The following is a 72089-nucleotide window of genomic DNA, read 5'->3' on the forward strand; positions in this document are numbered from 1 at the left end:
GAAGGAGCTGCTCTAACTGTTGTGAAGTACTCAGTCAGTCTCTTTCTAAAATGTGGGCCGGTTTCTGTGGACAACTACAACAAATTCTGTCATCTGAAGCAGAGGACTCTTCAGCCATAGTTTCGCTGGTATGGCCAACTTCATCAAAATCTGATTTATTTGCTATTTCCTTCGTATGTTAGGGTATGTAATTTTCTGGCCCCATGCAGGATCATTTCCTTGGCAGTATAGAAATGAAGCCGTAGAATGACATACCTAGGCTGGTTCTGGTTGGTCGACCTGGGCTTTAGGGCCCTATGGGCTTTGTCCAATAGTAAGTGATCTTCCGGGACCTTGGGGGCTAATTGGGAGAAAAGCTTCTTAAGGTATTGGTCCAGGTGGGCAGATTCGACCGTTTCCGGAATGCCCTTTAGGCGTAGATTATTCCGGCCTAGCCCAATTATCCATATCTTCCTGGTGTTCCTGGACAGATGTCAGATTGCTACGAAGACATACAATATCCTTCTCCATTCCTGTCTGAGAACACACCACCGTCTCCAGTTTCTGTTCAACTTCTTAAGTGCGGACACCGATTGAGGTCATCTCCACACGTAGTGAGTGAAGGGCAGTTTGCACCTCTGAGTAAACGGAAGATTTAAGCGCTTTCATTTCTTTAATTAGTGTTAGAAAGTCACATCTGGTTATCGAGGATGTGTCACCCTCGTCCGAGTCAGAATCAGAATCAGCAGACGTGTGTGGGGAATCTGTCCTCACCCGACGCGGGGTTGAAGTCCATTGTTTCGAGAAATATTGAGGAAGTCCTTTAAGATGAGGTTTCTTACCTCCCTTAGGCATTGTGGAGGAACACAAAGAGCTGGAGTTTTAAGCAGGAATCGTTGGAGGTGCGGTATATGCCCAGGCAGGTTAGTAGAGTAAATTACAATGAACGGGCCCACGTAGAAGAGAGGACTCACATGAATCTCTCCTTGAGAACCATTAATCAACAAATGCATAGTAGGGTTGGAGTAGAGAAAGAACTCCGGTGAAATTATTATTATTGTTTATTTGTAAGGCGCCACAAAGTACATGGTACAAACAGTAGACTATACAGGGTAAGACAGTACAGAACAATAAACACAAAGTACCAGTACTTCAGAAACTCCAGGCAGGCAGATACAGTAGAGACGGAGTGGAAGAACAGGTATGGAGACAGGAGGGAAGATGGGCCCTGCTCATACGAGCTTACATCCTAAGGGAGGGTAAACAGAACCAGGTACATAAGGGAGCCAGTGAAGCAACGGGGAGAGAGAAAGGGGGCAGGGGAGAACCAGAAGAGGTGAGAGGTTAAGTGGATGGTTGGTAGGCCTTAAGGAACAGGTGAGTTTTAAGAGCCCGCTTGAAGGAGCATAGATTGGGTGAGAGACGAATGTAGCGAGGGAGGTCATTCCAGTGAAAGGGGGCAGCACGGGAGAAGTCTTGGATTCTAGAGTGGGAAGAGGTGATCAGAGTGGGAAGAGGTGATCAGAGTGGGAAGAGGTGATCAGAGTGGGAAGAGGTGATCAGAGTGGGAAGAGGTGATCAGAGTGGGAAGAGGTGATCAGAGTGGGAAGAGGTGATCAGAGTGGAGGAGAGGCGGCGATCATTGGCTGAGCGCAGGAAGCGGGTGGGAGTGTGAATGGAGAGGAGGTTAGAGATGTAAGGGGCAGTAGACTGAGAGAGAGCCTTGTAAGTGGTGGTGAGGAGTTTGAAAAGGATTCTGTAGGGGAAGGGGAGCCAGTGTAAGGAAAGACAGAGAGGGAAGGCAGAGGAGGAGCGGCGTGAGAGGAAGATGAGTCTCGCAGCCGCATTGAGTATAGAGCGGAGGGGGGGCAAGGCGGGAGCAGGGGAGGCCAGTGAGGAGGAGGTTGCAGTAGTCGAGACGGGAGATGATGAGAGCATGGATGATAGGTTTGGTGGCATCTTGAGAGAGGAAGGGATGGATGCGGGCAATGTTACGGAGTTGGAAGCGACAGGCTTGGGCAAGGGATTGAATGTGGGGGGCAAAAGAGAGAGGAGTCGAGAGTGACACCTAGGCAGCGAAGTTGGGTGACAGAGGAGATAGTGGAGTTGTTAACAACGATAGAGAGGTCATGGTGGGAAGGGAGCCTGGGTGGGGGAAAGACAATGAGTTTGGTTTTGGAGATGTTAATTTTAAGAAAGCGAGAGGACATCCAGGATGAGATGGCTGAGAGGCAGTCAGTTACACGAGAGAGGAGGGAGGAGGAAAGATCAGGAGAAGAGATGTAGAGTTGAATATCATCAGCATATAGGTGATACTGAAGACCGAAAGAGGAGATGAGAGCCCCAAGGGAGGAAGTGTAGAGCGAAAAGAGTAAAGGGCCAAGAACAGAGCCCTGAGGGACTCCAACAGGGAGAGGGGAGGGGGTGGAGGAAGAACCATACGTGGATACGGAGAAGGAGCGATTAGCAAGGTATTAGGTGAACCAGGCATGTACAGAGCCAGAGAGGCCGAGTGAGAAAAGAGTTTGCAGTAGGAGGGGGTGGTCCACGGTGTCGAAGGCCGCGGAGAGGTCGAGGATGAGTATGGAGTAGTGACCCTTGGATTTGGCTAATAGGAGATCATCGGTAACTTTAGCCAGGGCTGTTTCAGTGGAGTGGAGGGGGCGGTAGCCGAATTGGAATGGGTCAGGGAGGGAGTTGTCAGAGAGGTGTCTGGTGAGGCGGCTGCAGACAATCCGCTCAAATAATTTGGAGGCATATGGGAGAAGAGAGATAGGGCGGTAGTTAGCAAGAGAGGTGGGGTCGAGATTGGGTTTCTTAAGGATAGAGAAGATAAGAGCGTGTTTGAATGAGGATGGGACAACGCCAGAGGAGAGTGATAGGTTGAAGAGGTGTGCGAGGTAGGAGCAGGCAGGAGAGAGAGCGAAGGAGGTGGGAGGGGATGGGATCAAGAGGACAGGTAGAGGGTGGAGAGGAAAGAATAAGGGAGCGAACTTCTTCACCTGATGTGGGGATGAAGGAGGACCACAGCTGGTTGATGGCGGGAGGTGAAGTGGGGGGAGAGGGGTGGGAGGAGATGTTGCGTCTGATGGCTTCAATTTTGGAGGAGAAAAAGGAGGCGAAGTCAGACACTGAGAGGGAAGGTGGGACAGTGGGGGGGGTGGGGGGGGGGGAGAGGAGGGAGTTGAATGTGGCAAAGAGGCGGCGGGGGTTGGAGGACTGAGAAGAGATGAGCGACTTGAAGGATTGTTTAGCGAGGGACAGGGCAGAGCAGAAAGAGAGAATGAATTTGAAGTGAAGGAAGTCAGCCAGGGAACGAGATTTCCTCCAGAGGCGTTCAGCTGTGCGAGAGCACTTTTGGAGGGAGCGGGTGAGTTTGGAGTGCCAGGGTTGGGTAGTAAGGCGACGACGGCGGATAGAAGAGGCCGGGGCGACGGTGTCCAGGGCAGTAGTGAGGGATTGGTTGTAGAGAAAGGATGCCTGATCAGGGCAGGCCAGAGAGGGAAGGGGTGATAGGAGAGTTTCAAGAGAGGCGGAGAAGAAGATGGGGTCAATGGCGTCAAGGTTGCGCCTGGTGAGGGTGGCTTTAGGCGAGGTGGGAGAAGGGGAGGAGGACAGAGAGAAGGAGAGGAGATGGTGGTCGGAGAGTGGGAAGGGAGAGTTGGAGAAGTCAGAGAGCTCACAGAGGCGAGAGAAGACAAGGTCGAGGGAGTGACCAAGACAGTGGGTAGGGGAGAAGGTCCACTGAGTGAGGCCAAGGGAGGAGGAAAGAGTGAGGCGTTTGATGGCAGGGTCAGAAAAGTTGTCAACAGGGATGTTAAAGTCACCCAGTATAATGGAGGGCAGGTCAGAGGAAAGATAGTGGGGGAGCCAAGCGGCAAAGTTGTCGAGAAAAAGAGAGGTAGGGCCAGGGCGACGGTAGATGACGGAGACACAGAGGTGGATGGGGGAGAAGAGCCGAATGGAGTGGACTTCAAAGGAGGAGAAGGAGAGGGAAGGTAGAGTGGGTATGACCCGAAAAGTGCAGTTAGGGGATAGGAGGAGGCCCACTCCCCCACCTGGACGCTCGTCTGGTCTGGTGGAGTGGGTGAAAGAGAGGCCCCCATAGGAGAGAGCGGCAGGGGAGGCAGTATCAGAAGAAGTAAGCCAGGTTTCAGTCATGGCAAGAAGATTAAGAGAGTTAGAGATGAAGAGGTCATGAATGGAGGACAGTTTGTTACGGACAGACCTGGAGTTCCAGAGGGCACACGAAAAAGGGAGGGATGAAGAAGAGGAGATATGGATGAGATTGTCAGGGTTGATGGAGCGAGGGGGGGGGGTGAGAGATAGGATAGAGAGATATGGGCCCTTGGCGGGGGCTGGGGGAGAGGATGGGTATAGGAAAGGAGTGAGGCAGCATGATAAGAGACAGGGGAATAAGAGAACGGCCGGAGGAAGCGGGGAGGTGAGGGGGAGAAGTACAAAGAGGAGGGCAGCAGAAGGGAGTCCGAAGTGGAACAGATCAAATTAGAAGCGGAGACAAAGCAGTGAAACCAATGAAAGCAATGTGGACAATGTAAAAGGAGAAGAGCAGTGGCAGAGCAATAACAATGTGAAGTGGAGGAGAATGAAATCACGATCAAGCGGTGTAGACAATGTACAGTGGGGAACAAAAATAAAGGTGGAATAAATAAAATAAATAGATTAACTTAAATAGATAGGCGGTGTGGTGAAATGAATGAGATCACGATTTAAGCAGCGACGACAATGTACAGTGGGGAACAGTAGAATAAAGGTGGCATAAATAAAATAAATAGATTAACTTAAGTAGATTGAAGTCACGATCTAAACGGTGTAGGCAATGTACAGTGGGGAACAATAAAATAAGGAAGTGAATGCTTTATATTCTAGTATGGTGAATAGGTGGGGCCCTAATACAGTGTCCCCATTTACAATTTTAAAGACAAGATCCCATTACTTTGCACCATGTTTGTTACAAAATGTAACAACTTTCTGTCCCCAGCCCTCATCTGTGGCTTGCCCTACCAGTGCTGTATCACCAGGACTATAGATGCAGATAATCCCCTACACACAGAAAAAACAACCTACTTACTACCTACCTGTCCTTCCTATACTCAACTAGACAACAAGGCAGAGGAGAAGAGGAGGAGCTGCACTATATACACAACATCGAGATGTTTCTATGTTCCTGTTTCTACCCAAGTCTAAAAGGGACTAATAGGTGTCATGGCGGATGGGAGAGAAAAATAAATTTATTTTCCTGGTAGCAGGTGAAGTTTTTAGGTATCCCCACCAAAGCGACTGGAGAAACGTTAATTGAAGATGGCTGTTACTCAGTATCCTACCCATCATAAATGGGAGCTAGCAAATGGCTGCTTTGGCTAACAAATATAAGACAAATCTCCAATGGAGCAGTGACCCAATTATCATGGAAATGGTACAATACTTGACCTCGGTCCGATTTGCCCTCACACATAAGTATCTAAATTGGATAAGAATCGGCTGTTGGTGCTTGGGCCAAATAGCCGAATTTCTTAGTGACACAGGCTTGTCAGTGCAGTGAGTAAATGACTATATTTGCCAACATGTCTTGACAGCAATCTGATCAGATTATTGTTATTATTTTGAGAATATACAGCGACAGTGGGCTAACTGCATAGATGTGGCTATATCAAATTATTTTTAAACATTAATTCTGACAATATCCTTGTTTTATATAGCAATAATTTTTTAAATATATTAAAAATATTTCAAATAAATCAATCATTCACTATAAATGTTTAGGCTTAAAGTGGTAAATGTGATTGACTATTTGTCTACCAAGGAGAAAGAAGCCTTAATAACTGTTCTCCAACACTCACTCCTCTCTCATTGTTCAGAAGTAACAGTGATGGATGAAAACCAAGAGCTAAAGTTCTACAAGGAATCAAGGAATAGTGGCTAAGGTAATGTTTGCGGCAATGATCAGCAACTTAGGGGAAATGTACACAAAAGCACATACCACTTGTGTGTGTGTGTGTGTGTGTGTGTGTGTGTGTGTGTGTGTGTGTGTGTGTATTACAATGATATGCAAAATAAATGATGATCAAACACCAATTTAAAAGTGTGAACTTCACAGAACAAGATACGATCATCGGGCTGCATTTGATAAACATCTTATTATGCCTTAATATACACTTTTGCTTGTATATAGCAACCAAATTTTGTGATAGTTTTCTTTTGCGTGTAATGTGTAACAAATAACATAGGCTATTAGCTACTGGACAGTGGAAAAACAAAAACACACATAAGACATCCTTCAAATTGCAGATGAGTGCCTATGTGATACTCCAAAAAAAAAAAAAAAAAGCCTACAGACTAATTAATAAGTTTCCCTCTTTTAAGGGTTCTGTTGGCTCTATTATCTAATTATTTTTATTTTCCTGGTAAAACGATGTTGCACTCCAGTAAAGTTGCCAAAATGTAGTGAAGCCCACACAACACCCTATTAAAAGTTAATTCCACTTTTAACTTTAATCCCCCTCACCTGAGTTGGGATCCCTTCATCTCTGCTATTGAGCTTTCTGACTAAACAGGCGATGACCCAATTTACCAGTAGAGCCTTTAAGAGTACTGCCAACTGTCACATCATCATGGAGTCTGATAGATTTTGGTGCAGGGACTTTGACTATTGCTCTAAGACTTCAGCAACTAGCTTTCACAGTCCAAAAGCGATAGCTATTGGCGCTAGGACTTTAAGTCAATAGCCAGAAGCTGTATAATAATATAGAAAGACAAGTGGCTGACACCACAGTTTCATATGGACCATAACACCACAAAAGAGTGTGAGAAATGGGACCCCAGTAATCAGGTGTGATGAGGGCAGGGGATAACTTTAAAAACTAGTTGTAAGCCTTTCAGACATTTTCCAGCCCAAATTGCCTTCTTTTAGCTGTTACCAGTAGCTTGCAGCCACCCTTATAGTTGTGAATAAGTGTGTAAAAATGAATGTTTTGTAAACAAGTTACCATATGCAGTGTAAAATTGCAATTCTAAAATCACTGAATTATGACTGGAATAAGTGACTGTACCCCAATTTAAGCAAGGGGGCAGCCTGTGAAAGGAAATCATGGTTTATTATCACAATTCCATTATATTTCTCATGTACCCACTGGGGAACACTGGAACCATTGGGTATAGAGGTGCGTCCAGGAGCTTGGGCACTTCTCACTGAAGAGAACGTTAAATACTTTTCTCAAAGTACATTGTGGGACACTGGACGTTCACCCATTTTACACTCTGTTTGTTATTGGGAGGACAAAGGACAAACCCAATTTAGGTCAAACAATGTCCTCTTTTTCGGTTTTCTCTCCCTCTTCATTTACTTGTCACGCTCTCCTGTACTGGAGAAAAAAACCTGAATTTCTTCATGCTAGCGGATAAGGACGGGGATGAGTTCAGAATTCAGTGACATTTTCTTAAAAAAAAAAAAAAGTATCCAAGCTCCTGCACGCACCTCTATAACCGATGGTTCCAGTGTCCCCTAAATGGACTCCGAGAAATGTATTTAACATAAGTACAAAAGTCCCTTCAATGACCATATTCGGTTGACAAGTCAATGAACATGTTCAAAATAGTAAAAGTAGTATCAGTAGATGTTTTTCCAAGGTTTATTTCAGCCTTCAATACAAAAAAGCATAACATATCATCTGACATTGAATTATATTTACATAGCAGGCTTACTTTGCACAGTATAACCATTTATTAAAAAACAAAAACATTATTTCAGGTCCACTTAACTAACAATTTTCACCGCTATATAAAAAAATATACCAACCTTTTCTTAATTGTCTGCACAAGTACAACATAAAATTAACGGGAACAGTATACTACTTGGATTAATATAGTGTACGGTGAGAGCTCCTCTAGAAGGGCTGTCCTAAGAGAAACCAGGCTCTTGTAGACTAATGAAGACAACGACAGAGGTGGAGAAACAGCTTTAACAAAAGCAAGGGTGAATATGGGCAGCACTTTTGCCTCACAGCACTGGGGTCATGGGTTCGATTCCCAACCATGGTCTGTGTGGAGTTTGTATGTTCTCCCTGTGTTTGCTCGAATTTCCTCTGGGTGCTCCGGTTCCTTCCCACAATCCAAAAACATACTAGTAGGTTAATTGGCTGCTATCAAATTGACCCTAGTCTGCCTGTGTGTGAGTGTGTTAGGGAATTTAGAGCTTACAGTCTATTGGGGCAGGGACTGATTGGAGTGCGTTCTCTGTACTGCGCTGTGGAATTAGTGTCGCTATATAAATAAATGCGGATATTCAAGATAATTCCCATAGTGTTGCAATTTCACATTTGTATGAGTAGAAATACTATTTGCACTGGTTAACACTGACACCCTGTGGAACAGAAGAAATATCACAAGCTTCCAGACAACAGCCATAACATTCCATATATACAGTATATAGACAAGCAAAAAATGCAACAACTTTCCCAATACAATATCAAAAGTGCTATACTGAAACGGACTACATTATTGTATTACTCTCTGGATGCAAAATACTTTACAACTACCAAAAAAAACCAAGCATTAATGGAAAGGGATTTTTTTTAATTTTATTTGTATAATAAAAACAGAGTATGTGCAGTTTCCTCACATTATATGTCACTGGCATTATTTCAAGGCCAAATATGACTATATTGCCAACATTTGGTTACTCACATAAAGGTTGCATCAGCAAGGAGAAATTAAATCTCTCCTGACTAAAGAGTACTTATTGTGCATTACATTTGTTTCTCTCAACACAAGTCTCTGTAATGGAATATGGTACACTGTTTTCTGCATATGTCATTTTTGAGATTGCTGTCTGCAGCTGAAATAACTTCTCCAATATGAAGCCATAGCAACAATTTCAATTAACATATTGAACACTGGCTGTCTGCATTGCTTGTTTCTTTTTGTATTCTAAAAGCACTACTATTGGAAACTGCAACAGTGTGCAAAGCTGTGAATCAATCTACAGTTTCTAATGTGTCCAAAAGATATTGGGGTAAGAAAGATCAGTGCATGTTTTACAGTAGCAATATTAGAGGCATTAACTAAACATGTAACTATTGAACAGTGTGAATGATTTGCCTAAATGCTCAGTAAGCACAAAATCCCAGAATGGCAACTTAATTGCAAAAGTTCTCAGCAGTTCTGAAACACAACAGCTGAGCATGTAGAACAGCATTATAGATAACACTGAAAGAAAAACTCTCCTTCCCAAATAAAATATAGTGTCTTGCCTCCGTCAAACAGTGTCTTTCGTTCCAAATCCCAAAATACTGCAAATATGAAATTTAAAATGCGTAGCAGCTGTAAAACTGCCATAACTCTTCTAGAGAGGCAGGTCTTGCTCTTCCACTAATTGTCTGAGGCAGAATCATCACTGGTGTGTTTGTTGGGCTCGGTACTTTTTGATCCAAGAGTACTGTACACAGAAACAAGTAAACAAAGTTTAGTTTACGGTTAACATGGAAAAGGCTACAAAGTTTAATTATAATAATCTGAACCAGCATTTCTCAAATTATTTCTAATTATATGTCCAGAAATTAACTCTCTCCTGGATATTTATTACTACACAGCTCCACAGGGAAAGGTGCTGAAATCTTTTAAAAGCCAATCTGATGGTTTTTTTTTTTCATTTTTCAAATACCTTTAGGAAACAATCACAAGATTTAATTGGTTGCTATGGGTTGAAAAACATTAAGTGACAAACAAAACAAAAAGAAAGAAAAACCCTCACAAATATAAAAATCAGTTTGTAAATCTGGAAAATCTAATCAGAGGGTACTACTAAACAATATAAGGAGGGGAATACGAAGGGTTGGGGAGGGATTAGGAATGTAGTATAGTTTAGTTTATTTAATTTCTTTGAGATGTATGGTACAATTAGGTGAGCCTTGAACTGCAGAGTATGTAGCCATGGGTTATGCTCTCTCTATTTCTGCTCCACTGAAGTTTGGCAGTGTTATGTGCAAATGGTTAAATGACAAGGAGTAAAAGGCACTCTACTTACTGCACAATTTGAAAGAATATGCTACTTTTAATACACACACACACTTTCCTCTTCACCATACAGTTCTCCTCTGATTCCAACAATATTATACAAAAACTACTTCCAAACCAGGTAAATATATACCCCACATCTATTCACTATAAATGTTACATATACAGTCAACTTTCTAGACCAGGGGCTGGCAACACACGGCATGCGTGCCAGACGTGGCACGCGGAGCCGTTTTCACTAGCCGACACCCAAATCACATCCAGACATCAAGGGGGGTGGGGTGGGGGGGGGCTGTTTTCGTGAGCTCTGAGCTTCCGGTCTCTCTGCGGGAACGTGCACTTTCCATTGGACTGTAGCGCACGTGCGGTCATTTACACAGGTACCGCAGCGCAACATCTATCGTCCGGCTGTGCCTATTTCTACCTTCTTTTCCCCCTCTTCTCCTCCCTTCAGGCTCATTATTGGTGAGGGCCTCTCTCGCGGTGCACTGTAAAAGAGGTGCCTGATCCAAGTAAGTTAGATCTCCCGTCTGCATTGCAACCCTGCCTTTTCCGGTCTCTATTTTTCCCTCCAATGTGTGCCTCTGGACCCCCCCCCCCCCCCTGCCCATGTGTGCCTCTGTCTCCCCCCCCCGCCCATGTGTGCCCAAACTGTTTGTGTGTCTCTGTCTTACATTATGGCTGCCTGTCCCTTTCTCTCTCCTTCTGTGTGCATGTCTCCCTTGTCCCCCCATCCCATTTGTTTCCCCTTTTTTCGTATGTGCCACCACAACCCTATTGCACCACACCTTCTACCTACTTTTCTTCCACTTCTCAGAAGTGACATAAACGAACAAAGGCAAAACCGCATCCAGCGCCACAAAACTGAACCTGAGAATTGGAACCTAAGGCTGGCGGGCAAGCACAATTTTCCTTGAATAAATCGTATGGGCTTTTTCTTCAGAGGGTTACCCCTGGGTAGAACACTGCTATCGTTGGAGGTAACCACTACAGGAGGCAAGAACACTTTTGCACAGGGAAACCTATTTAACACAAAATACCTGTTCTTTTTTTGCCATCCCCCCAGATAGCGATAAAACATTTTTTTTTTTTTTAAAGCTCTATATAATCTATCTATCTCACACCTGGGCTTGACAAGGTTTTAGCAGGCACACTGACAGAAAAAGGTTGCCGACCCCTGTTCTAGACATTTTAGAACAGATGCTCAGAGTCACAGCCTCCTTGTAGATTTTTAATATCAACAAATAAACTGTACTCAGAAGCATTGTACAATACTGCAGTTTATTTTTCTTTTTAATTTTTATCTATTTACATATAACAAATTGATGATCCGAGTAAAACATGTATTTATATTACCACACTTTTTTTTTTGCTCTCAGCAATAAGACATCTGTATATGGCCCTGTAGTAAGGATTCTACCAGGACGTATGCGATGTAAAAGTTAGGATGGAAAACAAATGAGGAAAGTAAAGCTAAATATCAATTTAGATGTATTGTGTGCCTGTCCTTCAGTGTATGTTTTTCTATTCAGTCACGGTCAGTGACCTTAATAAGGAAGATAAGTGCAACTGACCTTTTCATAACAGACAACCACAATAATTGATACATTTCTTAAATATCATGATAAATCCACTGCAAGTATTCTCTCAAAAATAAACAATGTATCTTCATAGCTCTTCTAGATGATCTCTCACCATTTTCGGGTCTTGTCTTCTTTGTCATCATTTTCGTCACTGCTGTCTCCATTCTGCTGTGCTTGCTCTTGTGTTTCCTGGCCACCATTAACTGCTTTTGTATCTGCACAATGTAACAATATAGTCATTATTTTGGACTTCAGCCCCCTTTCAACAGCGTTAGGTTGAAGTTACATTACTCTGGTCAGAATTTGAGCAACCAAACTGAAGCTCCTACATTCTGAGCACTACTCTGCCTGCTTCACAGCATTGTAACTGGCCTGTCACTCATAGCTTCTTAGTCCAGTGATTTGGGAGTTAGTCTCAAATATAGTCTATTACAGAAGGCCTTCTAAAGTACTCACACCCACTGTCTTTTTTTCTTGCCCAACATACATTTACTAGTGTTAAAATGGTAGTGACACGCATCCTTTTTTTTTTACCACTACAACTGGTGTTCCAGTTGCATTCCGTTTTGAGAATTCTATGTTTTGTCCTCAACACAGTTAAACTCATTGAGGAAGCCTACAGTAAACTTCTTCCCCCCCCCATCCCACGCACAAGAAAAATACTTTCACATACATGAGAATTTCAGAAGTTGAAGTTGTGTTTACGTTTGCTGTGTAACAAATGCAATCTAAAAATATCAATATTAATGTAGAATATGGCAGAATAAAATATAGCATTAGGTCTTTTACTGGAGCAAGTTGCAATAATTATTTCTATTCATTCATGGATTGTGACTATACATATGCATGTTTCATGTTATTTTAACATAACCTCTATAGAGTGTTAATCATTATATTGTAGTGGTTGCTATATTTGTTGCAATAGCCCAAACTCAGTGGTCATTATCCTCATGAGTTTGTTCTCATAGCATATTGTATTTTGTGAATTTGTTTATAGTAATAAATATGATATTTTCATATTCGCCTATGAGCCTGTTTTATGCTTTATTCTGCCATATTCTACATTAATATTGAAATTTTTAGATTGCATTTCTTACACAGAAAACGTAAATACAACGTCAACATCTCAAATTCATTCAAGGAATGGTAATTTTTAAAAGATCTATATTTGTGAATGTAGTTAGCAGATCATTGGTCCAATATTGATCATACACATACCTGGTTGTTACTTGAATCACTCTATTGCCCCGTGTCGTATTTATCTCTTGCATGTGGCATAGCCAAGACAATGGTAACTATATTTTTCATAATAAACAGCCACCCTGAGAAGGTTCCAAATATAGCGGAATGGTGGCAGTCAAGTATTATGACTGATGGTTTGAGGATATACATACACCAGACTGAAAATTTTCCATATCAGTAGGATAATCACTAGTTAATAACAAATCCAGTTATTTCCTGCACTATGAAGTGTCCCCTGTCCTCTTATTATATTGGATAAAGGGCCATACCAGGGCTTTGAGGTACTTTACAAGTGTTCTGCTTAAGGTCATTGTTGTATGTAGTGCAACTGTGCCGTTTAAGGGTAGAGGACTACATGAAAATATCTCTGCTAAATATACCTGAGCTCTGTTCTTTATCCATCTTCTTGTGGGGCCCTCTCTTTCCTGGTTCCCTGGTCTTATTGGCTTCTTCATGCTGCTTCTGTTCTGCTAGAGACTTGTTAAGAACCTGTGTTATTACAGAATCTCCTTCACCAACAAGGAACATGTTCTTGAACTTATTGTAAAGCATGGTGGCTTTCTCCATTACCACCTGGCTGGCTTTAAACCGGCGAATCTGCAAATTAGGTTACATAAATGACATATAATAACATTTTTCCATACAACACAACTATTTTCCCCAAGATTGTTTTACTTGCATAAATAAGGTTGTGTACACGTCAAAGAATAGTCACCTGGTTGCTTTATCTGGCAAACAGAACTAGTTCTCATTTTATTTTTATGGGACACCATCAACAAAACCATATATATTGTTAATGTATTTATGTCTAAACATTGCAGGAGAATATCATACTGTGGGGGCACTGGCAGATATAGTCTCCTATGGGACAAAGGCACTTTAAACATTCTGAACTATGTGAAGTGTTAATGTCTCCCTCTTCCAAATCAGTATACTGCTGGACACAGTTCCCCCCCCCCCCCCAACAGGACAGGGTGCTCATCATTATGTACATTTTAGATTTGTAAGCGCCTTCCCCAAAAGGCAACTTTTACGGCATAGTCTCAGTTTAAAACATACTGGTAGGTTAATTACCTTCTGTCAAAAACTGGCCCCCTAGAGTGTGTACCTTTGTGTTAGGAAAATTAAAACTGTAACCACCCAATGGGGCAGGGACTGAGGTTAACTATTCAATATTTTATAGAAAGTGCTGCATAATATGGTGGTGCTATACAAATTAATAATAAACATCAGCTCATACATAATTGAAATTCATATGCTGTTTAAATACGGTGGGTGGTTGATAAGCAGTGAATGCCCAAAAGTGCTGTTACTTAGTTCAGTTACCTGTTATAGGCTGTAAATGACACTGACTATAGGACTAGAAAATCTAAAGTTATAAAGTTAGAGCTCGCACAAAGAACGCTCTGGGATTATATGCATTTAAATAATAATTCATTAAACAGAAACTTACTTTTTTCAGGGTAGTGATCATATCTGTGTGCTTCTGAGCATGCTGCATGCTGACCTGGAGAGAAGCCAGCTCATCCAGGGCACCGATACATCTGTTCACATCCTGCACAAAAACAAGGATACATGAGAACTGTAAAAGCCATTCATGGCTGAATGAGATGATGGTGACAATAAAAGTTTAAATAGAAAAGGACATGACAACTTAAATAGGGATTGAAATTGAGTGAATTGCAGTACTAAATCATTCATTATAGCAAGGTTTGGTTAACTTGTTTTTTCCATTAAAAATATGTGCTGCCACTCCCCAACATACTTTCCACCATCAAAAATTGTAGTTTCGGGGGCATGGCCTGGTAGCCATTATAGCAGGACACATTTGATAGCAGCACAAAAAAAAACCCGCCTGCACAGCGGACCCCCAGTCCCGGAGACGACGAAAATCACACACTGCGTCTCCGCCCTACATCAGGAGTCCGAGAGCCCTGTTCGCGGCACCATAACTCAGCCCTGCCGGGTCCCATATTCTGCCACAATAAGAAAAACGCCCTGGTCCTGCCGAACATCAGTGCGCTGTCTCCCATCGGCCGGGACCTATCCTCGCAGGGACCCCGTTTCAAACTCTGATTAAAAATTTTAATTTCCTTAATTGTGCTTAGTGCTATAAACTGCAGCTTTATACTATCCCTTGTGCAGGCTCTGGACAAATTTAAACGGGCTGGAACTCCCCAACTGCATTACAGTATTTATAGCAAGTGTCTTAGAAATTCAGGCATACCTGGCTAATGAGAGTGTCCCAGAACTATATGTACACATCACATGAGCGACTTGCATCCTACCCTGGGATATCTTCTTTGACCTGGTAGGCCCCAGTGCTGCCGAATGCAACGGCCGACTGTGATAAATATTGCGATGCATCTGAGGATTTCCAAGCGTTTTAAGTGGTTATGTTACTCCTCAAACAGCATTATATTTCAACCCCAATCTCCAGCCCTTGGTGCTAGGTCAAACCCCTGAAGCTGTTGTATTGTCAGAGGATTATCAAACATGAATAAAATAGACAGTGTTGCTCTGGGAAAAGATATTAGTATTATGCAAAGAATACAAAAACAATGGCTAGGTAGGCCAGGTAAATTCTGCAATTATCATCATCTTTAAACAACTTTTAAGATTGTAAATTTAACATTATATTAAAGTATGTATGTTTTATTAGAAAAAAGAATAAATATGTATTATGTCAAAACAGATTAAAAAAAAATACTCTGTGTAAGAGCACATGAGTAAAACGGATACATATTTTACATGCAGGAAGAGCAGCAAAAACAATCTCAAGCAACTCTTCCTACTGTAATCCCTTGCCACTAAGGTTCATATGTGGGTAATTCACTTCCTCACTTGCACTTTCCTCTGCCCTGGCTAGCTCTATGGCATGGGTATAAATGACTAGAAAGTGCCCGGACTTGCAGGTTTTTTGCCACTACACTTGAGTTGAGAAGAACACTAGAATAAATATGCACATCTCCTTTCTTACTCCAGCAGTTAATCACCACTTCTATAGCCCAAGTGTCTTATCCTTTGGACTATAACACATTCTCACTGTGCGCTTTCTGCCCCTCCTAGGATTCTCACACTCACTCAAATTTAATTTAACTTGTATCTGGTATAAGTCTCACTTGGTCTACACTAATAGAGTATTAGGCTAGATATATATTTACATATCACTTTTAGTGCTTTCTGCTTATGATGCGATTTCTGACACCCTCTCCATCCCGTGCCCTCTCAGCTTAGCTTGATAGATCTGACACTTTCACTAGAGTCCTCTTGCAGCCTCTCTTCACTCACCTCACTTAGGCTAGAACACCCTCTCTGCCTCTCTGGGTCACATTAAATACTGCTACAATGCATCTCACAGCAACCCTTTCCACACTCTGAGGTACGCTCTCAAATCTGTTCCATTTCACTCACATTCTCTCTATTATGATGTATTTTGGCCCCTCGTGGCTGTAGGACTCTTCCCCTCCGTCCCGGTTCCCAGACGGTCACTATCTCACCACACAGGTTCTAATCAGCGCATACCATCCTCATGTTACTAAGCAACTGTTCCTGGTGTGTCTCTTCTGGGTCCTAGTGCCTGGCCACAGAGTTATTCACTTGGAGATAACCCCAGAGGGGGTTTTACACTACAAACAGTAGTATCTTTGAAAGCTCAAAAAGAAAAATATGGTGACTAGCTTTGGTTTGTAAATAGATCTCGTTCCAGGGTATATATTAAACAGTAATACAATATTTGAGAGTACACTTTCCATCCCACCATCTGCCCAACCCAGTTTGGAATATGGAATACCTTCATATTTCCATAAATGTGTCAGATCATCCACTATGAACATATATTTTGTAAGGGAAGTAATAAAGCCAATAATGATTTCAGCGCATATACTGCTATCTACCACTCCTATTGACGTACTCTGGACACTGCTAAACAAGCATACTTCAAATCTCTCATCTATGCTCAGGCTTCTAACCCCAAACACCTTTTTAACACATTTAAATCTATTCTCAATCCTCTCACCCCAAACCCTCCGACTACCATCAGTGCCCAGGATCTTTCTTCCTTTTTCAAAGGACAAGATCAGACTTGAAATAGTATCATCTCCCTTGACTAGCAATCAGCTAAATTCCTTCCCAGCATCTTCTGACACCCTCTCTTCATTTGATCCCACAAATAAAGAGGAAGTTTCTACTCGCTTCTTATCTTCCTACTCTATCACCTGTCCCCTTGATCTCACACCCTCACAAATTGGTAGGTCCCTGTCATGTGCTCATTCCACCTCTAACTAAAATCTGTAATCTCTCTCTCTCTTGCTCTCTCTACTGGTATCTTTCGATCACTATTTAAGCACACAGTGATTACTCCTATTCTAAAAAAAATAAAAAAAATTCTGACCCAAACTCTCTCAAATTACCGACCCATTTCTCAGCTCCCATGCCCCTCCAAACTTCGAGTGAATTGCCTATACTCGCCTCACAAGTTTCCTTTCTGCAAACAACCTATTGGATCCTCTTCAACCAAGCTTTCGCTCTCCGCACTCCACAGAGACTGCACTGACCAAGGTTGCTAATGATCTGATCACAGCTAAAACTAAAGGCGAGTACTATCTTCTAATTCTCCTGGATCTCTCTGCCGCATTTGACACTGTTGACCACTCTCTCCTCATACAGAAGCTACAATCACTAAGTCTTCAAGACACTGTCCTATCCTGGTTCTCATCCTACCTATCTAATCGCTCTTTCAGTTGAAATTTCTCTGGAACAACCTCAACTCTGTTTCCTTTATCAGTTGGGAGTACCACAAGGCTCAGTCCTAGGTCCTCTGCTATTCTCTATCTACACCACTTCTCTAGAAAAACTAATAAGCTCCTTTGGATTTCAGTATCATCTCTATGCGGATGATACACAAATTTATCTATCCTCTCCTGATCTCTCACCATCTGTGTTGTCTCGCGTTACCGACTGTCTTTCTGCTATTTCATCTTGGATGTCCTCTCGCCAACTCAAACTCAATCTTTCAAAAATAGAATTAATAATATTCCCACCCAACAACAGAAGCTTCCTGCCTGACATTTCTTTTTCTGTTGACAACATGACCATAAATCCCACCCCGCAAGCTCATTGCCTAGGTGTAATCCTTGACTCGCAACTATCCTTTGTTCCCCACATCAACTCTAAGTCTGTATGAGTTGAGTATTTGGATTTAAGAACGTGCCTAATAAGCAGACTTCAGGGTACAAGTACACCAACAGTATCATTGAGGAATGTCAACTTATTCCACTATCACTTAAGTTTTATGCATATCAATTGCACAAATTACCAGTTTTCACAGGCATTTAAGCACTGGAAGAGTTATTGTGGCCTGAATCTGCTTAGCCTGGACTTTGTGTACTATGCTCATTGTAGGAAATATAGTGTAGACAACATTTGTAATTTGTGGAAACCATTTTAAGCGATACACAGGCTTTTTCCAACCCTCATCATTCAAAGAGGGGATATCCTGATGCCAAAGATTCATGATCCGCCACAGCCTATGGTCCCTTATCATGAACTGGCCTCTGTAATGCCCAGACCTTAGGCCTCTAGCACAGACAGAGGGAAGTGTGTAAAGTGAAGTCCCAAAGTCCCAGGAATGGTTATAAAAACTCATCTGGATAGCATGTCTGTTTTGAAGAAATCAAAACAATTGTCGATACTGAACTTTTACATCAGGTATCTCAGATTTTTTCCAATGCAAAGCCTCATGTGAATCGACTGAACTTTAAAGATTATGAGATTTTTCCACAATGGAGCATATTTATTCAGTATAGCATATGTACAATTTTCCCCAGACGGATGGCCCTCCTGTTTATTGACACATTTGTGTGGCGCATATGTACGAGCCAGATAAAATTAATGGGTATTAGTTCTTTAAAAAAACAGCTGAATCACTTTATTCCTCAACAATCTGAGACAGTGGTTGATATGACAAAACTGAGGAAAGAATTAATAGAGATAAATGTTGGGAACAGCAAGACTCCTGTACTCCCCACATTAGTGAGTCTGAGGCTGTTATTATGTCATAAATAAATAAGAAAAATGTGGGCCTTACAATATATGAATGGAGGTAAATAAATTGAGCATTGCTCTATTATAAAAAATTATATTAAGAAGCAATGTCATTTTAACCAAACTTGCAATACCCAGCACAAAATAAGGAAATTTGTGCTCTGGCTTTGAGTGGGTTATAAACAGAATAGTATTTAAAATATATATATATATATATATATATATATATATATATATATATATATATATATATATATATATATATATATATATATATATATATATATATATATATATATATATACACATATACACACACTCTTTGTAGTCCCTAATTATAACCCCCAAATAAGTAAAGCTGTATATTGACTGGAGTGGGGTTACTGCTTCATTTTGTTGTGCATCTTCATTTTGTATTCTTCATCTAGTTAATTCATGGGATGGTTGACAATTGTATTGTAGACCTAAGTATTGGCTGTGGCCAATACCTAGGCCTACAATAGGTAGGCCTAGGTATTGGCCACAGTTGTTATTTTCCTGTGCTTCTGTGAGAGTATGAACAGGGACAAAAAGGTAAAGAACAAATAACCTTCTGAATAAGTTCCCCGTTGACAGCCCCCAAGACAGTAGGGAGTCATATGGGTTTATTTTGCACATCTTCTCCCCAAATAGAAATTCTACTGATAAGCAACAACAGATTGTCAAAGTCTAAAAACAGCAACATAAAACATACCTGGTGGTCAATCTTTAAAGAGTTCTTAATTTCCGCGTGTATCCTTTGAAGCCTTGCATCTATGGATGTTTCTGTAATATGATTAAAAACATCACATAAAAGAAAGATGAAAAGGAAGTTACAAACTAACTAGAACATTGTAAAATACTACATTTGCATACATTAAGCAAATCTGCAATTGTATATGTTCATTAAAATCAGAGAAGAAAAGTGTGTGGAAATCACAATTCTTATGTTTGCATTTTTTATTTAAAACTATGTACAAAAGCAGACAAACCTTTTTTCCTGTCAAGTCTCTTGATCTCTGCTTTTTTCGTATCCTCCTTATTGTGACTGCATAAAACATGATAAATACTGTAAATCTATTAGTCTCTGTAGATTTATATAGCGCAATAAAATAATGGAACCACAAATTAATTTCAGCTGAATGGGAGTGTAAAAATGCATAATTCCTTTGTTATCTTCATGAAATTAGTGCTACATTAGACACATACCTTAAAACATATTTCTTCCCGACATTAAGTAATGTGCACATTTACTAATTCTAAGTCTGACAATATTAGTGGCCAGCAAAATGGAAACAGTGTGTCACATTTGATTTATTTATTTTTTAAATGGAGACTCAGTTGAGTATTCTCCAAATCCAGCATTAATATTAGTTTTTACCATTTCTGTGGTAATAATTGAACATTAGCAACAAGCAGTTGGACTGCATAGGCAATCAGCTGGCAAGAAACAGAGTCACAATTATGGCCACTTTCATTATTTACCTGGCTGCAAAAGCAAGCTAATTACAGTCAATGTTGGAGCAAATAATGTTTGCACTTTTAGCGGTCAGTGACATCCATATGCAGTGGAGCCAGGTAGTATAAATGGACTTTGGTCCCTCTACAGCATCATACATGGATTTACAGTATCAATGATAATAGTAACAAGGGCAACATAAATCCATTAAAAATGCCTGAACTGCTGTATATGGTTGTCCCTGGCAGCTATTGAAAACATGAAAAGTGGCAATTGTTGCTATGAAGGGATATCAGCTGTAACAGCAAATAGTTGCAGCCAGCTAAGTAATTCTAGATATAAAATGATCATTAGATTAAGTAGATAATTACTATTTTAAGTTAAGTGTTCCGGGGCCATCTTGCCATACTTACTGCTATATTTAAAATAGAACTCTAACTACAAATGTACTTATTTTTATTTCCAACTGCTATTATGGAGGATTGTTAATCACTTATCTGCTAACTTTGGTTGAAAATAAAGCAGATAATAAATTAGCTATCACCATAACCACTAGAATCCAGCTAGTTTAAACAGACACTAGACTATTTATTATCCCAATACCTTTCCTCTAACAGACATTGGCATGCTTTGATACTTTTTGAAAACTATTATAGACGTACAGTTGTTGTGCACAAGTTTAGGAACTCCTGGCCAAATTCTCTAAGTAAAAAGAAATTAATAGAACCAATACAGGGTATAAATGTGACATTTCTTCACTTTTTAATGCATAATTACCACTTATTTGCTGAATTTACATTAAATTGAAAAACAAAATTAATAAAACAGTGTATGGGCAAAAATACTTCAGTAATACTTTATTTGGCTGACACGTTTTCCACACATTTCTTGTAGCCAGCTAAGAAACTTTCCAATCCTGCTTCAGGAATTTTCTCACTCGTCATTGCATACATTTTCTAGCTCAGAAATATTCTTAGGTCTCTTCTTGCATGTGCTCCAATCCATGAAGCCTTCCTAATAAAATCATTAGCTTATGGTTGTTTTGAAGTATGTTTTGGATTGTTTTCTTGCTGAAATATGCAAACTCATTTCAGCTTGAATTTCTTCACGGACTCATCAACATGAGCTTCTTTTATTTGTTCGTATTTAACCTCCTTGTGTGCCAAGAATAAATTGGACTAGTGCTAATGACGAATTCCACACGCCTTTAAAGGGTTCAAAAATTTAAACACCAAATACTTGGCCACCCCCTATCAGCATGTCGGTGGGGGCCAGATGAAGCGTTGTATAATGATGACACCATAGAATCTGTGTGGCCCCTTAAAATGTATTGTCTGGTGTAAATGTGAAATCACATCCAGGGATGGGGGAGGAGGGCATTGATCTTCTCAATCATGGCTTCAGTAAACTCAGGGATACCTGCATTTGAAATAAGGGAGCCCCCTTTAAAATTATGTGGCCCCTTAGTATTGATTTGTGATAACCAGAAAATAATCCTAACACTACAGAAAACATTAAGCAGCCTAGGGTTGAGGGAGTTGTGGGCACTACAACACCCCTCGTCTCCTAGAATCTTTATATTTCTCAACTGAAAAAGGATGGCCCCCTCTTTAAAAAGATGTGATGCGGTATGGTAGCTAGTTTCCAAAATGGTATGCCCTGTTTTTTTATCCCTACACTTTATTCGAGACAGAGCAAACTAGCAAAAGAAAAATGCATGATTTTCAAGTGCACATTGTATTATAAATCCTATATGTAAAATCCTACTTTTTACAGTTTTAAAAAAGTGGATTGATACAAAGCATTACCTGATGTTTAAAAATAAAATAAATATATATTTGCATTTAATTCACTTTCTTGCAAATACACACACTTTTTTTTTTTTTGGGCCATTTTGGTAGATCTTCATTGCCGTGTCAGGAGGTAAAAGCAAACTTCTGAAAAAAAGTTGTAATGTGTGTTGGTACCACATAAACAAATAACGGCTACTGATGTGTGGAATGCAACCCGCCCAAAGTGTCAAGAATTGGATTTTTATGCTTACGTAAAATCCGTTTCTCTTCGTCCATTGGTGGACACCGGGGACATTGGGGTGTAGAGTAGGGACAGGGCGAACTGGCACTTTAAACTTCTGTTTAACTAAGCCCTAGCTCCTCCCCCTCTATACCCAACTTCCTGTCAGCCTCAGTTTATGTTTAACCAAGCCCACAGAAAGCAGAGAGAGAGAAAAAACAGGAAAAGAGAATAAAAGGAACAAACAACAACATTCTCTTAAAAAGACAACATGTCAAACAGTAGGAGAAACCAGAGCATTAAGGGTGGGCGAACGGTGTCTCCAAATGGACTAAAAGAAACAGATTTTATGTAAGTATAAAAATCCAATTTTCTGTGTCTTCCTTTGGGGGACAACGGGGACATCCCAAAGCTGCCTCACGAGAGGGAACGCTCAGAAGAAACGGCACAAAGCACCCTTCTTCCAAAACTTGCATCCTTGTATACAAACACATTAAACTTGTAAAACTTAGTGAATGTGTGTACAGACGACCACGTGGCCGCTTTACCCAGCTCTTCGCTAGAGGCACCATTTCGGGCCGCCCAGGAAGCACATACAGACCTTATAGAGTGCGCCCGGAGATTATCTGGGAGAGGCTCCCCAGCCCCACTATAGGCCTGACGGATAACAGCTGTAATCCACCTAGCAATAGTCACCTTAGAAGCTGGTCAGCCTCTTTTGTGAGCATCATAGAGAATCAAAAGATCATCAGTCTTGTGCACCTTCTGAGACCTTTTCACATAAATGCGCAAGGCTCAGACAACATTTAGATAACAAATAGAATTATCATTACCTGAAGACGTAGAATCAGTTAGGATACGAATGACAATGTCCTGATTTAGATGAAATCTAGACACGACCTTGGGAAGGAAAGAGGACTTGGATCGAAGAACTGCCCTGTCTTCATAAAAAACAAGAAGAGGAGATTTGCACGATAAAGCAGCAAGCTCTGAAACTCTTCGTGCCATAGAAATGGCCAAAAGGAAAACTGTTTTCCAGGTTAGAAATCCACTGTATTCAAAGGTTCAAAAGGTGGATGCTGTAAAGCATTCAACACCAAATTCAAATCCAATGGTGATACCGGAGGAACATATGGAGGATGTACATGGAGTACGCCCTGAATGAAAGTTTGCGCATCAGGTATGACAGCAAGTTTTCTTTGAAAGAAGACCGAAAGAGCCGATACCTGACCCTTATATAGGTCTTCTAGACTCAATGATAGATTTTTGCAGAGACTGGTTTCAGAGCATGAAGAATGGTTTGCACCACACGTTCGGAAAAACCCTTAGCCCTTAAGATCATGGCTTCAACACCCACGCCGTTAAAGCCAGACATTATAAACCTAAATGACAAAAGGGACCTTGAGTTAATAGGCCTGGGTGCAGCGGCAACTGCCGGATAGAGGGACCATTCGCCCGGATGCAGAGTCTGCCTGCTTAGAAAGTCTGCTTGCCAATTCTCTATTCCGGGAAGATTGCCATGAGCGCCGGAACGTGAACCTCAGCCCACTGAAATATCATGTGTGTTCCCCGCATGGCCAAGGGACTCTTGGTGCCGCCCTGATGATTGAGGTATGCCACTGTTGTGCCATTGTCTGACTGAATCTTCACTGGCCTTCTCTGCAGCAAGTGTTGCGCACTCATAAGAGCATGAAACACTGCTCGCAGTTCCAAGACATTGATTGGAAGCCTGGATCCCTTCTGAGTCCAAAGAACCTGAAATTGTGAATTTGTGTCTCCTGGCGAGTTTCTGTTTGTGTAACCACCAAAGAAGCGACTGACACGTCTGTGGAGACAGGTGGAATACCTGGCCCGCCAGATTCAGATGGGATTTGTTCCATTGAGACAGAAGTTCAAACTGGAACTGCCGTGCATGATATGGAGCAAACTGGATCGCCTCGAAAGTCGATACCATCTTGCCCAGAACTCTTATGGCGAAATGTATCGAGGGCCTCCTTGCCGCCAGAGATTTCACCATCTTCTACAAGGCTAAAATCTTGTCCTGGGGTAAGAACACCAGTCGTTGTCGGGTGTTGAATAAAAGACCCAAAAAGATCATTCGCTGGGATGGGATAAACTTGGACTTCTTGGAAGTTGAGAATCCAACCGTGAGACTCGAGTCTGGATTACTACTTGGATATGCGACTGAAGCACCTCTGGAGAATCTGCCTTTAAAAGAAGACCGTCCAAGTAAGGGATGATTGTAATCCCCTTGTACCTTAGCAGAGCAGCCATGACCTCCATGATCTTGGTGAAGATATGTGGGGCCATAGCCAGACCAAAAGGGAAGAGCTCTGACTGAGCCGCAAACCTCAAAAAGGAATGGTGGGCACATGGAGATGGCTATAGACATCAAGGATGCCTACAGCCACCATAAATTCTCCTTGTTCCATGCCGTGAATGACCGAGCACAAAGACTCCATCTTGAACCTGGGCACTCTGACCTATGTGTTCAAAGACTTCAGATTCAGAATTGGTCTAAATGAACAGTCTGGTTTTGGCACGAGAAAAAGGTTGGAATAAAAACCCAAACCTCTGAGAGCCTGGCACCGGAATAATCAGTGAGGAAGAAAGGAGGGATTGAATTGCTTCTCGTAAAGCTAGTCATTTCCGAGGACAGGTGGGAAGCCTTGTGGCAAAGAACCATCTGGAAGGAAGACCGAGCAAATCGATCTTGTATTCTTGGTCCACCACACCTGAGCCCAGACATCGGTGGTAGACAAACGACCGATCCCTGAAAAAGAGAAGACGAGCTCCTACCACTGGCGACAGCGGAGGAGCAAAATGCCAGTCATGCAGACTGCTTGACTGAAGTTTTCCCTGCTGGCCTTCGAGCAGACCAGGCCTGGTACCCCCGCTGCAAACTATCCCTGGATGACTGACCTCTAGAAGATTGGCCTGAGGAATATTGACCCTGAAACCTTCCTGAGGACTGAAAGGACCGGAATCTGGACATTTTTTGTTTGGGAGCCTTAACAGGGAGAAAAGTGCTCTTTCCTCCTGTTGCTTGACTGATAATGGAGTCAAGCTGAGGTCCAAACATAACAACCCCAGAGAAAGGTATGGTCTTAAGAGCCTTTTTAGACTACACATCAGCCTCCCAGGACTTAAACCAGAGAGTGCGACGAGCCGAAACTGCAGAGGTAGAAATACGTGCCCCAATCAGTCCCGTGTCCATAGCTGCCTCTCCTAAATAATATGTCGCCCTCTGAATTTGCTCCACTAATGGAAGCAGTTCAGAGGACGGCCTGCCTGCCAACAAACCTTCGGACAGCTGTTCTGACCAGCGTTCTACAGCTTTGTTAACCCACGCAGATGCCAAAGCAGGCCTCAAAGAGGCACCTGCTGCCACAAAAATGGACTTAAGGACGGCCTCAACCTTACGGTCTGTACCATCCTTAATAGTGGCTGCGTTAGGAAGAGGAATAGTAGTTACGTTTGCTAAACTTGCAACAGCACCATCCACATGTGGAAGCGTCTCCCATTTAGCAAGAACTTTAGGAGGAAAAGGATAACAGGACTGCAGTCGCAGAGACACTTGGAACTTCCTATCTGGGGAAGCCCAAGGCTCTGACAACAAATCTTCCAACTGGGAAGAAGCCCGGGAAAGAAAGATTTATTTTTCCAGTGTGCAAAAAGAGAAGCCTCTGCAGCATCAGGAACCTCTTCCTCAGGAAAATAAAGTCCCTGAAGCACAGCTTGAATTAATTCCTCCACACTCTGACGATCAGAATGAACCTCCTCCACCACCGAAGGACCCTCCATATGGGGGAGAATGCAATATCCTTTTTAAAGAGGAAGAAACCGAAACCAAACCCTGTACAGAGGATGCAAGTCCCTGTACCCAAGCTGGTTCTACAGACTCCGCCAGGGTAGAAACAAACAGTCAAACCCTGACTTAGCGAGCTAGAACCCATGTCATTCGCTAAAGAAGAAATGGATTCAGAAGATGGCGCGGCCACAGTCTGAGCAACTGAGCAAGTTTAACCACCATATTGGAGAGAGACAGGCAGGTTCGGCCGTATCTGAACTAGCAGTTGCTGTATCACACGGTATGCTCTCTGAGAGCCGCCAGGCTGCGCACAGAGCTTACGCGCCTGACTGACCAGATGGCAACTTAACGTGACAAACAGCACAGGTGAAACTCAACATAGATGTAACACCAGCCCTACCACGCATGGATTTTCCACTATCTGACATGTTAACAGATGGGACAAAACAGACACAACACAGTATAATAAACAGTGTAACAAAACAATATAAATAACAAGCAGCACACAAAACTGAACAGAAAGTGAGCCTGCAATACAGCCAATAAAACACCACAGAGAAAAAGACAAACTTTTGAAAATAACAACCCCCAACCCTTTACCTTACAGCAGAAAATGGCTGTCTTTTCTGGTGTCTGCAAACAAAGGAGTGAGAGACCACCATGGAGGAAGTACAATAGAGGAACACCACTCCCCAGGGCCCAGCACTGGATTGGCAAGCATCCAACAGGACAACCCCCTCAACCAATCCAGTGCCTAGCAGGGCTCACCATCTTGGTGACCCTAGCCTGACCCAGTCCCCTAAGCTAAAAATATAAAAAAAAATTTTTTTTGACGATTGCTCCTAGTAAGAAGCAGTCTGACACCATACTGACAGCATACTGCGATTTTCTACCCCCCCCCTCTCCCAGCACTGTGCTGTGAGAGGGTTTCACTTACCTGTTGCCATCCCTCCTCACACAGAGTCTGCAAGCTGGCAGAATAGGAGGACGGACACAGCCTGCGGCGACTGTGCCTGGCTCCGGTAAGAACGTTAGGAGAGGGGGGCTAGCAAAGGAGGCACCTCCAATCCCCCCACCCCCTCCAGACAGCGCACGACCGCTCCACAGCACCTCTTCCATGCTGTGCACTGTAAGCTGCCCTGCTGCACTATATGATCCGATTCCCCGCTATTACGGCAGGCTCGGGAGAGAGATTAACAATGGCAGACAGGGAGGAACGGGAAGCCACTACTTTACCCCGGAGCCTCCAAAACAGCAGCCGGCAGCCGTGACCGACAGCCGCCTACACGGCTCACTGAGCCGCCGAGCTGTCAGGACCAGGAGACACAAGTCTTCGATTACTTAAAAACTAAAACAAAAGTAAATAAACAATACAAAACAGAATTCGTCTGCTAAGCAGCTCAGGCACAGCCCGTTCGCCGGGCACTTAAACTAAACGAAGGCTGATAGGAAGTGGGGTATAGAGGGGGAGGAGCTAGGGCTTAGCTAAACATATGTTCGCCCTGTTCCTACTCTATACCCCAATGTCCCCGGTGTCCCCCAAAGGAAGACAGAGAAATAGGCTCAGCACAGGGGTTAGAAAGGTCTCAGCGGCAAATGGGTTAAATAGATCAAATTTTTCCTTCTACCTAGACAATATTTCCTATTCCTCTGACGCACAACGAGAAATATATTAAATTACACCCAAGTTTAAAAGTTGCCAAGGTATTTCTGTCTTCAAATGCTTTATCCATTTTCTCCAAATGTATCTTTGTAACAATAGGTGTTCAAACAAACAAAAAACAAAAATAATAATTTTTTGTTCCACCAGACCACATCACTTTGCTCCAAATAGTATCTGGCTTACCCCTAAGTGTTTTGCATACTTCAGACGTTCATGTATATGAAGAGATTATAGAAAATGTTTCCTTCACACAACTGTTCCATGCAGATCATTTTTGTGTAAGCATAGCTATACTGTGAGACGCTACTCTGGTGTCCGCTAATCCTTTTATGCAGGTTGTTTGCATCAATACGTGGGTTCTGCCTTGCATATGTGACCAGTTTGCCAGTAGTTCCATCAGACGTTTTTCAGGGTGTTCCAGATCTTGCCTTGTCTTTAAATACGCCCCATAACTTCCATCTCTTAATTAAGTTTCTGACTGTGGAATTTCCATGCTGGATGTGATTACATACATATTGATAGCCATGGTTTGTAACAACGCAACAACGCTCAGTTATCTTAATTTTCAAGTCCTTAGTCAGGAATTTATAAAAGCCCATAGTTGTTGATAGTAGGTGTAACATCCAGAGGGGCTTGATCAGAGTATTTATTAATTTCAAATTGTCTTTAGCTGGCTTAACATCAGGGCTAGCAATACAATTAACTTTCAAGGACTTGAGATAAATGATTGAGGAGGAAAAATGTATTAATTAATCAAATGGAGAGTGCTCAAACTTTTGCAAATGTTTTATTTAATCTGTTAAATTCAGAAAATAAAAGAGGATTTATGTACTTACGTTAAATCTGTTTCTCCGATTCCGTGTGGGGGAGACTGCTTACCATGGGTTGTGGAGGGGAGCACGGGAGTTGGCACCTAGCTAGTTAAGTTTAGCACTGCTGACAGACCCCTCCCCTCTACAATCCCCCTGCCTCTTCCTGTACAGTTAATTAAAAAGCCCAAGGAGAAAAAGGCCAATCAAACAAGAGCACAAAGAGGAAAAGCAGAAGGGAGGGATCGCAGTGTCCCCCAGACGGAATCAGAGAAACAGATTTAACGTAAGTACATAAATCCTCTTTTCTCTTTCATCCAGTCTGGGGGACACTGCTTACCATGGGGATGTTCTAAAGCAGCCCCTTAAGGGTGGGACTACTCTGAAAACCCCGCTCGTAGAGCACTACGAGCGAAATTTGCATCTGCGGGTGCGAATACATTAAATTGATAGAATTTGGTAAATGTGTGGACAGAAGACTAGGTGGCTGCCCTGCAAAGCTGGTCTGCAGAAGCCCCATTTCTCGCTGCCCATGACGCCCCTATCAATCTGGTGAAATGGGCCGTCAGTCTCTCTGGCACAGGACGGTTAGCCTTTATGTAAGCTCGCTTTAATGGTTGCCGTAATCCATCTTGCAATGGACTGTTTTGAGGCTGGCCAGCCTCTTTTGTTAGAATCATAAAGAACAAACAGAGAATCTGTATGTTTAATCTGAGAAGTTCTTTTGACATAAATGCGGAGAGCTCTAACCACATCTAACTTTTCCATAGACCGTTGATCAGAATGGGAAGTAGATGAAAAGACCGGAACTACAATTTCCTGGTTCAAATGGAAAGCCGAAACTACTTTTGGAACGAAAGAAGGGAGGGTTCTTAATACCGCTCTGTCCTCGTGAAAAAACAGATATGGTTCCCGGCAAGACAGAGCTCCCAATTCCGAAACCCTACGTGCAGATGCAGGTGCTAAAAGAAAGACGACCTTCCAGGTAAGACACCTAAAATCTGCCGTAAGTAATGGCTCAAAGGGAGGCCCTATAAGCATATCCAGTACCAGGTTAAGATCCCATGGTGCTGTAGGCGGAACGTAGGGAGGCTGAATATGTAAGACTCCCTGTAGAAAAGTCCTGACGTCTGGCAAATCCGCTAACTTCAGGTGAAAGAAAACCGAAAGTGCCGATACCTGAACTCTTAAGGAACCTAAACGAAGCCCTGCTTCCAGCCCATCCTGAAGAAAGGCCAATAAGCGAGGGAGGCGACAGGACTTATTTTCGCACCATCTGATATAGGCTCGCTAAATACAATTATAGATGCGAGCCGAAACAGTCTTTCGAGCTCGCCGCATAGTGTTCACTACACTGGGGGAGAAACCCTCCAGAGGCTGGCTTCAACAGCCATGCCGTTAAACTGAGCCGAGGTAAATTCTGGTGACGAAAGGGACCTTGAAGAAGAAAGTCGTCTCGTGACGGAAGGCAAAATCCTTGTCCTTCCGCCATGGAGATTATGTCCGCGTACCACACTCGACGCGCCTATGAGGGAGCTATTAGAATTGCCAGCAGACCGCCTTGCCTGACTCGCCTGAGCACGCGAGGAAGCATGGGAATTGGGGGAAACAGGTATCCCAACCTGAATTCCCATGACATGGTCATCACGTCCACCGCTACCGCTAAGGGGCCTCTTGCCCTTGCGCAAAACCTGTGAACTTTTTTTTTTTATGTCTTGAGGCCATGAGATCTATATCCGGAAGACCCCACCTCTGAACTAGAGACTGAAATACTTCCGGATGGAGTGACCACTCCCCCGGCATCATTAGATTTTGACTTAGGTAATCAGCCTCCCAATTCTTTATTCCCGGAATGAACACTGCAGAGATTGCTGGAACATACTGTACTGCCCAAGCAAAAATCTGAGCTGCAATTCGCATTGCAGCTGCACTCCTGGTTCCTCCCTGCCTGTTGACATATGCCACAGCCGTGGCATTGTCGGACTGAACTCTGACTGGGTGGCCCTGAAGGAGGGACTGGGCCCCCGGAAGAGCTAAAAGAATTGTCTTCAACTCCAACGTGTTGATTGATAAGGCGGATTCCTGAACAGACCAAAGTCCCTGGAGCCAGAGGTGCAGGATTACCGCCCCCCAACCTCTCAGGCTGGGGTCTGTTGTGGCTATGATCCATGAACATGGAGCGAAAGACCTGCCCACCAACATGTGATCCTGATTCAGCCACCACTGGAGCGATTCTCTCGCCCCCGGAGACAGCGAGATCCTCTGGAGATCCAAACGTAGGTGGGATCCTGACCATTTCTGTAACAGATCCCACTGGAAGCATCAAGAATGAGCCCGACTGAAGGGGATCGTTTCGAAGGAGGCCACCATCTTCCCAAGCAGCCGCATGCACAAATGAATTGAGGGATTGGGAGAGGACAAGACCTGAGATGTTATAGTTCGAATTGAACTGATCTTCTCCATAGGTAGGAACACCTTCTGCTGACTGGTATCCATGATGAGTCCTAGGAAGACCATGGGATTTCTTTAAGTTTATTAGCCACCCATGGCTCTCGTGAACCGCTATGGTGAGTGATAAGTGCTGACGTAAGCAAATCTCTGAGAAGGATTTGATGAGTAGATCGTCTAAATAAGAAACGACCTGAACTCCCTTTAGGTGAAGACACACTGCCATCACCGACATGATCTTCGTGAAGACCCTCGGAGCTGTGGAGAGGCCGAAGGGAAGAGCCCGAAACTGACAGTGGGAGTTCCCCACTGTGAACCTCAGGAGAGACTGATGATTTCTCCAAATGGGAATGTGGAGGTATGCGCCCTATATGTCTATGGACGCCATAAACTGATCCTTCTCTAGGCCGTTTATCACCGACCTCAGGGACTCCGAAATTTGTCCACTTGTAAGTGCACATTGAGGCTCTTTAGGGTTAAAATAGGTCGAAAGGACCCGTCCGGCTTCTTGACCAGAAAAAGATTTGAATAAAATCCCTTCCTTTCCTGGTTGTCGGGGACCCTGCAAATGACTCTTTGCGAAAGAAGAGAGGCGACACAGGCCTGTATTGCCTGTCTTCTTGTTGGATCTCGGGGTAGCGGGGTTACAAAGAAACGATGTGGTACCGGACCCAGCAGGTCTATCATGTACCCCCTTGATATAATGCCCCGAATCCAAGGGTCTTGGGATGACGCTGCCCACTGTTCTTGAAACAAAGACAGACGTCCCCCCACTGGCGCCACCTCCGAAGAGTGGCCATCAGGACGCAGGCTTCTCCTGGGTCTTGGACCCCTGGCGCCTAGCTGCAAACGAGGATCTACCCCTGACATAGGAGCCTCGAGCATTTGGTTGTCTACCTCTAAAGGATTTTCCTCTAGGCAAGGAGGTCCCCCTAAAGGGCTGACGAAAGGAGCTGAACCGAGGGCCCCTACCTGAGAATACCGGCAAAGAAGTGCTTTTGTCCCCTGTTGCCTGGGAAAATCATAGTATCCAATTCCGGGCCGAACAAACCTGCTGCTGAAAAGGGAATGGTTTCAACAGACTTTTTTGATTCCGAATCTCCCTCCCAGGATTTCAGCCATAACGTTCTTCTTGCGGAAATAGATGCGGCCTGAATAGAGGAGGACACAGAGGCTGTGTTCTGGGCCGCCTCATAAAAGGTACCCCAATGCCTCTTTCAAATGTAAAGCCAGGGGAAGTAAATCAGAGTCCTGTAAATCCTCTGCCAGTTGGTCTGCCTATGCTTCCATGGCTCTAGCAACCCAAGCTGAAGCAAATGTGGGTCTAAAGGAAGAACCCGCTGAGATTCCACTCTGCGATCAGTGGCATCCTGCAGAGTTGCTGAACCCGGGACTGGAAGCAAAATGTGTCGGGCCAAACGGGCTACTGGAGTATCCACTTTAGGGATTCCCTCCCAGCGAGCCACGTCCTCCTCCTGCAATGGATACAGGGAAGAGAACCTCCTGGGAACAGAGAACCTTTTATCAGGCTGTTTCCAGGCTCCCTCTGCAATATCTCTGAGTTCTACAGAAAGGGGAAAACGGATAGCCTTCCTTTTGGCCTTTTTAAAAAGACTTCTGTCTCTAGGACTAGGATCCTCTGGTTCTGGGAGGTCTAACGCTTGTCTCACCGCTAAAACCAAATCATCAATAAATTGGCTTTTTGTGTTCTCTTCCTGTTCCAAAGGTTGAACCTGGTCAGGATCAGAATTTGTTTCCCCTTCCTCCTCCGAAACCCCCTCAGAATCTGAAAGGACCATAAGAGGATTAGCGGATCTAATCCGCTTCCTTTTAGCAGGCGGGATGTCTGGGGATTCAAGTAACTGGTTTAGTTTGTCCAAACCTTTTATAAATGCTGCGGACCATGCCGGTTCTGTAGGAACAGGGGGCTGGTCCGTAAGCAAAGAGGAAGGTCCTGGTATAGACGTTCCAATAGAACCTGTGGTAGCAGGGAGGCCCAAAGGTGTACTAGCATTATTAGCCGCAGAGGCTGACACACTAGATAGCAACTGAGTAGATTGTGAGATAATCTGTGCTAAAGAGGAAACCGACTGTGTCAGGGAGGCCACCCAGGCCGGTTCCTTCGTCAGTGGGACTGGAATATGCTGGGTTTGCGCAGGGGGGACCCCTCCTTCGCAGTCAGAGCAGAGCGCCAACGGGTCCTTCTGCCCACATGGTAATTTAACCTTACATCTTGAACATGTAAAATACTTTGCCATAGGGCCCTTTCCTATATCTGTCATCTTTACAAAGGAAGGCACACCAAACACACAGACTTAAATTGAAATTGAGAGACAGTGAGAAAAACAAGTAATCAACTAATCTGACATAAAAGTTGTACTTGTATTCTGTTAAACAACAATGTAATATTTTGGCAAGTAGGAGAACTACAATATAACCCCTACTAGCCCACTTTGCAGTCAGAGCAAATACAGTAATGTGTGCTTAAATAAATCAGATACTTAGCCCACAGGCCAAACAGGGGAGAAGTCCAACAGCAGTTTCCTGGTGCCTGCTCCCTCTGATCTGTGTCCTTTTCCCGGGCTTCTCCTTGGCGCCAGATGACCGGGCTAGTCCAATTTAGCACGGAGAGCAGGGGAGCTCTATGTCTTAGCTCCCCCCCCCCCATCCGATAATGCTGTCTCTCTGTTTTTTCTTGTTCCGTTTTATCAGAAAAAAATGGAATTCGGCAGAGTAGTGGAGACCTCAAAGAGTTGAGGTCTTCGCAGCAGTTTTTCACCCCGATGCCCCCTCCTACGTATGAGGAGGATCTTGGTATGGCCCTCTTCTGTTCTCCTCGCTCCTTCGCGGATCCAAGATGGCCGCCGATACTGTCTTAACTCCGATAACCGGCACTCCATGCCTGCAGTGGCAGTGCCGGTTATCGGGGAGGCTCCGAGAGTGACAGCGGTCCGGAGAGACCGCTTGTCACTCTGTATTCAGGCACCCTGTTTACTCTGCCAGTGAAAGCTCCTGGCTCTCATCTAACAGAGTAGTGCCTGCGCTGCTATTCTGGGAGTGTGTTCTCTATAATAGAACACACTCCCAGGTCTGCCAACTAAATAAAAGTTTTTAATGAATAAATAAAAAATAAAAGCTTATAAATCTGAAAAATAAATAAAAAATAAAAATAAAAATTACATGCAGTAACTAAAACACTGCCCAACTCCATGGGCACCTAAAAAAAACTGAACAGGAAGAGGCAGGGGGATTGTCGAGGGGAGGGGTCTGTCAGCAGTGCTAAACTTAACTACCTGTTGCCAACTCCCGTGCTCCCCTCCACAACCCATGGTAAGCAGTGTCCCCCAGACTGGATGAAAGAGAAATAGTAATTGTGCTTTAAAATGTGCAGGATTGTATCACCTTTAACTCTGTATTCTGCAAAGGTTGTGTTAACTTGTCACTTAGACCAGTGGTTCCCAAACTGTGTGCTGCGAAGATCTCACAGAGGTGCCGCAGTCAGGGCCGGTCGCAAGGAAGGCGAGGGGCTACTTCGCAATTATTTTGGATTAGGGATGCCTTGAATAAATTATGAAGACCCTAAGGGTGCCTCGAACTGAAAAAGTTTAGGATCCACTGACTTAGACAGTCAGTGAAACATGCAATTTGTCAAGGAGTGACCAAACTTTTGCTTATAATTGTATCTTACAAATTGGAAGCCTTTAGTGATGTAGATAAGTTAATAGGTTTGAATCTTTAGTCATTATTTCCAAATTAACTTATGAAGGCGTGATATGTATTAAAAAGCATGTGGGTTTAGCACACCTAACTTCAGTCACAATAAAACATTCAAAAAGGATATATCCAAATTTCACCTTTCCCCTTCCACGACATCTTCTGGTTTTCGTTTTTTATCTGCAGCTTCTTTTTCTTGCACAGCCTTTGAACCACGCTTCTGAGCGGTCTGGGAAGGTTTGCCAGCTTTGCCCTTCTATTGGAACAAAATCCATAAAAACCAGATATTTGAAAAAAAAACAAAAAAAAAAAAACAGATCACTTAGGAACATGCACCACTGTCACATATTAAGATTGAGTACATTACATGGTAGTAACATGCTTGGTTGAGAACAGATTTTTTAAAATCGGAGACCGACATTTAAATCAGAAATGCTCTTTAATACAGAACCTACTGATGTGTATAATTACGAGATAAGCAACAGGAACACACACACCTTTAAAATGCATTACTTTATAGTAAAATGCATCTATTTAAACAAAAAAAAAAAAAAAAAAAAAAAAAAAATGGATTTTCATATACACGCGGTTTTGGCAGTCTTACCTTTCCTTCTCCCTGTTCCTCATCTTCAGAGTCTGAAGGGGAATCAACTTTCCCTGCAAGTTTCTTTTTATTTTCAGCTTCTTTTTTGTTGGATTCTCTTCTCTGCTTTTCATCCTCCTCTTTTGTACCTACATCATCCTTTCTCACAGGTTGCTTTTGAGATTTATTTTCTGGAGCTTTCTTCTTGCTCAGATCCTCCTCACTTGTCCTATCAATGAATATAAATATTGAGTTGCTTTGTTTAGAATACAACTCCCAAGTACCCCTATCTTGTTCCTTCAGGTCACTTTTTGGTTTGATGTATAGAGCTGTGTTTATGGCCACCCACAGGGGGGTGGATCTAGGGAACATCTGTTGGGTGCCTGTGATCTCATGGTCGATCGCCATGACAACACGTCATGGCACCAGTCACGACATGCGGCTGCCAGCGTGCCATCACTCAGGGCACATACCACTGAACCTGCTCTTGAAGATTTGGAAGCAAAGACATTACCATGTAAACCATATAAAACTACCATATAAACTTCCATGAGGTTTCATCAGAGAACCTTGCTGAGAGGATTACTCTAAATACTATTATGTGTGATGATATGAATATATATTTTTAATGTATATCAATAAAATTGAGTTTTATTTTATTTTTTCTGATCCTTTTGAGTGCCCCACAAAACAAGCCTGTTCTCTGTTAGGATTACATTGTAACCAGAGCACCTCTAAGCACGCGCACACACACACACACACACAAACACCATAGAAAATATACAGTATGTGTTTTTATTAGTCTGTATTATTAAATTTGCTTTTCTTTTTAAAATGTTAATTTTATTAAAGCAAACATACAATAAAAGTAAGTTTACAATAATTTATTATGTAATTAGTTGAAATAAAACAACATTTTTCAAACTCGTCTCACAGAGGTGGGCTCAAGAACAAGAATTGTCAAGGGGCTCAAAATTCTAGGTCATGGTATGGTCAGAGTCCTCCATTCACTTCCAAAGTGACCAATGGGCTACTAAATGTATAATACCATCCACCCTATTTTTTGTAAATACCGGTACTTTATTTTGAACTCGTGCCAATCATCCACTCTGCATATTATTACTGGTGTAGGTTGCTAATGTATGTCAACATATTATTACTTAAAATTGTAAAATAAACAAAATGAAGTGATCTGACATTCATTTAACGTAATTTATAAATTACAAAATATTAGTATGACAATATCACCACCTTAGTCTCACTTTTCTAACTAAAGATAGGTTATCCACAATTGTTCAATCCTGGCAAGTTCTGCTTCCTTTGGGAGTACTCTATCCTTTTGTGAGGTTTATAGGGACTTCCCAATTTGCTTTTCTGCAAGTTTAGGTTTCGAGCATGTATTAACCCTTTAACTAACATTAACCAAGTTTGCGATAGTCAAGTTTCAAAAGGCATATTCTGTAAAAAGAAATGTGCCTTTAAAATACCAAACTGACTTCATCAACAAAATGTGATTTATGATGGAAAATCATCTACTATTTCATTATATAAAAGTAAATTTAAAGAAATCTGCTTCTATTACTAGTAAAGAAAATACTTACATCTCATGGTCTGGAGAGGGAGGTGGCCTTATTAGCCGTGGTCTTCCCCTAGGCTTAGGAACTTTCACTTCTGTAGAATCTAAGAGACAGACACTTAATACCTGAATAGTTAGGTTAATAGTTAGTTGTCACCCTACCCCAAACTACACAATTTTTAACTTTCAAGACTATATACTACAAAATGTATTCATCATTAACTAATGTGTTTACTAAATAAACCACAACAATGTAATATAAAAATGGGTAGCTGCTTTCTTAGCAGCAGACAAGTGCCGCATCACACACTGCAAAGAATTGTGCTACATTTGCTATGCTACATCTAGAGTTTTGCTGAAAACATGTCCAATTAGAATAAATGCTATTTTAATAAGCGGTATAGATCAAGAAATCAAATTTTGACATCTATGGAACAGTACTTCCTTGTTTCAATGTAAGTAGAATGTTCTTGAGTTCCTGCTATATGCAACGTATTGTGGCATCATGCTCTATCAATCCAGGGAACCTCAGTTCCGTTCACACCTCAGTTATCCAATCAATTTCCATATGTTTGTAACAGTTCCATTCTGTGTAAACAATGTACTTCTTTGTATACTCAAGTTGAGCTCTTTAGCAAAGGAGGCATGTGCGGAACTGCAATAATTCTTATTCATTCTAGATCATTTTTTGGAGATGGTGAACAGTTAGAGGTACACATCTCAACAGTGAATTGCAATTCTGTGTAAAGCTGGGTACACACTACAGAAAATTACTGCAGATGCAGTTTCTGTAGTGATTTCCCTTCAGATCTGTGCTCTTCATCTGTCATAACCATCTGTTGAAAAGATTGAAAGTCTGCACACTCTAGATTTCTGCCTACACTGCTGATCGCAAGTGCAAAATACACTTCCACATTTGTCCGACATCGTTCCATCGTTGATCATGATTTTTAAGAAGTTTTTAAAACCAAATGATACAGTGTGGTTTAGTACAATAAAACATGATCGTGAGAGCGTACACAATAATGTAATATCTAACCAAATGGTTATTTATCGTGTGATCAGCACGATACTTGGTTGAAAACTGTAGTGTGTACTCAGCTTAAGTCACTCAATCTCCGTTGCATATTTCTTCCACATATAGCTTCTTATGTATTAGCTCCTTCCAGATTTTAAATATCAAGTGCCCATACGCAAGTAAATTACAATTTCTCATTACCCCTGTGATGTATGTGTCCTGATGTCATACATTTCCTGCTTTTTATATATACACAGTTTAATTCTTCCTACACCCATTGCTATTTTACTGTATACTTTTTTCTTTGGTCCACCTCTGCCTAAAAGTTTTTTTTTTATTTTTTATTATAACAAATGAAGTAGCATCCTCCTTTTTTACTGTTTCAGCTTATATGTGCAAACGCCTTTCTCTACTGTCTTTCTGAAGGTAGAAAGGCAAAGTGCTTCATATTGAGAAAAGAACCAATAGCAAGGTTGGAGTGGATTCGTAATACTGATATATTATTTTTTTTAATCATTAAAATTTCAGCTACGTAAAAAATAAAATTAAAATAAGACACAGCATTTCCAAATTGCTAAAAAAAAAAAAACATCACACATGTTACCAGGTCTTCCTGTCTTAGGACTTTGTTTGTGTTGTGTCAGAGAAGCAGCCGCTACATCTTGCTCAGCCTCTGCCATAATATCCACCTTACCAAGAAAAAAATATATATATATTATTAGAGATCACAACCACTGTGATTGTATAGTAAATATAATACCATTCAAAAATATTGTAATCCCTACTCAAGTTATAAAATGTACAACTGCTATACATGTTTTACAAAAAGAAGGTTAACACAAAAAAAAAAAAATATGGATAAAAATAAATCTACTTTTCAAGTTTCAAAAGTTCTGCTTCTTCTTGCAAATCCACGAAGATACATTTTATGTCTCATACATGTTTAACATCATACTTCATAACTTGGACCCTTTGCTTTTTGTTTTTCAAGACCAACTAAGAATAAATCAATTCCGCAAAACTAGATTAGAGCGATTTTAAGCTGGAAAACAAATGAATAAAAACATGTATTTTAAGTACTGCTGTGTTGGACTTAGGGTTAGTTTTAAGAAATTGGGAATGTAACTACTGTGAGTAGCAATGGTTGAATTTTCTTTTACCTTTCTCTTTCTTCCTCTTCTGCCTTTAACTACAACAGGAGGATCACTTGGAGCACTGGCATCCTGACAAGGGGTACAAATATATATATATGGATAATAGGAAAAAGCCTCAATCTTCCGTATTGATTTACACATACAGATTACTACAATCAAGAATATTATTTTCTTCACACTTCTCCAGGAGCCTAATCTTTCCTCTGATGTAAAACCCAATTTTAAATTTAGGCTTGTATCTTCAATATTCTTAAATATTTGGATAAAACCTGTTTAAAGCTAAACCTAAGCCAATTAATTTTCATAAGTACTACTCCTATCTATCTATTTGCAAATCTCTCTGCTCACAAATGCCATGATGGTACAAGTGCTGCGTGCATGAAAGTTCATTAAGCATCGAGTAACAGAATCGTCCGACTCTTGTGCATGCTCACTGCTACTAGCAGGGGCGAACGGAGGATTGTCAGGGGGGGAAGGGGGTTCCCCCCCAACCCAAAAAAAACACCACCCCCCGTTTCTTCAGCGCTGTCCTATACAGCAGCCGCGGCGCTGTCTAAGAAGCGTCCGCGGCGGTGCTGTACACACTACAGCACCGCCGCGGACGCTTCTTTGACAGCGCCGCGGCTGCTGTATAGGACAGTGCAGCTATAGCGGCCACTTAATTAGCGCAGGGGGGGGTTTCTGGAGACTCAGAAACCCCTCCTGCGTGCGCCACTGACTAGGTAGCAGCAAGAAGTCATATTCTCTTGTGTGGTCTTGTATTGTCAGATATTAATAGCAGAGAAAACCACCTAAGGCAATTCTGCAGCTCTAAGAGGTGGCAAGCAGTTTTATTAAAATATAATATTGCAGGCCATCTTCTAAATTCCAAAAATCACTGTTCAGTGTATATATGTTCAAGAATCATTTGACCGAATTGGGGAGGGCCTGTTCCTGGCCACAACACTGAACCTCCATGTTATCATTAAGTAAGGTCAGGAGATAGTGCTGCAGAGTGAAGACAATTTTTCAGTATACCATATTAAATTGCACTATTCTGTATCTGAAAAACAGTGGGTCTTGGTCATAATTTGTTTCTTTTCTTTTTTATTATTATTTTCTCTAACACTTACCATAAAATCCTTTATTCTGTAGTCGAAGGGGGGACACAGACATCGCTGATGGGGTTAAGCTCCACCCATAGGAGGCAGGGCACACCCTGTGAAGACAGGACAGGTGTTCTGAGAATAAGATACACCCTGGATGAGAATAGGGAAACACCCTGTAAGGAGAAGGTAGGCGTCGCATATATTGAAGATAACCAGACAATCCAAGAAGTCTCTGGTTAGTAAGAGATATCCCTAGATTGAAGGCCCCATGTAAAATTGGGCTGTGCTACATGACTCCATGGCAACTGACCAATCAGAAGTCTCTTCCTACATGCCATAGATAGGCATAGAGACACTCTAAAGATAGGCAGGTATCAAGTTCTTTACAAAAAACAAAACAAACGATGTTAGTCTCAAAAGTCTGTCTGGTAAGAGAAAGCATGCAAGACAGAGTAGGTGTCACGTTATCCAACCATAACGTTACACTCTTAAATCTCTCAGCGGAGGCAAACTCCATGTAAAGAATAGGACTGATGCTGCATGGAACAATAAAAGACAACCAAGATGAGATTCAGGCGACACCAAGACAGGTGAAGGCTGCATCCCACTAAATGTAGTCTATACCTTACAAATTAGACAAACGGTAACACTTTTGTCTTTGACGTCAATGGTGATCACCTGTAATGTGCTGCAATATGTGCATCATGTTACACTGCAGAAATATCACCAATTTTTATCTGCATCAGACACAGACAAGACTAACTGTAAATAACCTATCCGGTAACTTGAGCAAGTAGATTTAGGGCCTGAAAATCAGGCAATACCTGAAATTACAAAGAATGTAAACCAAGTGGTCTAGATAGAGCTTTTTTGGCACTCCTAAATTCCTTTGCACAGACCTTAAGTGGAAAAGTGCAATAAGCGAGCAGAGCAGAGCAAAGCCTATGAATCTGACGCTATGGCACACAGGATATAATAGGGTTGTTAACAATGCACCAAATCTTGGATGGCCTAATAGAGTTGTGCAATACACTGGTGCTTGGTATACACTATACTCCCAGACATTATAGGAAACAGAACAAACAGGAATGTGTTATAAGTATAAAGTATTCAAAATGGATAAAACCACAATGCTACTAACCAGTGAATGAACCTGTGCTTCTGGAGCCAAGTACAGACTGTACAAATAACTAAACTCTACAATTATTAGCAGCATGGGAACACGGGCAACCCTATTATTGAGGGATACAACTACATTGGCAGCTTCAGCAAGAAGGAGAAATGATGCCCAATGGCCAAATCTAGCCACCTTCTGATACTCTATAGACATTCTTGAAAGCCTGGTAATCTGTTCCTGTCAAGATGTCAATGTAACTCTTTGAGTGCAGAACACGAGAGGTCTTCTGGAACAAGAAGTCCGCATTATGCAGGAGCCTGGCCTCTTGATCATGAGGATCCACTTTGGAGAAAAATGTAATTACATGGTTTAGGTAATAACCAGTCTGGTGCAATGGTTGCAGGAAAAACATGATCAAGGAGTGCATGTTTGCTAGGTTAAGCTTTGCACACTGCAATCTTCTTTCAGGCAAGGTACAACGCCTGTGTAGTCTCTATGAGAAGGCTAGTAAGAAAACAAACAGCCATATGAATGTGTGCTTGATGATGGCACGCACAAACTAGTAAAACCAAAACATGTTGCCGGGTGTTTCCAAGAGCAGAGCAGCACATGAGCCATGATCCCTAAGGTGCTTGCACTAGGCTAATGGGGAATAGTGTAGAGCAGCCAGGGACTTAAATGCATACAAGCCCATGTGAATCTGAAAGCCATAGCAAGTCAGGCTTCGCCAAGTACACAGCAATGTGGAGGTGGGGCTTCTGTGCTATAGAGAATCTCCTGGGCCATATTATTACACAACGTTCTTGATAGAACCTAAGCTGCAGTCATGGTGCAGAATTTTAGAGTAATTAGCCTGTAGAGCAGTAACCCGAGCTGCATGGGTGACAATCTTACCATGCGAGATCAAAGGCAAGAAAAACCTGAAGTAAATCAGACTGTCCATTCTAGAACACCGTTTCAAGCACCCATGTGCTTCTTGCTGACCCCCAGGGGATGTGAAAGAGGCTGTAAAGGCAGAGGATCCCACAACCTGCATAGACAGTGAAGGAAGCGGCTGGTTCCCCTATAATAGACTGTGCAGGACGCAAACCTCCTATGTTAATGCACGAAACAGGAGAGAAGGGTTTCCTCCATTTTTATTAAGTACCCTTCAAGTGGGTGCACCTTAAACCCCAGTAGTAGTGTCTGTGTCCTGATTAGGCTGAAAAAGACATTAAGATTATATTTTGGCACATTTTTATGTTAATTATAATTATTGTTTCTATTTGTGGAGGTAATATTTAATTAACTTGCTTAGGTACATTGAGCCGTATTCAGAGGAGTCATAACAGATGGTACTTCATGGCACCACAAAAGAGTCAGTAGCATCGTACAATAGGGGTAGAGAAAACGACCACAAATCACAAACACAAAGAACAAACAATGGCCAGTTGCATAGTAATGAGAGAAGTTGAGAGGAAGGATGAGGACAAAGCAGGGAGCACACAAGTGTTAAACAAGCCTGTGCACAGGAGCATGGGTGCAACAAACAGGACCAAAGAAGCTGTAAGGAGAGACGCAGAGACCGGGCAGGTGTCTGACATGGGTGCGCAGGTGGAGGATAGTGTAAGCAGGAAAAGATGGCCCTGTCCATGAAAGCTTGCAGTCTAGAGGGGAGGGGCAGACACAAAGGTGACAATGAGTGGGTGAGTGAGGCGGGGGGGGGGGGGGGGGGGAGGTAGCAGAGGATAAGTTAGAAGGCGTGGGAATGATTCCAAAAGATGGGGTGCAGCACAGGAGAAGTGTTGGAGGCAGGAATGAGATGAGATTACCAGTGGGGAGGTGAGGCAGGGGATCTGTTAAAAGAGCGGACACAGCAGAAGGGGGTGTGGATGGAGACGAGGTAGGGGAGAGAAGAGTGACTAAGGGCTTTAGAGTTGAGGAGCTTGAACTGAATTCTGAAGGAGAGAGTGAGTCAGTGTAGTGACTGGCAGAGAAGGGAGGCAGAGGCAGAGAGATTATAAAAATAAGTCAAGCAGCTGCAGTGACAACAGAGTGAAGTGTAGAATGTGGGGTTAGGAGAATGTCAGAGTTCAAGAGGTTGCAATAGTCAAGGCGAGAGATAATGAGAGTGGATGAGTGTTTTGGTTGTGTTGAAGGTGAGAAAGGGTCTGATCCTGGAGATGGTGTATCTTGAGACATCCAAGAGGAAATAGCAGATCGTCAACATGATATGCAATAGAGGTGGGCAGAGGAGAGGTCGGGGAAGGAGGTGTAAATTTGGAGTATAATGGGTGTAGAGGTGATATTGGAGGCTGAAGGAACCGATATGTCCACAAAGTGTACATAGCAAGAAGGGGGTAGGGAATAGACCCATGGGGGATGCAGACAGGTAGAGGGGAGATATAGTCAGGAATAGAGATGGAGAAAGAGCGGCTGGAAAGCTAGACGGTAAACCAGGATGGTGTTATGGGGGCCAATAGAGTGGAGGATTTTCAGAGATCCACGGTGTCAAGATCGCATGAAGGTCCAGAACACAGCACAAGTAGAAATGACCCCTATATTTGGCAACAAAAAGATTGTTTGTGACCTTGGTAAGGACAGTTACAGTGGAGTGGAAAGAGCAAAATCCATGATGAAGTGGGTCAAGAAGGGAGTGCGAGAAGAAGAAGCTTATGCTGCGGTTTAAGACGCAAGGAGTTTGGAAATGAAAGGGAGCAGAGATATTGGGGGCGGTAGTTGGAGAGAGTGTAAAGGACAAGGAAGGATTTTTGAGACAAGGCCGTGTATGAAGGTGGAGGGGAAACACACTTTTAAAATGGAAAGGAGTAATAAAATATTAATCCAGTTTCTACACGCATGATCTAGGTGTGGTGGAAAACATGCCCTAAAAAGTTTTCCAGCACACCCAGATCATACGTGTAGACACTGGATTAATATTTTACTACTCAATTCAGTTTTAAAAGGGTGTTTCCACACTTATGTATCAACCTGTAGGTATACGTGTCTATATATTTATTCATTAGATTTAATTTTCCTAATAGCATTCTCCCCGTGAGTATCAAGTCTGAAGGATACACGCAACATACTTCATGCAGTATTATGTATTAATGTGTTCAAAAACCAACAACATATGTATGCTTGGTACATTCTATGACTCACTTCACTGCCAGGATGGTCACTGCTGTCTTCCTTCGAGGTATTCAGATCTTTTTCTGGTGACCCAAGTTCACTAGAAGATGTATCAGAATGTTTGCTTGAAATCTGTTTGGTTTTTTTTTTAAAAAAAAGAAGAAATGTTAAAGCTAGCTTACTTGTACGGTGAGAATTACATTTGTTGGTTTTACATTTTAATTTAAGAACACTAACCACTTAGATAAGTGACGGGCAACATAAGAGAGGTGGAAGGCCACAAGTGCAGCCCTCCATCCTTCAAAAGGGGCCACACAGAAAAAGAAGAGAGAACACAGTGCACTCCCTCAACCTCCGGGTAGTAATGTAATTATCTGCACTGTGCAGAAGAGGTCAAATGATATGGAAGTCGGCTCCCCGTTCTGACAAAAGCGGGAGCAGCCAGCTTGGGGGCCGCAGGGGAAGATTCAGCAACTGCCTTTTGCCCACCGTTTAGATGATGACATTTTTTATTTTTTTTTATAAAATTAGAAACAAGTGATTTTTCAGCTTTATCGCGGAACAACATAATACAGGCTTTCAGGATCTGTTCGGTGGCAGCAGGATACTGTCTGGACTAATTTTTATCTTTTATCTATCTAGTTCTAGGCTGAAAACACCCAGGTGCATTAAATTCATGAGCTCTCTATGGTCTGTACTAGTAACTATGCAATAAGACAATAAAAGAATGTCTCTTTAAAAAGAATCAAAGAAAAAATAACATCTGTATTCAAGAAAAGTCAAGTAAAAGCAAAACTGGACTACCAAAGAAACAACCTACATTCTTTTTTAATTTTAAACCGTTTGCATAACAAAACAAGGGGGAAGGAGGGACACCCAAAACATCTGGCTACAGCTTGCAGCACTTGAGCAGATTTCGTTGTTCTGAAGGCCCAACGCAGTGTGGTCAGCTAAATGGTGGACACAGGTGCTAGAGTGGTCACTGGATAATATTATATACATACATTCCAGTAAATAAGCCGATTGTATTTACAATCTGTTTGGGGTGTTTTGACATTTTTCTGGACTACTACTACATGCACTAAGTTCAGAAAAGTTCATAAGTTCAGAGTTCATAACATGAAAACAAATTCAGATTCTCAAAAGGAGTCCAATGGGCCAAGTAAAATGCTGTATTTGCCTCAATGTTATTAAATTGCATTATATTCTTTAACACCAAATGCATGTTGCATCGCATGAATAAGTAAAGAACACATAGCAGACAAAATCAAACAACTAAAACGTTATTTGAAATACGCAATAGAAGAAAAGGTTTCTAGGTCTTGCCTTTGTTGCTGCAGTCTTCCTTTTTTTATGTGGCATCTTATCCTCATTTTCCTCTAAGTCTTCTTCCATTTGTGCCTCTTCTGCCTCTCTCTGAGCAGAATTAGCAAGTGACAGGAAGTTCTAAATCAAGAAAGTGTCAATATATGAGTGCTTGTTTGTGTGTGTATAGAAGTAGATTGCTTTTGTCAACTGGATAATGGAAATTCAGGTTTACGTTAACAATAACTTTTCACATTACAGGTAAATCACAGATTACAAATACTGAATTTTAGCAACCAAATGGTAATTTTGACTAACATTCCACTTACCTGTGGATTTGAGAACTTCACTTTCGGATTATTGTCAATCTCCCATAAACCCTCATTGAATCCCTTTCGTTTATTGGGTTTGCCATACTTATCCTTATTTTCATCATATGGAAATATGTCCTTTGGTCCCAAGAATGCGCTTAGTGAAAAAAAAAAAAAGTTAAAAGTTAAATACGCCATTGAAATACTTTTTACAGGTGAACAAACCTTCTAAAAATCCCTGTGTATTTTGAGCGGCACATATCCTAAGATACTGCAATGCAAAATATTAAGTAACTTTTAGTCAGAATGAAGATATGCTTTAAGCATACCTTGAGAAGGCTGCATTAAAGACACTCCAGTTATCATCAACTTGAGGATGACAACTGGCATTATGTTAACATAAAGAGGTATCACCCTCTTCCAAAAGTGTAAGCAGCACCAATGCTAATGGTCTGGTTATCACTAATGCAAACAGCGAGGGGTGCTCCCCTGCAAAATAATTTACACTGATGGACAATGCGGAACCTGCTCCCACTGTAGCCACAAATGTGAGCAACAGCTCAGATTGGCTGGAGCATGAGAAAACTTATTTGACTGGCAACTCACATATAGACCCCACACAGCCTGTATATCAACAAAGTTCAACTAATTGACACCCCACATGAGTAGCCAATCAAACGCCACTCCGATAGACTCTAGTGGACATACCTTTTTGCTTTCATGCTAGGGTCACGTTCTGCATCATTTCTTTTATTTGTTTTTTTTTCCCCCCACATTTTCTTAAACCTTGGATTACTACAGGGCAGATACAAATAAGATCCTATGGATTCAGTGAAATAAAGTTGGGAATTAGTAATTTGGAAAGTCTATTTCTAATACAGGGATATTTTTTTTTCTATTGAGTGTGAAACTACAGCTTTCAGCGGGCACAGACTTCACAAGCAGGCTGCTACTTTTAAATTATACTATTTATATGTAATATGATAAATATTTATTAAGAAAAATAAATTGTATGACAATACAATATATGTACACACAATACAAATAAATATTTTATTGCCATACAAATTTTTCATAATAAATATTTCTTATGTTGGTTGTGGCAGAAATTTCCACACTGCGGACAGAACCACAATGAATTATAGGTATTGTGAGCACAGACCATTTTCCCATTTTATTAATCTGAAGTAATTTTAGTTACAGTAGTACCCCGTTCAACCCCAGGGCTTTTTCTGTAATTAAGAAGCTCAAAGAGGGGAAAAAAAAAGTTTGGTAACATGAAGACTGTAATTTAAGAAATAACTCATCAAAAAGTAGAAATAGCAACTTACGTTTCATGGGTGCCAAAAAAGAAGATAGGCATTTTATTTGTTGGAGGTTTTACAGCTCCATCAGGAAGTTCATCCACCTGCAGATACAATTGAACAGGTTGTTCCTTCATTTTAAGAAAATAAATCAAGCTTCCCAACTGCATTGATACATTGATAAAAGAAAACCTTAGGAACTATATTGTAGCAATTTAAGGCAAAAAAATATATCACTTCAAATTTACCTTTTTTTTTTTTTTTTATTTAAAAACAACATTAATAGAAGTCAGAGTGCAAACTTACTAGCTTTACGTCTCAATTTTGAGAGCACAATGGAATGATTTCTGGTAGGCAATAAGGATCAATAGTTGAAATTTGATGAGGCTTAATAAATAAAAATATGTATTTTGTATCATAAAAAGCAATATAAGATGTTCCTATCATGCTTAGGGGCACATTTATCAATCATCGGCAAAAATGAAAAAAATAGTTATCAATCCTTATCGCATGGATCAGGATTGAACTATTTCTCAAATTTATTAAAAACGGATCACAGAAACAACAGTTCCGAAAAACTGCTGTTTCTGTGATAAAAAATAAAAAAAAAAAATAAAAAAAAAAAAAAAAAAAAAATCACACTTACCCCGCCTCTTCGGAACGCGATGTCCTCCAGGTCTTCTTTATTTGTCTTCACACTGGAACTGCGCATGTGCACAGACATCTCCGCTCTGTCTCTGCAACTGCAGAGAGAGCGGTGAGTAACAGGGAGGGATCATATGATCCCTCCACAAATGCGCTGTCCAGCTCTGCTCTTCGGAGCAGAGCTGACAGCACTGAAATCTGACAATTTTGATAATGTACGCCAGCTTCAGCTGGCGTACATCATCAAGACAAGTTCCCGAAAAAAAAACTTGTTAGATTGCGGTTGGGAGCAGTCACCATACTATTGAATGGTGACTGCTCCCAAAAACGAAGAGGAGTGCAAAGCAGCAGCCACAATATCTGCTGCGATGCACCTTTCTTAAATATGCGGAGGAACCTTAATTTCCCGGTAAGAGCACTATCGTGCTTTCTTAAATATGCCCCTAAGTCTCTCTGCCTAAATGTGGCATTTTAGAACGCTTTTATAAAAAGCGCTAAAGTGGACCCACCTTGCTCCCAGTGGTTGGTGTAAGCTCAACTATGCAGTTTGTCATGAATGTATGGTCTTTACGAGGGGCCCCCAGAAGCAGATAATGGACTTAATCACAATTAAGCAGCAGTTAGTAGAGAACAAACCAGGTGATGGTGATGCAAGCAATGCCAAGGACAGACATCAAAAGATTCAATATAAGGGTCAATAGAAGAATGGAATGGTCAGAAAAGAAGCAGAGTTCTTGACTGTGATTAGTGGAGACCAACAGCAGAATTAAGAAGTAGAACTATAGCTGTTACTCAAGCATAGAAATATGCACAGAGTTGTCTTTGGGATCCAGAATCTGCTGATGTCAGCAGACAGGACCTCAGCATACTGCCATAAGTCCAGGAAGTAAAGGACTAAAAGGCATCTGAGGAGGTAAGAGAGTGGCATGTTACAGCTGTATTTTTCCAACAAAAACACTGAAATGCATGTGCAGCACTAGACCAGGAGTTCATTGTTCTTCCCAACATAACATTTCATCAGCAGTATGCAAGGATATTAAATCAAGCAGGCAGGGCATGTAAGTGGCCTACAGCTAAAACAGGAAAATCAAAGCCTGAAGGGCTAATATTTGAGGACAATGGCAAAAGAAAAACAAAACAAAAAAAATAGAAAACTAAATATTTTATTGAAAATACGTTTTAATTGTTGTTTTACATGTTTACAGAAACACGGAATACAAATGTACAAGACTTGGAAAAAAAGACTGTAGGGGCAAAGAGTAGTAAAATTGGTACCAATCTCATACATATGAATAAGAAGAGAAGAAACAGAACTGTTGAAGTGTCTATGGAGGTAATGCAGCCACAGGCATCATGTTATAGAATTCCCTATGTTTTACAGATAACCTCCAGGCACTCCCTTCAGTTGCTAATGTAGACAAACATCAGAAGCAGTGACCCACAATCCTTCTTCAGAACAATATAATTTAGTTCACCCTAATAAAACAATGTTCCATTAACATTTCCCTTCATACTTCAAACTCCTGATGATATTCAACTAGAAGTAGCTTTGGAGGAGATTTATTAGAAGAAAAGCGATTAATCACTAATGGCTTGAGAAGAAAAACATGGAATACATTAGGTATACCTAGGTAAGTATCTAACTTGGAACATGACAGGGTTAACAAGTTCCAAAATTATATTCTGTCCAATGAAACGAGGAACAAGTTTTAGAAAAGGTACTTAAGTTTAACATTTCTGGTGGAGAGCCATAATTCAAGTAAAAGAGGTGCTGGTCGAAGATGCAATATGTCTTGTGACAATAAGCCCTATAGGAGAGCATCAAATTTATTTGCAGATGTTGCATCAACAGCAGAAACCCCTGAAAGATGTATACCAGAGACAAAGAAAATATTGGTTTCATTTGTACCTTTGTGAACATGATATGTACACATTCTGCCTATCGAAACAAATCTTAAAGGAATCTTAAATCCAGGAGGCATTGTTCAAGGATCGAAGAGACCTCTCTATTTAAAAGCATAGTAGTACGTGAAAAGCTGTAATATGTTAGATGTGTGTGTGTGTGTGTGGCCTGAAAACGGCAGAGAAGCCCAATAAAAATCCAATCAGAAAATTTTCATATATGATGTTAAGTGTGGCAAGAAGATGAGACTTTATTCATGTGGTCATCTTCCAAATGCAAGAACAGGCCCCAGGCCTGCATGGAACTACACTTTCATAAATTTAGCCACCTATGTATGGCTAGATTGAGAACAACCCCAGAAACCCTCCACCATCCTGTTTCTGTCTTAATGCAATCCCAGACTTCTTCCCTGGCCATGACAACACTACTGGCAGAATTACTTATCTGTAACACCCGAGGTCCCTGGCTCTTCCTCCTTATATAGTTGGGTTAAAACGACCTCAATTAATTAATCACCTAGGCGATGGAACGAACCATCTTGAAACCAAAATGGATTAGGTAATCACCTCAAAGCATACCACTGATAAAATGGTCCAACAACTTAAACAAGAAATGCAGAATCTCTAAGAACCACAGAAAGACCAAGAGAATAAGACGAAGCATAATAAGGAGATAGGTATTGTTCCAAAAAGGATGACACTAAAACTATTATTCTCCTTCATTACTCCAGGAGGTGACTGAGGACCAATTCCTCTTCGACAAAGCACACCAAGCCCTTTGGCCAAGATCAAAGGTCACTTGACAACCCTGGGATGTTATACTACGGTGTCACTACTATTTTACCAAAGAAGCTGTCCTACGTGAAACTAGAAAACCCCAGCACATCTAGTTTGAAGAGTCCCTTCAATTATTCCAGGACCTTGCACCAATGACGCTTCTTAAAAAGAAGAAACTACACCACCCTATTAAGAGATAACATTAGATACAATGGGGCTTCCCCTTGTGTGTTTTACTCTGGCATCAAAACAAGATGTACTTTAGAAGAGGGTCTGCAACTGCTCCCTAGCTGAGTCTTTCACTACTGTTCCTAAACCCCACAAACCTCCAGTAAGCAAGTAAGACTTCCATATCTAGGAACACAAAAATACCCCTGTTACTTGAAGCAAGAGCAACTCTAAATCCAACTTTTCCCAATGGGAAAATTTCTTTTCATTCAATAATCTGCGATCATATTACTAATTTTCCTCCCTAAAGGGGAAAAAGTAGTTTGGTCTATAGAGACTAACTTGTTCTATATTACTTTATAATTAAACTTGTTTGCATGCTAGTTGCAATATAGTTTGCACTATTACTGTTGGGTCATTCCACATCAGATCACCCAAAAAACCATGAAATGTCCACCACCCATCTTAGATTTTTTTAAAAATGTTTTAGTTGAGAGGATGTCAAAACAACTATTTCTGCCAAATATCTCGACTGGCTGACAATTAGTTGATTGAATGATGATTTTTCAATTTATTAAATAATTTACTAATCGCGGCTTCTTTATCCAGATATTTGAAGTATTACAGGTATTTATTAAGGAATCGACACAAAATTTGGACCCCTAAGGTAACTCTTCCTCCCGAATCCAAACCAAATTACTTTATCTGCCTCATGTTTTGCGTTACGGCAAAAACACACGTTTTTCGAATATAATTAAAAACGCTAGTATTAATTGACATTAGGGATCACATTTTTGGGGGGTGTTTAAAAAAGGATTAAATTACTACCACAAAAAAAAACAAAAAAAAAACAGCCAGGTACTCCGTTTCATAGTGGAGAAAAAAAATAATGAAGTTGATGCTCGATTACTGCTGTACAGCATACATAATTTACACATTGCTAAAAATCATACCAAAAAAGTGAACTAAACTGAGGCAATGGGATAAAACTCCCATACAGGAAATTAACTCTGTATTCATGAAAATACCAAAACAAGTAAATGTTTGAGCGCTTTTATTTACTTATAGAAGTTATCATTAACACTCAGTGCCAACATGAGAGGGAATCTTGCTTGTAGGAGGTTAGAGAAGGAATAGCTACCAGTTCCCTATCCACTTGTATAAAAGACAGCGTATAAGCGCTATTATAGATTGTAAGCTTGCGAGCAGAATTCTCTTACCTCTCAGTCTGTATGTATTACCCAGTATTGTTTTATTAATATTTGTTCCCAATTGTAAAGATCTACAGAATTTGCTGGCGCTATATAAATAAGTGTTGATGTTGATAGATGGTATTTTATCCCTGAAAAATTTTCTAAAATGTTCCTAACCTTTGGGTCGAGTTGCTGGCAGAATTGTGGCCACATATCCGGTGGACTTGGCCAATTTTTATACCCTTCTGTGCCAAAATACATTCTATTATTAATTCACTTTCAAAACAACCAATACTCAAATACCCCTGGACATTTTTGCTCTCTCATCCCCCTATAAGACGTTGACAACCAAACAAAAAAAATTGAACTATAAGTACAAGGAATGAAGCAACCAAACTTGATCCCTTTTCCTCTAAATGATCCTGATATTGCGAGTACTTACACTATTCCTGCTTTAAAAGTGTTTTTGTTTTGATGCCTTTGCATCCGCTGTATGGGAACAAAAAAAATATATGGCTGGGGGGGTGGATGTACAAAATGGTTTAAGACAGTATTTTAAACATTCCAAACAGTTATTTTAAAACATTTTAGGAATTACCTGCATTATTTACTTCCTACCAATTAACTTTTTTCTTTCTAGGTTTGCTACAAAGATGCCGAATATATACACGCCAATTGGGTTGTTTTTGACCAATATTCTTCAATGATCAAATCCGATTTGCTTTGTTTTCCCCCCTCCTATCAATGTATGCAACTGGTCATCAGTCTCTCTTGAAGTGTAAGGGACATCTCTTCAATAACTGTCAATTTTTTTCAGCAAGACACCACAATTTCCGATTTGTACAATTGTCAGGGTCAGGCTGGGCGGCAGAGGGGCTTATGCCCCCCAGGCTGGTACCATAGCAGGTTGGGTCACCTGCATTTTTACCCCATTAAAATAGGCTGCCAAGTCGAGTCTTGCCCTCCGGGCTAAAACTTGCCAGTATCCCCTGACAATTGTCCTCAAGTGTGTTTCAATCAGTGACTGGACAGCAACTCGTATGCTAAGCATTTGTCTGATTGACATCACTGCTATGCAGTCTCAGATATTAATTTCAAAATGATTATTTTACATACCCTTTATTTGAGAAACATAACAGTTTAGGTCATAACTAGTATATGCACCAGCAAGGAATTTGTTGTAACTTTCAGTTTGGTCCATAATGTTCAATCTATGAATCTTTGGAATAAATATTTTATAAAATATTATGCAACTTACCTTACCTTACCAAGTAGTGATGGAGATGGAATGTGAAGGTGGTTTGAAAAAAAAAAAAAAAAAAAAAAAGGGAATGGGAAGACTGGTGGAGGGTACGGATGCTGGTCAATTAATTACATTCGAGAGTGGTGGTGGAAAGGATATATATATACACACACACACACACACACACACATTATATATATATATCTATCTATATCTCTCTCTCTAGACGATGATATATACACACACACATATATAGCTCAAAACATGAGATGGAGATAGCACTCAAGGGAAAATATAAAATTTGGGACACCAACATGTAAACCTGCCTGACATAATTGGGAGGCCACCCAAAAACACTGCATGACCTGCATCCCTATGTGACTTTTAGTCTATAGTCTTGTAGCCAATAAATAAGAATTGTAAATATGCATATTCAATGTTTTTTGCATTTGATAAAAGAATCTCACTTTGCTGTGGCTCAAACCTAATACATATCAAAATATTGAATTGAGTGAAATCTTCAAAATAGAAATGGCTTATGGAACAGCTGAACATTAATTTACATTGCAATATATAAGAATATCAAACCATCTAACTCACCCTGGCAGGCCAGTGAGGGTACCCTTTCATCTTGGCAAAGATCAAATCCCCAGGTTTGTAATCACGAGTCATTTTTGGATAACGCAGACACAGGAACAGAACGTAAAGCGATGAAAAATAAATGCCACAATACTTCCAAGATGTCTAGACCTTTTATGACCTACATTAAAGAAGTAAAACTCTTCAGTGAACGTTTTCCTTTAATAGATATAACAGGAGTTTTGGGTAAAACCACAAGCAGAATGGGTATAGGTAACAAAATACAAAATCCAAAAATCATTGACAATATAGGGCCAAGTGCACACAAAATGGTGTTACATTTGTCTTTAAATATTGTGTTAACAATAAACATTTTATAGGCTACTATTTGTGTTTATTTTGTGACAGTAACACCAGACTTATAGTAACATATTCTAGCATTATCTATACTAACATTCTAAAAATAAAATAAAACAATTCAAATTAAATCTAGAGTCCACCACAATTTTCCGATAATTTATGTTATTTTGATTATAGTGGTCTTTAAATCAATATATGTGAATAAGGGGTTAAGTAAAAGTGCAATTATGAATACCATTAAAATTATATATTTCTGCTTTTGTCCTTGACTAATGATTTGTTTTGTAAAGTACAGTGATGTAACAAATATAAATAACTTGACAGATCTAAAGCTAAGAGTGAAAGTAATTTTCTCTGGGTATGCAGACACACCTCTTTTTGAACAAGGTCCTTCCAACGTTCACAATTAAATGTGTACTAATGGAGCACCACAAAGCAAATGTTATTTTCTTAAAACAGACACCACCACCTATAAGAAGCGAATTAATAAATGTATATAAAATATAATAAATACATGCGTAAAATGTTAAGGTCGAAATGGATTATTTCCAAATCCCTCACTGGTAGGCTGTAAACAATAATAATAATAAAATACCCTCAAAAACAAGACAAAGCTGGCATAAGGCCACTGCTAGCACTGGTGCAAATATATTAAAATACAGTAGCAATCTGCGTGTGCTATTAAGTGCAATAACTGGTGCAGAAACAAATATCACAGGCAAAATGCTATTCTTTTTCCCCAACCTCCCTTTTCCATGTTATGATGAGCCTGATGTTTAAATGCCTCTCACTCCCCCTTCTCTCACCGCACACAGAACATGGAGAGGAGGCTGCAGAGGCGGCGCGTGTTGTACAAAATACCAGCACAAACACACTCATTCCTCATCTAGACATGATGGCTATTTTGTTTCACCCTCGCACAAAGCGGACAATCAAATAAAAGCAGATGCTAGAAGAATATGAAGGAGAATAGGCTGGTTGTAACATTTGCTGATAAAATACGTTACATTTATTTACATACTATTTAACATTCGAATTCAATAACGTGAACCGCAGGTGTTCTGCAGGGTATGGTGTGTTGTGCTATCCACACAATGCGTGTAACCTTACAGTGTCATGGCAGATACTGCTTTCTTACCTGGATGGTTTGTTATTGTTCGCAGTAGCACTGCAGCCTATATACTCCAGCCTGCTGCTCTCTCTCCCGCCTGCAACCAGCCAAGCTCCCCTCCTCCAGTTCTCACCAGCAACACAGGGGGAAGATCACACTGACATAACTCCCGCCAAAAGTGACACCAGCACAAGCCTGCACAGACACCAACCTTCAACCGGTAACGGAACCCGGTCACACAGAGAGCATTGCGGCCTCTGGAATTACACGTAGTTTAATAGAAACGTAGATTTAGTCATCTGGGGAGGTTTTCGTGAACCCCTATTTTGCTGAAATGGTGTAGCCCGATTCTCTCCTCCCTCTCTTTGAATGAAAAGAAGGCTGCCTGACAGATCTGACGTTCTGTGGAAGAAATGTTTTTAGAATAAGAAGTTATTTATCCTATAGCTTCAGACTTGCTTTGTTTTTACCAACCCCAAATAGCCTTGGTGAGACTTATCAATTTTTATTTGTGTAGTGTCTCCAAATTCGGACGTGTTGCTTACCTTTTTGTAGAGTGCTTTGAGTACTATTGAAAGAATTATTGTTATTGTTTTTATCTGTTAGAGATTCCATGAATATTCTCAGGATGTGATGTGTATACACTTGTCTAAACTAAAATAGACACAAAGAGAATCTGTCACCAGGTTCAACATTGTTTGTTTTTTGTTTTTTTAGGGCCTTTGTAAATCTTGCCTGTAAACTAAAATCTCTTATCACTATACTTTGTAGCGATGAAAGGTGAAGTAAATCTAGTGAAGCCCATGTGCGCAAATATATATATATATATATATTTAATTATGGCTTTTTTTATTATTCTGTCAATATTAATAGTAATGGGACCAACAAATAAATGTGCCACACAGTAGTGCCCCAGTTCAAATTAGGGCACTGCCCCAATTTGTGTTATGCCATATAGTTGTGCCCCCGACTCATATTATGCCTCTTAGTTTTGTCCTCCAATAGATAGTATGCCACATAGTTCTGCCCCTGATTCATAGTATACCACATAGTTGTGCTCCCAATGCATAATATGCCACATAGTTATGCCCCAATACATAGTATACTACAAAGTTATGCCCCCAATACATAGTATGCCACATAGTTGTGCCTCTAATACATTGAATGCCACATAGTTGTGCCCCCAATACATAGTGTGCTTCATACTTACCTTTGAAGTTATCACACACGTTTTTCGTCCGTTAAAAAGTGAATCCTGAGATTTGCTTCACTAAAGCAGCCAATGCTAATGATGGCCGAAACTGAGCTGCTGCTTGTGCACAGCAGCTTCTTTTCGTCCATCTTCAGTTACTTTAGCTTCAGAGTGCCTGCGTACCAGACAAAAGTGGTCCATGTGCCACGTCTGGCTAAACCATAACAACAGAAAGTCCTGTTCTTGAGGAATGGTAGCGATACAACAGCTTCTCCGGTCTCCAATAATCAACACCAATCAGGTAACTTCTAACGCATTTAATGGCCCAAGCAATTTCATCAGAGTCTAGTGCAGAAATAAAAATAAAGGTATCCCAATAAATCAAATGTGACGAAAAATGATATACTTTTTAATTGATTTATTTATCGAAACGATCCAACATTAAATTTCTTTAAGAGGGGCGTAGCTGTGGCTTATAAGAAAAGGAGTGAAAATGTGAGCAGATACAGTACCATGTACCGTATATACTCGAGTATAAGTCGACCCGAATATAAGCCGAGGCACTTAATTTTACCACAACATACTGGGAAAACTTATTGACTCGAGTATAAGCCTAGGGTGGGAAATGCAGCAGCTACTGGTAAGTTTCAAAAATAAAAACAGTGCTGGATATCGTTAACACTGGGCTCCCAATAATACAAATGTGAGGTTTTAAATGAATATATCAAAATTTATTGTTATTAAACATCAATAAAATTATATAAGTACATAATATATACCCATATCCTAATAAATTGTACACAAATGGTTAAACTAAATCCTCTGCACTTGGTATCAAGCCTAATAGGTGAACACAGATATAAATAACATTCACTAAAGACAACTCAGATCATTAATATATAAATCAATGAGACAGTCTGTGGATACTAAATACATGTGCCAGTTAAGTTTATTCGCCTTTAGAAGGTGATGAGCAGTTACTCCTAAGTGTTCAGAACAGTACAGTAATTTAGGCTTTAGTAATGCAAAAGATGCTGCACATACACTAAATAGAATTTGATATAATAGCTCAGATAAAGATAAGTTTGATTTTGTTTGCTGGAAGAAACATTTTAACAGAACAATACAATTTGCTTTGTGTGATTTAACCCTTATTATACTTGAAGTTTGGGATGTTTTTAGACTTTTCAATGATTTCACAGTTATGCAAAAGAATCTTCAGACACTTATTAATAGGTGACAAAAAATGAAAATATTGGACTTTATAAAACTGCTGCAAATAATTGCAGTGGACAAGTCAGGGTACTCACATGTGTCTCTGACCAGCGGGGCTAGATGGAAATGTCCCGGTCTTTAGCTTTGACTGACAGGCTCCTTTTCATTTAACTTTATTGTTCCATGTGCAATAAACACACAAAAACGGGCTACAATAAAATGGTGGCTGACAGTGATCCACAGAGGCTGCAGATTCCTGCAGATGAGCGGGGGAGACTGGAAAACGGAGACCAGGTAAGTGGGACTCGAGTATAAGCCGAGGGGGGATTTTTTCAGCACAAAAAATGTGCTGAAAAACTCGGCTTATACATGAGTATATACGGTATATGGTAATGTATGTATGCAACATAATTTTATTTACAGTTTCACTTTCTATCATCTCTTACAATTTGTTCATCAGCTGTTATTTTAACTAATCAATACTGGATAGTCATTGTGGTCATCTAAATTGCACTCCGGAGTTCCAGATGTACATATTAGTTTTTGTGAGGCATACTTTATAATCAATCAGATTGCTCTCTTTTCCAATACTATATTTTTTAACTTTGCTCTATTTTTGCTCTGTCGAGTGTTAAACACACAAGCAGAATGTGTATCACTTCCACCTGGTAAGTGGAGATATGACAATTTTCAAATATTGCAATAAACAAAAATACTGAAAAATTACTAAAACAAGATTACATTGAGTTGAGATCCCAACATTACATTTGGTATGGTCATTGTTAAAATATCAAAGAAGAAAATGGAAATATGTTTTGAGCTTGTAACCTTGAAATGGTAACTTCTTTGAACCCTCTCATGTGGTATATCAAATTAAAGCCTGTTTTTTGTTTTGCTGAAATATCTTAATACGGAAAATTAGCTTTTTGCATATTCACAAATGCCAAAATTTGCAGATTCTTGACATTTCCAAACCCTTATAAATCACATGAGATGTAAAATAAAATTCAAGTGTGTAGTCCGCTTTGATGGCCCATTAATTACACTGACTGAAAACAAAATGTGGAAACCTAAGGTAAAAAATGAATTGAAAATTGGATCAGTTGATTCGGAATTACCCAAATATAGGACTTCATGGCACTCGTTCTGTAGAGTAGTCCTAACTCTAAAGAATGAGAGTTCATATGTTGGGCCACATATTCATGTGTGTTTAAAATAAGGCCTAACTTACCAAGAGCCTCCAAAATGGCAATAGAAGTATATAAAAACACAAATCTATTAACCTTGGAGAGATAGCATACACCCCAAAATACCACGATGACAGGAAGAGTTAATGAAAAGAAAGCTTTCAGTGTCATTGCTGAGTGCACACCCTCTTCACTGGTAGATTTTTCTGTCAGCGGCACCATGGAGTGGTCCCTGTAATAGACTGTTTACCACTATTCCCTATTCAGGTGCACAGATCTGACAGAATGGCCGCCTCAGAGTGGTCTCTAATTTAGGCAGTTATTCAAGAAGAACCATTGTTTAGAAAAAAACAGGAAAAAGCTTGAGATACTGTTCACTTCTACCTCCAAGCTTCATTAGAGAATTGCCCACACTCGCCTCACGCTTTGTTTTTTCACATGACTTATTGGATCCTCTTCAGTCAGGCTTTCATTCTCAACACTCCACAGAGACTGCACTGTCTAAGGTTGTCAATGATTTGATCACTGCTAAATCTAAAGCCCATTTTATCCTAATTCTCCTGGATCTCTGCTTCATTGACCCTATTGACAACTCTTTTCTCATATAACCGCTACAATCCGTAGGTTTTCAGGTCACTGTCCTACCCTGGTTCTCATCCTAACTATTTAATTGCTCTTTCATCTTGGATGTCGCCTCGCCCTCTCAAACTCAGTCTTTAAAAAATAGAGCTAATACTCCTTCCAGCCGTCTACCTGACACTTCTATTCCTGTTGACAACATGACAATAAATCCTACTCCTAAAGCTTGCTGCCTTGGTGTGATCCTTGTCTCGGAACTATCCTTTGTTCCCCACATTCAATCTATATCTAAATCATGTTACATACACCTAGAAAACATTTCCAGAATATGCACATATCTCACACAAGACTTTAACTCATGCACTTATTATCCCCTTATCTCCCGCATTGACTATTGGATTACCATCCTTACTGGTCTTCCCCGAATAAGACTCTTATAATCTATTTTGCTCGCAGCGGCTATATTGATTTTCCTTCTAAATGATTCTTCCATTTGTAATCCGCTCTGTCAGTCTATACATTGGTTGCCTGTTGTTTACCGAATCCAGTATAAAGTAGTTGTACAAACCTACAAGGCTATCAACGAAACTGCACCAATGCACAGCTCTTCACTTGTCTCAAAATATCTCCCAACTCAACACCTCTGTTCTACACAAGATCTGTGTTTCTCATCTACACTCATTACATGCTCCTACTCCTGTTTACAGGACTTTATTCGGGCTACACCCACTTTGTAGTATTTCCTGCCCTGCACAACAAGTCTTCAAACCTTCAAGTGTTCTCTGTAAACCCATCTATTCAGGCAAGCTTATTAAATTCCTCAACCATCCTCTTACTCTCCCCGTGGTACCTTATTACCACCTTTAACACAGATCACACTAGATAACAATTCACTGACCAGCATTGCTATGTGAATGGATCATAGAGCCCACTAAGCACTTTGCAATCTGGCTGGACCAATATGCAATATGTAGCACTTAAGCTCATGTATTAAACTCCCATTGTCCTATAGATTGTACTTGCAAGCAAGGCCCTCTTACCTAGTCTTGTTTTATTACTGTATTTATTCCCAGCAATAGGGAATATGCTGGAGCAATAACAACAAATAATGATGACGAGGGTCAGACTTCCCAACCTAGGGGCCTGGGCCAAAATTACTGAGACTCAAAGGTGCCATAGAGGACATTTTAGACACAGACCAACCTGATGGTGTGAAAGGTGTAGTGCCAAGTGTCCGGATTTTCTTCAGGAAAGAAAAAAGGTTTTCTTACTTTCTTCCTACATACATCATCTTACACTCTTGTGCACCCTACTTGTGTGGCTGCTTATTAGTGAAAGAGGTTACTATGTGTCATTCAGTCAGGACTAAACCTACATTGACTGTTTCCACAACAGATTTTTCATTGTTAAAGCTATTACAACACTACTGGACAAGGTTCTACTGTTAGCTGGGGACCAAGGATAAATAGAACTGGACAATTCATACTCCAAGGTTTATACCAGTCATTTGTTTTCTATAAAAAGCAAGGTGATTCTTACAGGCCACTTTGCAATGTCATGTCCTTTGAGTCACTATTTAAATAAGAGAAGGTTTTGAACAGAAGGTTTTCCAGATATCCATCATGTATTAGCCATGGAGTGTTATTGCATAAAGACAGTTTTAAAAGAGGCTCTCCATTTTGTATCCATTTATGTAGACTACAAAAAGCTTTTGAGGTGTTACTGAAAAGATTATATTTTTCAATGGACTAATATGGTGTTTGGCCTTTTCATTGTCCCCTTTATACTCGCTGGAGTCATGAAGCATATGTGTCACACCTGCATCAGCAGCATTCTTTACACAATTTATTTGGACAACACTTACATCCAGATCAAGACACATCACAGTTCATCACATGATTTAACAGGGATTCTCTTATGTTTTTGGGATTCTCTGGCAGTGTATACAGGTGCATCAGTTTGTTCAGTGGATCTTCCAAATACTTGCTGCTAGATCTGGCAAAAATCATAGCAAAAATGGTTTCCTTTCACCCAGGGTTTTGCATGTGTCGCTAATCTGCAGCGTCTCAGAGTTTACTAGGGTCCTTTATACGTACCCGCTATGTTTGGCCTGATATATGACTGTCACAGGGGTAAGATAAGAGCTGTCCTATTGGTGCAGTCTTTCTCAGCCTGCTCCCGCTCGTTACATGAGCAATGCAATGGATGCATTTCTAGTGGGCTGGGGAGGTTTCTTCGAAGATAAAGCAGATGCCCCTTAGTATCTGGACAGCCAAGAATCGGTCATACATAGAAATCTGTTAGCATTTACTTCCGCCCCGAGTCTGTATAGTCTCCAAATGTTCTGCACATACACAGACTTTCAAATTTCCCTTCACAAAGCGCTCTGATGGCATTTGAAAACACCTGTGTGATACTATAAAAGGGACTTCCCTGTACTTCAACAGATTGCTAGGTGATTGTGTTTCCTTGTTCTCCTGTGCCTTGCTACTTGTATGCTTTTTCTCTTGACTGAATTGATCTTGGCTGGACTCCTGAACCATCCAATTGTATCACTTTGGAAATCTGTATATATTATTGATTACCTGTGTACTTGACCAGGCTTGACCTCTGGACCAAGTAAGTATATTAACCCTTGGAACTCTTTCATATGTCACTTGCTTACCTGTGTATTGACCACTGGACCAAGCAAGTATATTAACCCTTAGAACTTTTGTATTTGTTACTTGCTTATCTGTCTATTGAGTCAGCTTGACCTCTGGACCAAGCAAGTATATTAATCCTTGGAACTTTTGCATTTGTGACTTGTTTATCTGTGTATTTATCTGACTTGATGTCTGAACCACATAATTGTGTTTTTTCATGTAGTTGAAATACATTTTTGCAACCTGTGCACCAACCCTAACTTAACTTCCGTAACGCGTGAAAATATTACCTTATGTACATTCTGCCTGTACCTATTGGGCCTGAGTCATTAAGGAAAGTAAGGCAAAAAAAAGTAAATGTTCTCTGGGACAAAGTTAATCTAGGCCATGCCTTTCCCCGATTATAAATCTGTCCTCACATTTTACATTTACCCCCCCCCTCCCCCCCAATGCAACATGGTTTTGCCCAGGTACAAAGTTACTCCTTTTGTAATGCTTTGCTCTCCCTAATGACTCGGACCCATTGTACACAGAATGATTTGGACCCAGAATAAAGCTTGTACTAATCTCTGAAAATTCATTCAATTTTTTTGTGTTCCTATTTGGACTGAGTGTTTTTCAAGCTGCCCCTGGATCAATCCTGGGTTCTCAGCTTCTCCAACAAGACCATCAACAGCCTTTGATGTCATACAACACAAGCTACTTTCTGCCTCAGCTATTGGGATCCAACCACCATAGAGCAAGTAAATTACTTCCTTATTACCGTAACATAGGGTAACACTCAAAAACACTATCTTGCAAATGATGGTACACACCTAAGGGAGTCAGGATGTATGCAATATCCCTTCTGATTAAACCATTGTTATTAATGGAGCAACGCATCAAGAGCTACAGTGGTTACTTGAGATTGTTCTTTTACACTTTGAATGGACTTATTACTTCCTAATGCCACTGGGTGACTATTGTCTATTTTGGAGGTCTGATTATCACTATTTGCTTGCTAGCAATGAGTTTTGTGTTTGCTTGCCTTGCCACGTCCCCTTTCTCCCAAATGCGCCCTCTAACCACTGTAGGAGGGGCTTTTGCTGCCGCCACTACTAGTCTTCTTAGCGGCACCTAGAACCTTATCCTTCTGGATAACTCTCGCTGCTAGTGTACCCCCTTGCTGGTACACCTGACCTCTTGCATTCAGGTCAGGGTTGCTGTGGATGCTTGCCCCTGGCTTACCACACTGGCCAGAGCTGCAGGGTAACGGGCAGAGTGTTGGTACTAGACGCTTGCTCCCAACCTAAGAACAGCCGGATAACGGATTAGGTTGGGTCTAATCTGTAGGTCAAAGAAAATACAGCACGTAAGTAGGCATTAAAGGTGGTTCCTAAAGCAATAATGTTTATTAGCTCAGGAAGTCCTAAGAAGGACAGTTACACACAAGTTTGAGGTACTAGTGATATCCAGAAAGTACAGATGGTATAATACTAATACATGGTCAAAACAGTGCGCTTTTTATACAGATTTACACAGATACCATGGCAGGAGGTAATCCAGCCTCCTGTCCTAACCAATCCAGGTGCTTTATGCAGCTTGCTCATAAATCAGCCTGGAAGGGTTTAACACTTTTTTTACAGTGCTGCTAGCGGCATCACTATGTCTGAGGTTTTCTATTGAATGTTTACCATCGAGATATAACATTTCTCTAATCTTGTTTTGAATGCAGTTTAACTTGCACAATTCACATTCATCTTGATCACTTGCATAGGGAGTCTACTAGCAAGTATAATTACCTCCTCCTGTCTTTCAGGCTCAAGAGACGTTTTGGTCACTCAGCGATGAAAAGGTCTATTTAACATGAGATTACCTTTCTCCAGACAGTTTCAAAATCCAAACATGAGACACTGTCTCAGAAGTCAATACATTTCCAAACATACCAATATAAAAAGATAAGTATATTTGCAATGATATACAGAGGTGCACTGTACTCCTAAGTAAAATAAATATCTACAATAAGTTATTTTTACGTGATCCAGCCACAATCAGGTTGTGCAAGTCCCTGATTTGTGTCATGACTGCTTTCTAATAACTATTTCTCTGAATGGAAATAATGTTTGGGACATACGTTAATCAAATATAAAAATACCAGTGATTCATTAGATTCTTACTAGGATTACGTTTTCTAGATTTGTGCCACTTTTAGAGATTGTATCATCTTAGATGCTAGAAACATAGAATTTGACAGCAGATAAGAACCACTTGGCTCATCTAGTCTGCCCAATTTTTAACCTGTGGTAATCTCAAACCCTATTTGATCTTTTAATCTTTGTAAGGATATCCTTATGTCTATCTCAAGCATGTTTAAATTTCTCGTCTGTATTAGCCTCAATCACCTCTAATGGTAGGCTATACAACTTATCCACTACCCTTTCTGTGAAATAGTTTTTCCTCAAATTTCCTTGGAACCTACTTTCCTCCAGTTTCAGTGCATGTCCTCGTGTTCTAATACTTCTTTTCCATTGAAGAATGTTTCCCTCCTGCACATTGCTAAAACCCCTGCAATATTTGAAAGTTTTTATCATGTCCCCAACTTTCCCTTCTTTACTCCAAACTATACATATTAAGGTTTTTTTACTCTTTCTGGGTATGTTTTGTGATGTAGGCCATGCACCATTTTAGTTACCCTTCTTTGCAGAGTGTTGAATGCATATATATATATATATATATATATATATATATATTCTTCTGGAGATATAGCTTCCAGAACTGAACACAGTATTCTAGATGGTGTTTTACCAATGACCTATACAGTGACATTATTACTTATTTCTTCTGCTACCGATTCCTCTCCCTATGCAACCAAGCATCAGACTTGCCTCTCTCATTGCTTTGTCACATTGCTTACCCACCTCTAGGTCACCTGACATAGTGACTCCCAGATCCCTTTCCACCACATTAGTTCCCATTATAGTGCCATTATTACTATATGAAGCCTTTGGCTTTTTGAGACCCAAGTGCATGATTTTGCATTTTCTAGCATTAAACTAGGTGCTATATTGGTCCATATTTTGCAAGTGTACAAGTTTGTTATGTATTAAGAGCAATCTTTGCTATTTTATTTTCAATAAAGTGTTACTTTGCTAATATATGCTGGCTTCTGCATGATTGTATTTGCATATTGTAGATAGTAGGATATACCTAGCGTGGCCAATTTTTCCCTTGGAGTCAAGATGTATACCTTTTCACAAAGTCTTCTAATACATCGACCCCTCATTTTGTTTCCAAAGTATGGACAAAGGAAGTGTTAAAAATGGATGCAATTTTCATTTCATGGTCCCTATGCCCTTCTCCCACCAGCCTTATTGTTGAAGGTCCTGTAGAAGATTTGGACTAAGCAGGTGTCCCAAATAGTTCTGGTATTTGGCCAGCCAGTGTTTGGTTTCCCATAACTGATTAGCTGCACAAGGACTCCAAACTTTCTCTGGGGCTCTCTTAAGGCGGCTTCCAGGGCACTTCAGATTTGTTACAAATCCTGCCTCACTGTATGTGGATGGCAGAATTACTGAGTTGCTAATAGATTTAACATTAGCTTTGCCCATCAAGAAATTGATTAACATTTCCATCAGACCCGATTGATATTTGACTTCAATTTAAGAGTCTCTGGCGAACATTGGTAACATGTTGATCCTTCTACATTTAGCCTTAAGCGACTCAGTTGCTAAATATGAGACTGGGTTGACATCATTTACAGTTAAATTATATGGATCATTTGTTTCCCTGGTGATTCCCATCTGAACAGATAATGAGTTATATCTTCGTCTGCTGTGCAGTATCTTTCCCTTGATACCCATTTTACCTAAATACTACAATACGTAAGACATTAATGGTTTCTTGGGTATGTCCTATTATTCATCAGCTGTCTCATAAATTAGCTTCTCTTTTAGCATTGGCTTTTATGGCTAGAGGAACAAAACTGGTTCTCATTCATGTTACAGACATATAGTTAATGCAGATATCATGTTATCTTGAACTAGCACACTAATACCCCATTCATACTGCACCAAAAACCCGGGTTTTTGCAGAGGCTTGCTGAAAAACCCGGGTCTTGGTGCAGTATGAATAGTCCAACCACAAAATCCCGGGACTTAGACCCGGGATTTTGTGAGGGGTAATTGCTGGCTGAAAATAAGTTAAGTAAACATTTGTTATGTATTTTTTTTTAATTAAAATCTTTTTTTACACTTATTTTTCTCTAAAACCCAGGTCGGGCAGGTGCAGTATGAACCCGCCCGACCCGGGAATCTTCTTATCTATACTGCCCTGTGCCCCGGCAATATCCCAGGTTAACAACCCGGGATATTGCCGGGGCGGCAGTATGAAAGTGGTATAATTGATCCTTTTTCAGTCAGACTACTGTGGAGTTTTTGAAGCCTTGGTATCTTGCTGGTAAGCCTATCTCAATCCCAAACCCCTCTAACAACGTTTCCTAATTGTGTGTTACCTGCAAGTAACCTTTCAGCAAGCATCCTACACTATTAAGGGTATTAATGTTGCAACTCTGAGAGAAGATGGTATCGATACTAACCTATTCAGGGGTCACTTAATGGTGGGTGCAGAAACAACTAAGGCACCAGCTAAATGCATACCTTTGCAAGCAATTATGCACGTTGTTCGATGGTTCTTGGTTCAGACTTTTGTAAAACATTATTGGAGAACATCTAAAATTACTCAGAGAAACTACCAGGTATGTTAAAAGTCTGCTCACCAGTTGGTGTGGCAATCTTCTCAATGAACAAAAGACAAGTGTGCATGAATCTATGATCTGCAAATTTGATTTGTTATAGGAATTGCCACCTAACAACAGCTCCCATCCTGCCCAGATTGCTAGGTCTGTTATTTCGTCCAGAGAAATATCTGGCTAACAATTTTTATTATATTTTATGCTGTCTCAAATAGGTGCAGCAAAAGACTAGAAGAGGCCTTAGACCACCATGTCTAAAGAGACAAGATGAAGCACCATTTTGCAGTACAGTTTGTGCCGCAGTTGTGGAGAGAATTCTAGACAGTGTCGCACTGAGGGGAGTTCGGGCAGTGGCAGCGGTAAGGGCGCAATTACTGTTCGCAACTAGCCTCCCTTCCCTTCCATCATGAACATGTCGATGCGGTCAATGCCTCAGGGCAGTATTACAGATTATCAACAAAATTGTGCCCAAAGACCCCCCCCACTAAGAAACCTAGAAGCTGAGGATCAGTTACATCACATAAGCTGTATACTGATGCCACCTGCTGGCAGCTGCTGAGATCACTACCTATATCTATACATGCTGGGCCTGATTCATCAAGGCAGATATACTGAGCATATCATTCGTTTGTTTTAAAATGCATGGAATTCGGTCATACGCACGCTTGAATTCAGCAAGGAGTGGATCTGAATATACGTGCGCTAGGTGTAGGTCTGCTCTGCTCTACTAGTTAAGACACCTCAGGACAAGTCCAATACCTCTGTGGGTTATAAATTCACAAAAGTATGCACATAAAAAAAATCTATATATTCAATTAATGTCACCTGTTAATTATATAGGCATTAATAATAAAAGTTTAGGTAAAAAAAGTGTTTTTTTTATATATATCCCCCCACGAAATACATTTATAAGGAAATTCTTAATGTTTATGAACATAAAATACATTTTTACAGTTGCTCATGAGTGCAAACACATGTTATAGCATGCAACTGTCATCACTAATAATCAGGACTTAGATTAGCCGTGTATGTGGAGTAAGAGATAAAGCAGAAAAACATGTACCTTTGAGATGCCGAAAGCTTAAATCGAATGTAGCTGCGTGCTCATGAGTTTGGCATACCCTTACTGTACATTGACTATCAGAAACTGTGAGGCCCAGTACTAATTAATCTGGCAGGGTCTCCCCTCCCCATACATGTGCCCCCTATCCATCATCACAGTACATTTCCCCCACTCCCTCATCACAGTAAATGTTCTCTCCCCCCAAAGTAAATGTTTCCCTCTCCCCCACAATCACAGTAAATGTCCCCCTCTCCCCTCCCCGCATTCACAGTGAACGTACCTCGCCCTCTCCACAGCTAATGTCCCCCCCTCCACAGTTAATGTACCCCCCTCCCTCCCTCCACAGTTAATGTCCCCCTCTCTCCCCCTCCACAGTTAATGTCCCACTCCCCCTCCACAGTTAATGTCCCCCCCTCCACAGTTAATGTTTCCCCCCTCCACAGTTAACGTCCCCCTCTCCCCCCCAATCACAGTTAATGTCCCCCTCTCCACCCCGATCACAGTTAATGTCCCCATCCCCCCTCCACAGTTAAGGTCTCCCCTAATCACAATGTCCCCCTCCCCCCAATCACAGTTAATGTCCCCCTCTCCCTCCCTCCACAGTTAATGTCCCCCTCTCTCCCCCTCCACAGTTAATGTCCCACTCCCCCTCCACAGTTAATGTCCCCCCCTCCACAGTTAATGTTTCCCCCCTCCACAGTTAACGTCCCCCTCTCCCCCCCAATCACAGTTAATGTCCCCCTCTCCACCCCGATCACAGTTAATGTCCCCATCCCCCCTCCACAGTTAAGGTCCCCCCACTCCCAGCCTATCGGAGCCTGGGATGCAGAGCTGCAGCATGGCAGAGAAGAAGGGGCAGCACAGTCAGTCAGACTGAGAGGCCCGGACAGTCCAGGGAGCCTGGACAGACGAAGAGGTCACTCCAAGCTCCCTTCTCTGTCCAGGCCCCTCACAGCAGTACTGGCCATACCCCGCTGATGGCAGCCCTGTTGACTATGGCCGAACGCCCCTTACACGCCCATTGATTGTAGACTGTAGTAAATGTCCTTTGTATACGAAGATGAATTGAACGTTGCTACGCTTAGCTGCGTATGGTCTGGTTCTGGGCATACGCAGATCAAATTTGCAGTTTATACTCACAGCACTGGCATTTACGTTCCTTGATGAAGCAGGCCCAGTGTGTTAACCTTTTACAAGTATCCTGCATGTATGTTATGTTTAATGGGCATGTTTTATGATGAGCACTGTTAGCTGTATAAGATATTGCCCGAAAAGCTGGACATCAGAGCTTCAAATGTCCAGACTCTGCATATGGGCACTAGGTACTAAGTCTGTAAAAGCCTCTCTCTCACCTGTAATAGCCTTTGACCCCCTCCCATTACAGCCTCTGCACACCTCCCGATTAATGGGCCTTAAAGGCTCTCCTTAATGACTCAGGCCCAATCTTTCTCCCCACCTCCCCCTCCCTCTGTTTGTCATGCTCTGTCTCCCCCCTTCACTCTGCGTGTGATGGCCTGTCTCCTCCCTCCCCTCTGCATGTGACAGTTATCTCCCCCGTCCCCTCTTCATGTCACAGCCTGTTTCCCACCCTTCCGTCCCAGGGCCACCTTAACAACAGTATGGGCCCCCGGGCACAGCAGTGCACCGGGGCCCCTATATATAAATATATAAGTAAAAAATAAAAAAGGATTATATATACTTACCTTTCAATCGCGATGCGTTGAATCCTCTTCTGTACTTCGTCGCTGTGCTCCTCCATGCTGTGCTCGCAGTGAATGTCGGGCGTGATGACGTCATCACGCCCGACATTCACTGCGAGTGCATCACGGAAGAGAGGACCAGGGAGTGAGCTGGATCGTCACCTGACCTGAACGGTCAGGTGACCGCAAAAGGTAAGCTTTTTTTTTTTTTTCTTTACAGGATTTTTTTTACAGTTGACCTGCCAGGGTCCCCTTTCCCCCTGGGCCCCCGGGCACTTGCCCATCGTGCCCAATGGGAAAGACGGCCCTGTTCCCTCCCCTATGTGTGTGATATTATTACGACTCTGCCTGTGTTTTGTATGTGTCAGCAGTACCTTTAATCCTCCAGAAGTGCTGCTGTTCTCCTCCTGAGCCTGCACCATGTCTGAAGGGGCTAACCTCCTGGCCTAATCAGAACTGCACCTGGCTCATAGCTTCTAATACCTGCCTCAACCTGTGCTCAGTGCAGTTCATCCATTTATTCCTGGCTGCTGCTGCCCTGTTCCTGTGTTTGCGCTATTTCTGCTTGATCTTCTGTTGTGACCCTCAGCTTGATTCCTGGACCCTGCTTGTATGCCTGTTGCCCTGACCTTCAGCTAGACTTCTGGACTTTGCTTATACTTGTGTTGTTCAGATCTCTGCCTGGTCACTGGACTCTACTCCTCTGTTTGCTTCCCTGGACAAACTCTTGCATCCTGGCATTGGGTAACTCACCATTCTTATCCCTGCATTTAAACTGTATTTGCATTCACTGGAACCTGTTATTTCTGTGGACTTTTCCTGCCATTAATCATCTGTTCATAACTGTGTTTGGAGTATACCTGTTAATCCTGCTTTCTGAAATCTGCATATTCTCAGAACAGAATCCTTGTCCTATATTCTGCCTGAATAAAGACATTTGGTTTCATACTTCTGTTGCTGTCTCGTGAATGCACTAGGAATCCTAACATGATGAACTGCCATACAATCTGCATGCCCTCTGCCTTAGTCCTGGAATTCCTAGTGTTTTTGCATTGAACTCTGTGTTTGGCTATTAGACATGTCAGTAAATCCACAATTACAAATGCTGCAAATGGACATTGTTCAGCTCCGTTACCAAATCATACAGGTATCCACTTTACTCCAAGAACTGCTTAAAACCCTTCCTGCTTCTGTGTTAAGTAGTTTCAACACTAATTCTGATTCTAAAGCAACAAACTCCTCTAATGAAAGCATGCAGACCGAAGAGAATCCTCCCAGAAATTGGTGCTGCAGCTATGGTAGTGCCAGCGGTCCCGATCATTAGGGATTCAAAACGACCAGACCTGCGTCCCCATCTCACTGAGGAGGAACGATGGAGCAGAAGGCTTGGAAAACTATGCCTCTACTCCTTCAGTGACGAACATTTCTTACAAGGCTGGCCGCTCTGCACACCACTCCATCCTATGGAGCAGCCTTCAGTGTGCTCCTCTTCAGACACTGGATTGTTCTGCATGTCACCTCCTGTTGCTTTACTTCAACCTAATCCATTCCCTTGGATGGGGCCTAATCTGCCAGTTCGGGTTGCCTGTCCTGCGGTGCCAGTTTGGGTTGCCTGTCCTGCTGTGCCAGTTTGGGTTGCCTGTCCTGCGATGCCAGTTCGAGTTGCCTGTCCTGCGGTGCCAGTTCGGATTGCTGCCTGTCCTGCGGTGCCAGTTTCAATTGCCGTCTGTCCTGCGGTGCCAGATCCAGCTACCGCCAGCACTGAGTCTCCTGCCATTACCTCCTGTTCCGAGGTGCCATCCTCTGTCTCCTGTTCCGAGGTGCTATTCTCTACCTCCTGCTCCGAGGTGCCATCCTCTGCCTTCAGCTCGGAGTCCCCTGCCACTGCGTCTGGTCCTGAGTCTTCAGCCGCTGCCTCTACTCCCGAGTCTTCAGCCGCTGCCCCTACTCCCTAGTCTTCAGCCGCTGCCTCTACTCCCTAGTCTTCAGCCGCTGCCTCTACTCCCGAGTCTTCAGCCGCTGCCTCTACTCCCGAATCTTCAGCCGCTGCCTCTACTCCCGAGTCTTCAGCTCCAGAGTGGGTGCTGCCCTTAAAGTCTGCTCCAGAGGGGGACAGGTCCCTCCAGCCTGTTTCAGAGAGGGCTCTGTCCCTCCAACCCGTTTCAGAGACAGCCCTGTCCCTCCAGTCCACTCCAGAGTTGCCAGTCCATGCGGTTCAGCCCGTGTTACCACTTGGCGCTGTCTGCTCTGGGGCATCTCACAGTGCTCACAGTGCTGTCTGCTCTGGGGCATCTCACAGTGCTGTCTGCTCTGGGACATCCCACAGTGCTGTCTTCTTGGAGGCATCTCACAGTGCTATCCAGTCGGAGTGTTGTGCCCAGTCCACGCTTCCCGTCAAGTGTGCTCAACTTGCCGTCA

At 41.5% G+C, this 72089-nt stretch overlaps 1 protein-coding gene across 3 annotated transcripts; it reads right to left on the minus strand.

Moving 5' to 3' along the window:
* Positions 1-7614: 7614 nt before the first annotated feature.
* On the minus strand, positions 7615-55639 carry PSIP1 (PC4 and SRSF1 interacting protein 1). Of its 3 annotated transcripts, XM_075209882.1 has the most exons (18): positions 55389-55638; positions 54623-54719; positions 53912-54071; positions 47411-47487; positions 46098-46236; positions 45790-45909; positions 44494-44595; positions 39154-39216; positions 38598-38682; positions 37001-37079; positions 35421-35628; positions 34957-35072; positions 19892-19947; positions 19615-19685; positions 14290-14391; positions 13217-13433; positions 11707-11809; positions 7615-9433 (listed from the first exon to the last, which is right to left on the minus strand). In XM_075209882.1, the coding sequence occupies exons 3-18, from the start codon at positions 53981-53983 to the stop codon at positions 9367-9369; spliced, it is 1677 nt and encodes a 558-aa protein (XP_075065983.1). In that variant the 5' UTR covers positions 53984-54071; positions 54623-54719; positions 55389-55638; the 3' UTR covers positions 7615-9366. The 3 variants fall into 3 exon arrangements, with proteins under 3 accessions (XP_075065983.1, XP_075065996.1, XP_075065990.1); XM_075209895.1 differs by lacking the exon at positions 39154-39216 and having other exon boundaries at positions 55389-55639; XM_075209889.1 differs by lacking the exon at positions 54623-54719.
* Positions 55640-72089: the final 16450 nt, after the last annotated feature.

Source organism: Mixophyes fleayi, chromosome 1 (assembly GCF_038048845.1).
Source record: "Mixophyes fleayi isolate aMixFle1 chromosome 1, aMixFle1.hap1, whole genome shotgun sequence".
NCBI classification, from domain to species: Eukaryota; Metazoa; Chordata; class Amphibia; order Anura; family Limnodynastidae; genus Mixophyes; species Mixophyes fleayi.

Excerpts from the sequence above, each read along its gene's own strand:
- PSIP1 (XM_075209889.1), bottom strand. The coding sequence starts at position 53,983 with ATGACTCGTGATTACAAACCTGGGGATTTGATCTTTGCCAAGATGAAA. Across the intron at positions 47,488-53,911 it reads ACCCTCACTGGCCTGCCAGG|GTGGATGAACTTCCTGATGG; the intron begins GTGAGTTAGATG and ends TTGTATCTGCAG. Across the intron at positions 35,073-35,420 it reads AGGAACAGGGAGAAGGAAAG|AAGGGCAAAGCTGGCAAACC; the intron begins GTAAGACTGCCA and ends TTGTTCCAATAG.